This window comes from Henckelia pumila, chromosome 2 (genome assembly GCF_033568475.1).
Source record: "Henckelia pumila isolate YLH828 chromosome 2, ASM3356847v2, whole genome shotgun sequence".
Classification (NCBI taxonomy): Eukaryota; Viridiplantae; Streptophyta; class Magnoliopsida; order Lamiales; family Gesneriaceae; genus Henckelia; species Henckelia pumila.
The window spans coordinates 126,028,430-126,099,429 of NC_133121.1; the positions used below are offsets into that span (position 1 = coordinate 126,028,430).

Below are 71,000 nucleotides of genomic sequence, written 5' to 3' on the forward strand. Positions count from 1 at the left end.
TGAGTCGAGCTTTGACTGACAGTCTGGCTCACTTTCACACTTACTTTTACATGATGGTGAGAACTATTTTCCTCACGAAGCCGAAAGTGATGATGAATTTTGTATTCCAGGATACTCTCGTCTATTGGTCTTCATCACGGTGTCTACCTCAGAGGAACGAACTTGCAAAAAAGCTACTCAGCCTGCTGCCTCACCACTCATTCGGCAAGTGCTTGAACAGTGTTGGAGGTCTCGATATGGCACTATCTCTCTATCCCAAGTGCATGAGAGACGCTAAAGAAGCACCTAAATGGTGGGATCATCTGCACTGTGCCATGTCCCACTACAAGTTCGTCCTTGCAATCGAGAACACCATGACCGAGAGTTATGTGACTGAGAAACTCTTTTACGCTCTGGATTCCGGGGCCATTCCCATATACTTTGGTGCTCCAGATGTTTGGAACTTTGTACCTCCTCATTCCATAATAGATGGCACACAATTCAGTTCAATGGATGAACTGGCTAATTACATCAAGTCCCTGGCTAATGATCCAGTAGCTTATGCGGAGTATCATGCGTGGAGAAGATGTGGGGTGTTAGGAAACTATGGGAAAACCCGTGCAGCGAGCTTAGACACATTGCCGTGCAGGTTATGCGAGGCTGTAAGCAGGAAAAATGGTAGAAATGCATAAAATTTTTAAAACGGGACACATTTTGTTTGGCTGTCCTGTGTTAAGTATTGTTTGAAAACTTTAAAAATAAGCGATTATAAATGTTTTTTTAACAAATTTGTAAAGTAAAAATTTACAAGCACTTGATTTTAGAGATTGCAAACACTCTCTAAATTAATTTGGTGATTATGATTTATGCTTCTCCTTGTTAGAAAGGCCTGACATCCTTGTTAGATTCAAGAATTTTGATTCAACGAGCATAAGCTGGACCGCTGGTGTATGTTAAACAACAAAATTTATATATTTCCATGGAAACCATGTACTAAATTGAATGTTTTTTTTGTTTGATCGATAAATTTTGGGGCTCTCCTTTACAAAACTGGGTAAATATTTCTCACATAGGAGTTCTGAATATTTATTACGTTTTTGTTATAGACATGAAAATTTTGAAAAAGAAAAATGGAAAAAAAATAAATAAAAAAAAAGAAAAAGAAAAATGTGGCTCATACTCTCATCGTTTCCCTTCAATTTAAAACTTGTACCTAGAAAAATATAAATTTATTATATTTATGCATTATTTACACCATTAAATTGTTTAAAATAATTAATCTTATAGTTCAAATTAAAAACGTTTTTTTACGCTTAACCTTGCATGAATACCGCCCGAGCTTAAAAATGTAGAAAATTGACTCTCACGTTTTGCATTTTTTACAACCTCTGTACAAGTGGTATGCTGCATTTGTTGAGTATGGAAAATGAAATTTTATTCAACAAAAACTAATAATTTCTTTGTGAAAAATACTAAAATACAAGTGAAAATTCCCATTTAAAAAGTTTTTTTTTTGAATCCGATAACGGCTTAGGTTCAATACAAATATTTTTTAAATTTGGTAGCGAGCTTATTTGAGGACATCTACTTACAGGCACTGTCTTGACATGCATCTAACGGTTGATATTTATCAATAAATGTAGGGTCCATTATTTTTTAATTGACCTCGCATATATTGATAAATTATCACCCTTAGATCTATCATGAAATAATGTCTGTATAGATAAGTTGAAATGATCCCTACTTGGTTGGTTTCACTTTTCGAATGAGAGTCATCGATCTTAGCCTAGTTGAATTCGCATTATATTTATATATAATTGCAAGAGCAGCATCTGCATCTTTTTCAAAATAATTTTTTAGTTTAGTAGCTTGCTTATTCCAGGTCGTCTGCTTGGTTGGATTCGAATCTGCATCCTATCTCATGTTCTTTCCTATGAAAAATCAATTCATGTAAAAAATAAAAATAAAAAAAATCAGAAAACAGAAAAATCACTAAAAATCAGAGAATTTTTAATTTTTTTTTCTATTTTTCAAAGAAGGATATACTTGTGAAAATAATCGACATACACGCAACACATGTATTTAATAATTCTCGAGCTTCTAGGTAAGTCGATCGCGAACACTTCAATAATTTTATAATACAAAAAACCCACGATTAAAAGTAGAAAAAGAACCTTCTAAAAATAATTGTAGAAAAAGCCCTTCAAAATTTTTGGTCCAATAATAGAGCTAAAGTTAACCGGATGGATAATCGACCGGTTGTTGGAATACAAGGCAAAAGTGAAAATCATTTAGCGCAGTTGTCTATGCAACAATATTTGGATTCACTTTGCACGTGCTTTGATGCACAATTGAGTCCTTCATCGTTCCCTTATGATCTATTTTCTCACCGCATCAACGCCAGAACTGTCTAAGGAAGTAAACATAAAGTTTCCCGACAGAATGGCTTCTTTATCTGTGGATCAATAAAGAATCAAACTTGTTACAATCGTAGTAATAAACGAAGTTCAAAAAATAAACAGGCGTAAGAAGTTTCTAAAGAATCAAGAGGACACAATGCATGTTTCGCAGTTCATGAGTGTTCTACGTAAGGCGCGTTTTTGGCAAAGAAAAATCGTACCTACATATTGACCATCACGCCTAAATTGTCCAAGCCTTTTGATGATGCAAGAAGCAAAAATTGTGCTAGACTTAAGTCATAAACGCATCAAGTATATGCAATCCTCAGGGAACATGTTTGCGAGCGTGCCAAAAATTGAATAAATATTTTGCGAGAGTCAGGTGGCTTGACTTGAAACTAGCTCATGGACAAGGGACCTTTTGGAACAATTTTAACAGAATTGCCGGCGTCATGAAAAGATAGCCCTCAACTAAACAAATAAATAGATGGGAGTTTTGGCTATTGCCGGCGAAAAACATTCTTGCAATCAAAAATGGAAATTCCAAAACACACGCGTCAGTCATCAAAAGTTGCTTTATATATGCATCCCAGCCATGCTTTTCCTAGTAACCATTTGTCTTCATTTAGTTTCACTATATGGTGCAGTATAATTTTTTTGGTCAAACATTGAGCTCATCGCGATAAAAAAACTGCAAGACTTGCCAACTTTGGTCTCCAACTTCAAATTTACTTGGTTTAATTCTATGCTGGATTGGAAATCTCTATAAGCCTTATAACAATCAAGATCATACGTAGACTCAAATCAGCATGAATAACTGGGGGTATACCTGTTAATGACAGAGAGCTGGCTTCCCGTCGAACATACCTTGTCATAGCCTAGAATTACAAACGAAACTATAAGCAGGGCTGACCTTTCATTAACCTTCAAGGATACAAAGTTTGAATACAATGGCCCTTACGTCAAACAATTTCAAAGATATTGTTAGCAGCTCATATCAGAAAGATGGATATGAAAAATGAGATCATTACACATGCTGGGTTAATAAAATAGGCAATAGTCCTTTTCAAATTCACAACTAACCTACCTTGGGATCATGCAGATTTTGAGGATCTAATTAATACTAACAGTAACTTTGATAAGACAATGTAAACATTATAGAAAATTTGTTGTGTATAACAAAGGATTTAACCTCAGATTTAAACAATAGTGAATCCATGTCGAAACATTATATATGAGAACTTGCCTGGACCGGAAGTAAGGCAGCGGTACTTGGTTGAGTTGAACCATCATCAGAGAACACATTTCTACAATGCACACAGACATACTAGGATAAGAAAATTCACATATAACATTTTGAAGAATGTTTTGTTATGAACTCAAACGGAAGCCTACTTACGCGTTATATCCAAATACAGCGAATGTATCAATATTTGAAAATTAGTAGATTTTATTCCTCACAAAACACAGTTTAGGATGATTTGTAAGAGGCAGGATTCCGAAATTGGTAGTAAATTGTCGAGGTTCTGAGTTCATTGTTGTTAACTAGATATGTGGATAATATAAATGAAAAGCATGCAAAACAAACACATATTAGATATTCACGAGTGTCATACTTCCAAATAACAGTTTGTAACTCATCCTGCTTCCCAAGTGCAGCATCATAAGCAACAATATTTCCATAAAATATCTTCTCCAACTCTTTCATCCATTTTATCAGCAGCAAGTTTACCTGCAGTGTCAAAGAGAAAAACCAAAAGGGTAAATCACAAACATGGTTATTTAAATTGTTTTAAAGAAGCTGATTACAAACTACAGCACTACATGATCAAGCATATATCATCAAATAATTTACAAGTTTTAGAATTTTAGCATGTAATGTAAACTGTTAAACATAGTGATCACTTGTCTCAATAATTTTATCTCACTCTTTCATAAATCATAATTGTGAGAACATAGAAGGAAAAAAAACGAATGAATTTTGTGCAAGTGTATGGATTACGAACCCCAGCCTTAGATACTCGCATTTCCAGATTATGATTATATATCTCATACAAGTACTGTCCCAATTCGACACCTTCCTTTCCCTCTTCCTTTAATCGGCGCAAGCAAAGCCACATATGGAGCACAAGCAAAGAAAATGTTACTTTAAATGTCTGCTCCAGGCTAAAAACTGCAAGTAAATAAGAGGCTCATTGAACTTATAACAATAAATGTTGACAAAGTGCATAAAATGCCATTGAGTTAGTAATTTTGCATTGGGGCTCAAACATGACATGAGCTTAAGTACAACAGGGGACAATCAGAGTTTGAAGCAAATAAGTTGAGAATATGGTTTTTTGACAGAACACAGTTTTACAGTACACATCATAGTTCATAAGAATCTTAGAAACACTAAGTATCCACCGCAATTTAAAGCCAATAATTATTAATTTCCGTCTCCAAATCATGTTAATTTCCAAGAAAACAATTCTATTGTTAACCACAGCTTGATCATCTCTATTCCCAGACCTTGCGGAACACGCAACTCTGTGAATATTTCGTGCATTATGTAGACTAAGAGAAACAAGGAAAAAGAATCCAAAAGAAATGAGGACACCATCTAATCCCAAAAAAAATGTTGTAACAAGGCAGTGTGAGAAATAAACTGACCATCATAAATAGCAGGTCTATCAACTTGATAGGTTACACGGCTGTATATAACATTTGCCCAACGAATGAATTGGCTTTGTTTGCTATAGAACAACATCAATTTGAGAATGACCCGCTTAGCACCCTCATAATTAGGGTCTTCAACTCTATATGGTGAATCATTTGCCAGTGCCAATGAACAGGGCTTGGACCAAAACATCTTATTCAGATTCACCTATGGAATATATGTTGATATGTAAACCAAGCATCATGAAACTTTGAATAGGAAAAGTGAATGAAGAAACAGATCAAATTACAAATACCACAAGTATAGTAATCATTGGTATGGTACACAACTCTCCATTCAACTCATACACTGAAAGTTTTCTCTATGTTATAACTAGCCCATTCACGTTGATACGGTACGAATGGTTAACTTACTCTCATATATTACACTTAGGATGGCGTAATCCTAGGTTAAAATGTGAAGCTTCAATGTCACGGAACCGTTCCTACCTTACGCACCACAGCCGATTAGTACAAATTCAGTACATAATACAGAAATCCACTGCACGAAAAAATACTTAACCCCTTGGCAAGATGCCTCAATATTGTTATTAGTTTCTATTGTTAGTGAATCGAACTTCATTAAACCACTACGTATCAAATTATTATTTTTGGAATGTCTCAGACCAGCTTCAAGATTCATTTCTACCTACAAATTAGAACAACCCTCTATTCCCCTTCGAAAATAAATAAATAAATGAATAAATATGGTCCAACAATAAGAAATTTAGCTAAATAGATTAAGTGCACTCATTCAAAAACTAAAAAATATTAAGCGCATACAGTATAAAATCACACACATAGTCAAGAGAAACGAAATAAAAACTATGCATTTTGATACCTCGGGCTTAACAATGCCAGTCGTCTCGGTAGAGTGAGCAACATTTGACTCCACAGCAGCAGCAACCTTGACATAATTCCGAAACACACAAAGGGGAAAATCTCTCCTCACAACTTCCAAGCTGTTATGTGAATTGTTAGCTCTCCAAATACGGCCAACAACTCTGCTCCACCGTGGCAACATTTGTTACGCAAATTTTATCCTACAGAGAAACAACTAGGCATAGTAAGCATTGAACAAAACATGAAAGACCAATCATCCTGTTGGTGATGGAGATGGTAACTTTTTGTCGGATAACACTGAGATATTTATGAATTACGTATCCTGCCAATAGTCCAGTGCGATTGAATTAGGGCTTAGACTCCCACACAAATACCAGAAAACTCAAAACCCAAATTCCAACACAAACAAAACCAAACTGATCCATGAAAAATTCTAAACATAATTAGCAAATAGCATACAAAAAAGCGATTTTTTTAAGTTAAAGCATACAAGGTAAAAGGGTTTTCACGGAACCTGAAGAAGATGAACTGAGGCGTGGCTGTCCAGTGGAGTTATTACTGTACAATGATGTTATGATCAGATCGCCGATTCTCTTCTCACCAACCAAAGACTACGCTCGCACTGAATCGACACGGAGGCCACATTACGATTCATGCGATAGCAGAGAATAATTGTGCGCACTCTCAAGTCTCACCGTTGATCGATCGCCACAGTGGAGGATATATATTTTGAAGTGCAACTTTCACTTAGTCCCTCTTTTAATCTTGATTTTCGATTTAGCCCAAATGTTGTTTGATGTAGGTAATAGGATCATTAGGTATTTAGAATTTAGTGTGTTGTTCTGTTCCTATTTATATTTCAAGAAAGAGGATAGAAATAGTGTTTCGGGTATAAGTAGTTTGGCGCAGTTAGAGGTGAGCATTTTATCGGTTAAATCGAATTAACCGATCAAACCGAGTGAATTTGAAATTTTGGTTCAGTTAATTTAGAAATTCGATTTTAGTGTTTGAAAATTTCGGTTGAATCAATTAATTCGGTTTTCATAGAAAAATTCGGTTATCCGAATTTTAAATAATTAAATTTTGAATTTTTTTTATTAGGTTTTACATATAATTTATAATATTTTGTTTAATGTGCTTATATTTAATCTTAATTTTTTTTATTTTATATTTTTTAAGCTTAATGTATTTTATTATAATAAAAATATAGACCGAATTAATCGATTTTTATTCGGTTAAATCGGTTTTAGCATAAACTCGGTTCAGTTAACCTAAAAAAACTTTGGTTAATTCGATTCGATTTTTGATCGAATTAATGGAATGCTCACCTCTACCCGCAATTATCGAGTATGGAGATAAAACAAAATTTATTCAATGAAAACTAATAATACACGAGAAAATTTTCATTTAAAAAAATTTCTTGTTAAAGTCCACCAACGCCTTAGGTTAAATCGTTCTTTTCATATCATTATCATATTGAAAAATTTTATTATATTTTTTGTGAAATACACAGAGAATGACCCTACTTATGAAGATAAATCATCATCTTTGAATGCATCTATGGAATACAACGGAGGAGCTAGAATTACAAATCCACACGTGCTATAATTTTTTAACGAAAAACAAAATAATACATAGCAATTAACATAACGAGTGAAATATCTATCTGTTTATTGCAGTCTCAAAAGATGCTTACTAACATGATCTTCAATAATTTTTCTATTGAATTCGTAAGCTTAAAAAACATTTAACAATACTTCGACAATGTAATATTTTGTGTCTCCATTGTAAGAAACTAATGAAATTTAAATAAAATGAATATCTCTAAAATCAATCATTTAATGTTGATGATTAAAGTAAACATTTCCTAACTAAAAGATACAAAGATCCCGAATAGACATTGTTCAGTTTGTTTTTCGCATATTAAACTTTTTTTTAACAAAAAAACAATGTGCTGAGATATGAAAATATATATGATCCACTAAAAGTTATCTAATGAGAAAAATTTCAAATTGTGAAAGAAAACATAACTCATTCAGAAACTACATTCCCAAAAATTAAAGAAGCGGAATTTCTTAAACATGCTATCGAATAGAAGCGATAAATGAAGGAAATTTACACCCATTTTTATTCCAATAAAGGATTTCTTTTAAACACCAAATATTGACTCTCAATTATCAAGAAACTAATTTCTCATGTCATTGATAACCAATGGCTGGCACATTAATTAAGTTTAAAAAGAGAGCAAATGTGAGGATCACGCCCTCAAGTCCAAGTACCACCCCGGCACATATCCCTACTAGGTATTTAAAACTCAATTCTTCTAGCACTTTGGGGATCTGATTACGTTACAATTATAATCATCTTTCAAACATTGTTCTCTCTCGCTCTCACCCAAAGGAACGTGAATTTGAAGTGTCATCTGAAATGATTCAAACCCTCTTACAATCAACCTTAAATTCATTTGTAGAAGATAGTAAGGGGAACACGTGTTCTCTTGATATTCTTTATATTATTTATCCTCACGTTCTATTATATACAAATATATTCTATGTCCTATTGTGGTGTAATAATTTTCTACAATTATTTGGTTGAGTTGATCTTACCTATGACCTTGTCTAGTAGGATTAATCTAGACACCTATGATCCAATCTGGGGAGTTAAGCTAGATATATATGATCCAGTCTGGGGAGTTAATCCAGACATATATGATCCAGTCTGAGAAGTTAATCACTTAAGCCAGACATAAGTTAAGTCAAACATTATGATCTATTCTGGGAAGTTAAACCAGAAACTCGTGATCCAATCTGGGAGTTAAGCCAAATATTTGATTTCAATATATTTGAGATTTTTAAATTGGTGAATACTTTTGATCGCTTTATAAAAATGTGGTCATATATATATATATATATTTTTAAAGATTAATTGGGATCGAATTGTTATTATTTTATTCTGGGTTTAGTTGGAACATTTTATTTTAAATTCCGTATAATTATTTTGTTTTTCTTGAAAGTTGGAATAATTTAGTTGTTGGATTTAGTTCTTTATGGAGATGTAGAATATTGATTCTATTTATTTTATTATAAATTTTGTTTATTTTAGGCTTAGTGTTCTTTTAGAAATAAGTTTAACTATGTAATTTCTGATGACACTGTTGATGTCTATGCCATACAACTGGTGGGCATGTGACGCCTGGGGCTGAGGAGGCGGAGAGTGATCGCCGGTGCCAACAGGTTGCACAGACAATGAGCGGCTTCTGGTAGGCTTCTAGGCAGAGGGAGACATGAATGAACCGATACTACTCATATCAAGAAGGTGTATCTTCTTTTCAGGAGCTCATCATATAAAAACTTCAAAGTTAAGCGTGCTTGACTTGGGGCAATTTTAGGATGGATGACTCAATGGAAAATTTATCAGAGTGCATGTGAGAGAGGGCATAAGCATGCTGGAAAAACTCGTCTTATACAGTTGGGGGTTACAGCAAATTCAAATACTTGCCCACACCCTCTGTCAGTGTAACTTAAACCTAAACCAACATATTTCACCTACTAAATCTAACAAAAATCCAATCTTTTCCCCATCATCGTTATATAAAATACTTAGCTACTGACAAACACAAGAAATATATTTCCAAATACTGCCCGCCTCATCTTTCCTCTTCAATTATTGTTATTGAACCAAATTAAGCCGCTATGAACAAGACAACTTTCATACTTCAAAAATCAAATTCACGACCAAATGAAAACATTACTCTCCAAACTCCTAAATTAACAATTGATATGAACGAAGTTGATACAAGAAAACCATGATGCCCCCAAAAAAAAAGTAATTTTGGAACGTGTATCAAACTGAAACAGGAAACAAGTAATTTAACAAGGCAGGAAAAAAATTCGAGAAGAAATCTACCCTTCAACTGATGAGATCCGCAAATTGGAACAGAGCAATATATATGTATATTCGGTTTTTAAAAAATTTTGGATCGAAAATAACATATAAATTAAAAAAAAAAAATTGGACCATGAGTGGTCCTGTATGTGCCTAACTAAAATTATATTTTAGTGTTTGACAAGAATTTAAAATACAATAATGTGAATTAATACTATAGATTTCAAATAAATGACATTTTGTAAAATTTTCAAAGAAAGACTTGAAATTTATGAGTAAGTTACATAAATTTAATGTTCAAAATAATTTATTGTGTTTAAAACTCAAATCCTATAAAAAGCCAATCAATTTTGTAAGTATTTAATTTAATACAATGAAATATCAATTCTATTTTGAAATTTTATTTTTTGCCGAACACTAAAATAGTATTTGCAATTACAAATAGCCTCCAAATTCATTCTACCAAACATAGTGAAAGGATATCATCATTAACCATCTCATGCTATATATAATATCATTGTGCGTCCTTGAAAATCTTGCTATAATATCTTTATATGGATAGCTTATGCTACCCGTTTATGAAACAAATATATAAGGATGCGATTATTTGGAAATCTGTGTTTTTTTAACAAAGAAATCATGTGTTCTGTTTCTTCCAAGATCTAAGTATCTGCTTTGGATTTCCCGAGCATATAACACATACATATGCTGATAAATTATGGTCTCCTGTCTTGGTTTGCAATAGATAAATATAGGCAAATTGATTTGTAGAAGCTGTCGATATACAATTAGATTTTTCTGATTTATGAAAATCATGTAAATATTTGTGGACAGGGAGGAAGCCACCTTATCAATCAGATATTGAGTATTAAATTTTTTAAAGAAGTCTTTCACAAAGTTTAACTCAATTATTTGGTCCATCGAACCAGTATTTTCTACAAGGAGAACACTGAGCAGTGAGAGCAGAGAAGTGCGTCTTGCAACTATTTATGTATTCCTATGAACAATATATAGACGATCTGTTCCATCTCCTACAGGAGCTCGAACGAAATGTAGCACTGATAAAAATGTCGAGGCCACAGTACAAAAAAATCGGGAACCTATCTTGGATCCAACAGTTGAACACTTGCAAAATATGAAAAATAGCTCCAAAGAGTACATCAATGTGGAAAGATTATCCATAATCTGCATAAACAAGCATCTACGCGTGAGTCAATAAAGAAAATTCAAGCAGTCACAAAAATTACAGGTGATGCAGAAACAACATCATTTTCAAAGACGTTCTGATCCAAGTAATAATAAATCAAGAAGACTCTTGAACAAAACAAGTATAATAATCGTGAAATCGTATGATCTACCACCCATCTATACAATAAACATCAAGATAACTCTTCAAATTCTAGCACCTGGTGCTGTTCTGCAGATACCGTGATAAAAATAGCTAGTATTAGCATTTGCCAACTTAAGTAGGATGATAGGCACAATGTTCAAATAGCTGACATCTAGGAACGACTTTCAAATATTCATGCTAAACCTCACACGTATCGTTCAAGTAATTATTGATTGATTTCCTTCCAAGCTTAATGCTATTCAAGGTGCAAATGCTAAAACTCTGAAGCACCGTGTGAACTAGATAGAGATTAAACTTTCTCAACTGTTGCTCAAACCTACAGAAAGTTGCAATTAAATGAGATAGCGGTACAATATCAAGATTTCTTATTTAGAAAATGTTCATGCTCCCCAGTGGCCAGTACCCACCCCAATGTATTCGAGAAAAAAAAGCGACCATCATTTTAAGACAGAATTCACGGCAGAAAGGTTAAAGTGATCATGTCGGCAAACATCAATATGTAATCACCTCTAGCCAATATTCACAGCAGAAATTAATACAAAGTGCAAAATGCTTATGAGCAATAATTAGTTCAAGCTACATGAACGAAATTCAGAAGATGCGATATATATATCATAAAAAGCACCATCTTTCCCGGTTGAAAGAAATTTAACTCGATTGCAATGTTTACATTTTGAGCATTACCATCTCGAAAAATACACTTACAGATTCCGAATCAACAAGAAACACCAATCAATTAACGACCCGTTGCTCGTGGGAACAGTTCGTCTACGTGTTTGTTCCTATCAACTTCATTTCCACCATGATCATGATCGCAGTCGCCCTCAGAATCAGAGTCGTCCTCATCAAAAGGCTTTTCTTTATGGAAGATGCAGCATTTTTTAGAGCTTTTCTTGTTCATAAACTCATTGTCAACCGTTCCCTCTTTCCAAGACACCTTCTTTTTAGGGCATTTCAATTTCAACACCAGAACCGAAGGATGTTCCTGCTGATTTGAGGACGACGGTGGTTCTAGGGTTACGGTTGTGGTGGTGCTTGTGGTGGCAGTTGCGGTGGCGCTGGCCATGTTGGTGACCTATTTGATTTGGGGGAAATGACGTCGTTATGGGCAGTGATTTTGCTTGATCTCCGTTGTTCGTGCCGCGTACAATATGGAATTATTCTGCTACGACGCAACTAAATCATAATATAATAAATTAACGAAAATAAAATTATAATTATAATTATAAAATAAAATAAAATTATTTTCTCGAAAAAAAATAAAATAAATTAAAAACATGAACTTTTAACATTTGGTGATAAAACCCGATAAAGTCGGGTTGCTAATCTTATTCTCTCAATAAAAAAAAAAATAAAATGGGAGGTTGCGGTCTCAAACTAAAGAATAAATATAAATCAAATTTTATTGAGATGGGTTTGATCATATAGATATGATGGTGTGTTAATTTGTATCCTACATCGGTTGAATAAATATCATGGGAGCTCTTAGTATAGACAAAGACAACCTCTTTGAGACTTGAGCTAGTTTTTGGGTTGAGTTAGGTCCAAAACTATTTCTTAACATGGTATCAGAGCCTAGATCATCTGTTATTTATTGGACTGCCCATAATTGGGTCACTCGTCCCATAGTTGAGTCATCCGTTAATGTCTCCACGCTCCAGTCGTTTCATTCTTGAGCGTGAGAGGGTGTGTTGGTATGTTAGTTTGGTCCACATCGATTGGATAAATAGTCTAGGATTTTAATATATAGACAGAGATAAAATTTCCCCCTTGAGCTAGCTTTTGGGGTGAGTTACTGTATGTGTTGGACTGCTCATAATTCGGCCACCCGTCTGTTTGAGGTGGACCAAGGCATAATACGGTTGGACTGTCCATAATTGGGTCAATCGTCTGCTTGAGGTGGACTAAGGCATAGTACTAAGAGTCTCACGTTCTTTTTGCCATATTATTATTCATTTACTAATTATTTATCATATATCAATCAAATTATTAATTAATTATTTTACATCAATCAAATCATTGAATTTAAATTACTCTTTATAAATAATATTATTCATATTTTTTAATTATTAAAGGACAAAATTGTAAATTTATCATTTTATATAAAATTTAATCAATCAAATCAAACAAACTATAATATATCAATCAAATCAAATAATATTTTAATTATCATTTCTTATTTCTTATTTATTATATTATATTACTAATTTCTATATTATTTATCTTATCTATCAAACCAAACGGTACCTGATCGTCTCTGCAATCGAGAATGGGTACCTTTCATGCGCATATCATATTAAATTTAATATACTAATCTACTTAGCCGTTATGAGAGGAGTGCAATCATACATATATATATATATATATTCTTATTATATAGTTTTTTTTTTGAGAGAATTCTTATTATATAGTTATGATATATATATATATATTTTCTTATTGTATAGTTTTTTTTTTTTTTTTTGAGAGTGTCTTATTGTATAGTTATAGTTATGATGATATCATGTTCCTATTTTGTATGGGCGAGACTTTTTCAATTTCAAGCGTGTTCGCTTTTCACGTTTGCATGTCACCTTCACCCGTGAGTGTAACTCAAAAGACAACTGTAATCGAGACTGAATCTCTCCCTTGACTTCTTCCAAAGTCAAATACAATTCACTAATGATGAAAAAATAAATATAATTAAGAAACAAAAGTAATAATAAATAAATAAATTGTATGTGGATTTGCAAGGGTAGGTTTTCGGAATACTGTATCTAAAATATTTATATGAAAAAAATTCATACCAGTACCGTATCGAAAATTTAAAATTTTGGTATGGAAAAAATCCATAATAATACCGTACAGATATCGAAAAAAATTATATATACCAAAAAAATGTCTATATATCAAAAAACATTCGGTACGATATTCCGAAAAGTCGGTATTTTAATTCGGTATCACAGTCCAACTCTCATTTGATTAATAATACAAGAAAAAGTCAAATTATAATGCTTGGTGATTTGACTGACTGATTCTTCGTTTCTAACTAAATAAATCTTGGTATGGAATGAGCTGTACACTACGCATTTCATTGTTTCGTTGGTCAACAGTTGGGATCACTCGTCAATTACTCCAACTCATACGTATAGATGCATGCAAGACCTAAATGAACAACAACAACAACCAAAAAAAAAAAAAAACATGTGTTTCAGAAATCTTGAACATTTGCCCTCCTTTTATAAGAATCACTAATACCAAAAGCTTAAACTCATGGGAAATCGCGTGTATAATATCACATTGTATGCTTAATGATTGAGGACAATTCAACGAAGAATTTTTAGAAAAGAAACTAGACATTTATCTTTAAAAAAATTTGTGTTTCTAATTTCTATCTCCATTCACAGTAAATGTACACATTTGAATGATGCAACAGGCTAACTCCGACTAGTTTCTATCGACGATCTCGTGGTGGATCGTGACAGCAACGGTGGAGCCAAACAGGCTTCCAAGGCTCTCTCCAAGCTATTTACAACTTCAGTCATCGTCGGCCTGTCACGACCCTCTGGCATCACACAATCCGCTGCCAAGTATCCAACGTAGGCCACCGCCTCTATCTCGAATGGGGTTGGTGCCGGCACCCTCGAGTCCAAAATCCTGTGAATTTCATCATGTATTATGTATGGAACCGCATAATCCACCACATTTCTAGGCACCCCATTTTCATTCTTGTGAATCGCCTTGCGCCCTGATAAAACTTCCAGCAGGACGACACCAAAACTATAAACGTCACTCTTACTAGTCAAAACTTCCAATCTGTAGTACTCGGGGTCCATGTACCCCATAGTTCCCGCAGCACGTAGCAAGAGGTGCGACTCATCATCTTGTGGCCCCATCAATGAAAGTCCGAAATCCGAAACCTTGGCAGTCCAAGTGGCGTTTATTAGTATGTTTGAGGACTTGATGTCGCGGTGTATGAGGCGTGGCACTGCGAACTCATGGAGGTACTCGAGTCCTCTAGCAGCATCAAGGGCTACCTTGATTCGTTTCGGCCATGATGTTAGAGGGGAAGATTGGAGCTTGTGGAGATGATTATGAAGGCTGTAGTTGCTCATGTACTCGTACACTAGGACAAGCTCGTCACCTTCTTCGCAGTATCCCAACAACCGAACAAGATTTTTGTGATTTACGCGTGACAAAAACTCGAGCTCGTTCAGGAATGCACTGTCCTTGTCCTCTATGCTTCGCCTGGTTGCACCACCGGCATATGACGAAGAGGCGGACGTTTCGGCTCTCTTGATGGCCACTTCCCGCCCATCTTCCAATGTAGCGCGGTAGACCGATCCAAAACTACCACTGCCAATCTTGTGATCCTCGGAGAAATATTCAGTCACTTTAAGTATAACATGTAAGGGAAACTCCTCCAACTGACCCCCATTTCCCAAGCTGATCATCTGGCTGAGGCGCTTTTCTAAGACCGGTGCAACCGGCTGAGACCGCGCAATTTGGCCGCTCGGTGGAACTGAGCCGCCCTCTTCTAAACGTCCCGAGTCATGAATCCTGCTACTTCCTCTGTCTCTACAATATCTGAAGAACAGAAAGGAACACAGAGCTAACAACAGTGAGAAGGATCCGACGCAACCGAACACCATCAGGGCCACCATTTTCGCGTTCCATTTTCCGCTCTTTTCAACCACCAAGGATGGTGATGGTGGTGGTGTCTCTGGCAACGGAGGCCACAGCCCAACTGAAGGTGAACAAAGTTGACAAATCATTAGTCCTTGGTCACAATATTCTTCATAATTAGGCAAAGGGCCACAAGAACACTGATTGCTAGCTCTGCAAGGACCTGGAACCATATCATTGAACACCAAGGGATTCGAATCAAAATCTTCGTTACCCCAGCAAAGCAGGGAGTAGTCTGACATCCTGACACCACAAAAAATGGTCTGCTTTGCCTCTAGAGAAATAAAGAATTCATTCCTCAATGATTCAGGCATGTTATATCCATTTTCTCCCCAGCAACTCACAGTTTTGTTGGACCTTAACGCACAACCCCGATTCTCCCCCAATGCAAGTGCTGTGAACTCGCCTCTAGGCTTCTCCCCCACCACATTCCCCCAGCATTCCAAGCTACCGTTAAGAGAAACGGCACAGGCATGTCGAAAGCCAGCAGCAAGAAAGCTAAAATTTCCCATAGGAACATGATTAGTGACATAATTAGCATCATTTCCTAAACATTGAACTTGTCCTGAGCTCGACAAACCACACACAAAATCATCCCCAACAGCAAGATTTGAAGCCAAAGCCGTATAATTGTAATTGAAACCCTGCCATTGCCAACACTGAAGCGCGTTCGAACCATTGAGCAACCCACAAATTTTGGAGTTTCCAGAGTCCAAATTTGTCAAAACTGGACCCCTGTAAACCCTTTTACTCGTCATGCTGCTACCTATATCTGAAAATCTCCAGCACACCATGACCGAGGTGGTTGAAGAGTGGAATGAACTTAAACCACAAAGAAAACCATTCCCACCGACAATCCCAGAAACTGATCTCAAGGCAGGATCGAGTACAATTCGACCCCTCCGAGGAGAAGTGGTGCAGTTAATGAAAGAAGACGATTCCCCGTGTGCTATGGCACATACTAATGTTTGGTTCCCAGTTTCAGATATTGCAACGGTGGAAAGCGAGTGAATGAACGGCGGAAAGAAACCAAAAAGAAGGGACAGAAGGAGGGAACAATGGAACAAAAACTTTAATGAAAGAATTGCCATAGAAATGATCTGCAAGAAAGTTTTCTCATGGTGGTGCACAAGAATGGAGAGGTGAAAGGGATTCCGAAAGGAAAGCTGCTAGTTCTTGATTATCATTATGGCGCGTTCTTATATTTACGAAGAATGCGAGGAAATATCAAAGAAAACGAAATCACGCGTTCGAGGTTGTAACTAAGGAGGACTCCAGACTCGGTCCCGCCCCCATGGAACCAAAAGGGTGGCGCGTGGTCAAACAAGTAGTATAAGTATTATTTATTTAATATGACATAAATTTATAAGGAAAGTCGTAAACGTGGAATATATATGTATAAATAGTTATGTTTTATATGCGTCATTATAATTACAAATTAAATTGCGTTTACATGTTAGATGAAACAAAGCACTCCAAAAATTAAAGGTCGGGAATGACGTTTGCTGTAAAAGATTAGAAAGGGAAAAAAGTGGGATACTGCTGGAATTTATGTTATTTATAAAATTCAAACTGGGATTCAAATTCAACTCAAAGTATGACATTATTTTTTGTTCGAATGCAATAGACTCTGCCCCAAGCAACAAGTCATTTAATCTCGGAGTATCTTGACTAGAATTTTTGCCAGTTGATACATGATGCAGTGAAATTTGACAGTCTTGGTACTTATGTATAATGTTGCGGGGATCATAAGTAATCGTAGGTATAGTTGAAATGCATGTTTTTTTTAGTAGGTACAAGTTTTAAATTCAAGGGAAACGATGAGACTATGAGTTTTTTTATTTTTATTTTTATTTTTGGCCATTTTTTACTCTTTCTAAATTTTGATCTGAATAACAAAAACGTATGGAATAATTGTGTCAGTGAAGTGTGACAAAGCCTGTTGTATAAACTTTTGTTAAGTCAGAACTCCTATGTGAGAAATATTTGCTCAGTTTTGTAAATGAGAGCCCCAAAATTTATCGATCAAACTCAACATTTTTTGTGAACTACATGAGTTCAAACAAAAAGAACATTCAATTTAGTACATGGTTTCCATGGATATAAATTTTGCTGTTTAACATATACCAGCTTATGCCCGTCGAATCGAAATTCTTGAATCTACGTATGATTAGTTTCCAGGCCATTATAATAAGGAGAAGCATAAAGAATATTCACCAAATTAATTTATAGACACATCTTTGGCACAGGACAGCCAAAAAAATCTGCCCTGTTTTAAAAATGTTATGCATTTCTACCATTTTTCCTGCTCACAGCCTCACATAACCTGCACGGCAACGTGTCTATGCTCGCTGCGCGGGTTTTCCCATAGTTTCCTAATACCCCACATCTTCTCCATGCATGATACTCTGCATAAGCTACAGGATCATTAGCCAGGGACTTGATGTAATTAGCCAGTTCATCCATTGAACTGAATTGTGTGCCATCTATTATGGAATGAGGAGGTACAAAGTTCCAAACGTCTGGAGCACCAAAGTATATGGGAACGGCCCCGGAATCCAGAGCGTAAAAGAGTTTCTCAGTCACATAACTCTCGGTCATGGTGTTCTCGATTGCAAGGACGAACTTGTAGTGGGACATGGCACAGTGCAGATGATCCCACCATTTAGGTGCTTCTTTAGCGTCTCTCATGCACTTGGGATAGAGAGATAGTGCCATATCGAGACCTCCAACACTGTTCAAGCACTTGCCGAATGAGTGGTGAGGCAGCAGGCTGAGTAGCTTTTTAGCAAGTTCGTTCCTCTGAGGTAGACACCGTGATGAAGACCAATAGACGAGAGTATCCTGGAATACAAAATTCATCATCACTTTCAGCGTTAAGGAAAATAGTTCTCACCATCATGTAAAAGTAAGTGTGAAAGTGAGCCAGACTGCCAGTCAAAGCTCGACTCAAGCCGGAGTATTTCGGGTACAGCCTCAACTCAGCTTAGAGCTTTAACATCTCAAACTTGAGTAATAAATTTTTTTTAATTATTATTCTTAATTTTCAAATATTATTTAGTTATCATTTTATCCTTGATTTGAAATGTATAAAATTCAAATACCCTTCAAGCTCGAGCTCAGATCCGGAGCTTGTTGAGCTCGAGTAACTGGAAATTACTTGAGCAGAACATGAGTTCAAATATTTAAGTTTCTTTTGAATCAAGCTCAAGTATGATGCTACTCGAGGTCAACTGGCTCCCGCACGGGCGTACAAAACTAAGAAGTAACATATGAAAAGATACAAACAAGTAGGTGAGGGTATATGTTTGATCATCGAGGACACTTGCATTGTTCTTGACGGAAGACAGATGATAATTGCGGTTGTTATGAAAAAGTCCACCAGCGTAAGTTGCCTGAACATCGTCTTTAGCATGGTAGCTGATAAAAATGTCTTCGTAGCCTGACCTCTTCCTTCCAGCTTCAAGATCCATATACACACGTAGAGGATCTCCAACTCTTCTCTATCATCAAATGGAAAGATAATTTTATTTAAGGGGACGATTAAATTGAAAGCTTAATTGGTTAAAGGGCATAATGGCATGTCACGGGAACATTCTACTTGAAGATAATAGCAGCCCTACTTGAGAGCAGCCATATTTCTGCTATTTACAATGTGTAAAATTGTCTCAGGCAAATTCCTGTTACAGGAATGAGTAATCGTAACCCTAAGATTAGGAAACAAGTTGTCCACTCTAGAATTCAGCTTAAAAAGTGTGCTCAAAACAAAACCTGATTTACCAAAGAATATCAAAATAAATCTCCCTGACTATATCAATGTTTCTTATCTATCAATCTACTTCGGTACCCTGTGTAACATCATGGACGGAACTCCATAGGTGATGAGAGGAAACTATGGCATGTGGTTTGCAACTGAAACTGATATGGTTTTAGATTCACATTATTGTGATATGTGCAAAACAATATGTTTTTTTTTCATAGTCATTAGAAATCTTAGATTTCAAATCAGTACCATGATGCAATAAAATTGTGATCAAAATTAACAAGCTCGGTTTAGACATAACCCAATGTTCGACTTGCCTTGTATGTGTTCACATGCACATTGGTGAAAGCAGACACAATAGCTATTTACACTGGTTAAGAACTAAAACCAGACTTGCGTGTGCTGATGGAAACATCATGTTTACCTTCTATTTATTTGGGTGAATGATCCTGCTCACATTTTTTGGAGGGCAATACTTTAATAACTATTCGAGAACTCCTCATTAAAAAGTTACCTTTCAGATTCATAATCTAAACTCCCAAGTGAAAATCTTAATTTAGCAATTAATCAAACAAATTGAGCAGCTGTTGATTTTGCTCAGTGATCATCTCTTTGGACAGCAAGATAAAAGTACAAACACAAAAAAACACAGGGATAAAATTTAACAACGTAAACAGGGACGTAATCACACATTTATCCAGAGGGTCGAATTCGAAAATTCTGTTCTTAGAAAAATTAGGCAACGCCGCTCCACCATAAAACAAAATATGGGAAAGCCCTAAAAGTCAGATTCTTCAAAGAAGAGCAAATTGAGCTGGGAAAAAAAGTAACTACCTGCAATGGAGGAGTAGTAGTTTCAAAAAAAAGGGCATCAGGCCTATCAGCAAGAACTTGAGATTTAGTCCATAAGCAGCTCAGCCCACATCTACAACTATACAAATTGTCCATATTATCAGGAATCCAAGTCCACCCTTTGACCAAAACACCGACATGTTTCATCTGCAACTCACCGCACTGGATTTCACCATCAGCATTCTGTAAAGATGAGATCTTCAACCCATTTCGCGAAAATCCTTCATGTTTTCCCCTGAATCGAGCACAACCCACTTGAGAATCCCAATTCTTGAATGCTTTGAGGAGGTCTTGGAAGGGTTCTGGTGCGCTGGATTTTGAAAAGTTGAGTGAAAATGAGGTTTTAGGATAGGGGATTGAGGATTCTGCGGAGGGAAATTCAAGAAAATCTGTTACGAAGAGGATTAGAATCGTTAATCCAAACATGGATATGATCAACAAGGTGCTTTTGGATTTAAATTGCATAGTGGCAAAGGGTAGATCAAAGAAATCTTTATGTCAGTTCCGTCTCTTCATTTTAAACAAAATTGGGCAGAGGAAAAAGATTTGATTTTGCTCCTGCACATTACATATTTCTAATGACAATCAGAGGTCTTTACAATCGAAAACTGCTGCAAACTGAACGGGAAACAAGCTAAAATTCAAAGTTGCCGGGTGGATTTTTGACAGAGGTAGGTTGAATACATTTTTGGGGTGATATCCTTTTTTCTTTCTATTTTTTTTTATCACAGGATTTGGTGAAATTTGGAATTGAAAATAGAGTTTTATTGTTTGGCAATTTGAAATTTCAAAATTGGTCGGATTTCACGGGATTTGAGTTTATAAAGCAATAAAATTATTTTTAATAATAAATTCATATACTTTACTTATATATTTTAAGTTTTTTTTTTATAATTTTTTATAAAATATCATTTATCCAAAATTTATAATATCAAATTCCAAAATATATTTTAACTTTTTGCCAAACACAAAATGGAATTTCAATTCCATGGATTTTAAAATTCAAATCCAATTCCAAATCCAAATCCAATTCCAATTCCAAATTCCATTATTTAGACATCCAAACACACTCCCTTTTTCTTTTCCTGAGAGAAAACAATCTTAAATTTATTTTTTTTGAAAGAGAGTCAAAAAATTAGAAACGTCCAATAAATTGGATTTATATATGGGAATGTTCATTAATTTTAATATTTTGTTAAAAGAAAATTATAATTTAGACAAATTGTCATAACATTGGTCTGGGTAATTTTACGCTAAGCCGAGAAAAACTCATGATTTATTTTTTGAGATCCCACGTATTTATTTTCAAGTAAGATGTATACCGTAAATATTTTCAAGTATAACACAGAATCGTCTTTATTGACCTATGCCAATGCCAAAAAAAAATTCAATATCTTCTGGACATTAAATTCTAATAGCTCAACATGCCCGCTCGAAGTAGCTAACTTCGCAATCTATAGCCAATAATACAACACTCTGGCTTCCTTTCGGTTTGAAAAATTAAGATTGAGATTCTAAATAATTCCCCTCTTTAAAAATTTAGTCAATGCTGCTCATAGTAGCACTAATTCTTATACACGGGTTTCCAAAGACATAATCGTTGAATAATTTTTTTTAATAACGAGATTTTATGTATTCGTCCATGCGACGAAGTAAGTTCTTTGATCCATAGTAATTTGTAAGGTGACATACTCATACAAGACACAACTATTCTTGGGCACATCTTAGTGTGGATGATAAGACATTGATGGATTAATCATCTTTGTTTACCCAATGTGTGGCTCAAGTATTACAAATGATTAGTGTAATGCATCATTATATTATCTAAGTATGTTAATATATCGTCTTTATATTCCACATCGATCATGCATCATTTCATACACGAGTCAAGCGGTGCCTTAACGTACATGTACACATGTTATCCCCGGGGAATTCTTAGCCGCCCCATGGGTAGTGCCCGATCTGGCAGATCCAATGGCCCAAGCCATTTTGCACATCACATCATTGTGATGTGTCATGGCCCGGGGCCGTTGGATTGCCCTCCTGGCACTACCCCAGAGGGCGGCATAGAATTTCCCGTTATCCCCATACGAAAGTACTATCACATTATCTGCAGAAGGTACATGTTACACCAACCACTTCATTCATCATTTAATGGATGCGATAAGTATCAGAGCCTGCAGGAATGGAGCCAACTGCTTCATCGCATGCAGATTCATTCCATGTGCTAACAACTCGTGTAATTTTTTTCTCTGAGACCTTAATTAAATATTAGATAACTTATTTCTAATAATATTTATGGTTTATAAAATTTATCCACAAAGGATCGTACCATTTCATGTTTCTTTCAAGAAGCCAGAAGTAATACATGATTAAGCCTAGGGACAGATCTAGTCTTCTAGACCCGAGAATATGTAGCACATAGTTCAAATCTTCTTATATCTTATCTTGGGTGATTTGATATGGGCTGCACGAACTCCTAGCTTGCTAGCTGATTCTCACAGTTGCTGCAAAATGAATGCAGAAGAAGGAAAATGCATGAATGCAATTATGGCAAAATCATTACTGAACCAAATCATATTCACTGACACCATGTGCCGAGCATAGCATGCAAACAATCATACACAAACGTGTGTGACCTGATCAACTATAAATATAGATATCTTCGAATCCCTTCCTTGTAGTTGGGACATATATATATGCATGCTTGCTATCCATATTCTCCCATCCTGTTATTTCATTTCATATATATATCTGATCATCCATCAATAATGCCTAAGGAAGTAGTAACAGCTGCAGGTGACGAAGGCCGCAGGAAGATCGCTCCGAAGGGACATTTTGTGGTATATGTGGGCAGTGAAATGACAAGATTCGAGGTTCCAACGTTTTTCTTGAAGACTCCAATGTTTCAGAGACTTCTTGATAGAGCTGCAGAAGAGTATGGGTTTGGGAATAGTGGTAGAATCATTCTTCCTTGTGATGAACCTACTTTCCGAAGGCTTGCTTCAATTTTATCAAACATCAAGTGCTAGCTAGGAAGTAGGAATTACTTATGATCCATGTACAAATTAAAAAGTTTGCGATTGGTGCGAGGCGAGCATGTGATGATATCAAACATTTCGGCAAGACATGAAGTTGCACCATTTATTATATTCAAGAAAACTATTCATAATAAATTTGATCGTTTTATTTCGAGGTGATTGTCTTGCTCCACACCATGACATTATAAGCACATAGGCAACGAAGATGAGGAGGCTAAATGAAGGACATCTATTAGAATAACGTACATGCTTGTAGTTTGGTTGAATCCACAAGAAACAAGTAGAAAAGTAAATGACTCGAAGACATGGAATACACATTTTACGAATCTCTTGCTGATTTAATTGAAGAACTAATCCTCCAAATTTAGTTGTGTGTATAAATGGAATTGTTCCACTCGGTTCGGTACACTTTTCTATACGGCCAACTTCATGGTTTCACGGGTATTTCATAGAACTCTCAAGTGTTATTTCTATCTGTGCAACTTCAAGATTCTATGAGTACTTCTGAGAACTTGTCTCAAGTCTTGTGAGAAATGATGCACCTTTGCAGTCACAAAGATACGGAACCCATGAAGTGTGTAGTACTGTTCTTAAAACAACTTCCGTCAAGGACTTTGGATTCATCTTTTGGAAAGAAACAAAATAAGATGATAATGTTTTGTTTCCACTTCTATTGATGGAAAACACCCCTAAGAATTAATACAAACATAGTCCATTGCTTATAGTTTACAGATCCAAGAAATTTTATTGATGAAACAGCAATTAAAAAAATATATATTTTCAGACATACAAAGATGATAAAGTGAAAGCACAAAACCGAGCAATTCAATAAAACGGCAAGTTCATGCCTTTTGTGTGTCTACAAAGAACATTTCATAACAGTATCTGTTATTGCAGGAAAAAGATAGTTTAACGAGAAAATTTTAAGCTGAAGCAGTCTTCTTCTGCTGAAATATGACGGCATAAATTGGGACACCAACGCCAATGCTAAATGCTGTAAGTACCCCAAGAGTCATTGTCAGTTTCTGATTTTTCATCCTGTCCAAGTTGTACATATGCTTTGCGTGAAGGTAGAATGGCTCGTCATGACCATGTCCTCCTCCCATTTTCTTTACACCAGTTGAGTGAATGCCCCTGTTAACTGTCAAAGTACAACAAACGACTTAAACTCCACAAGTCAAAATATAGCTAAAAGCAGCATCCATTGGTGCTCTAGTGGAATTTACCCAGAAGAACAATCAACCTGATATGATGCTGGAGCAAGTAGCTAAAAGGGAACTTATAAAAAAATCATGATCGGATAATGGCCGCAGTTCAATGGAAGTGAGGGGAGGAAGGCAGGTCATATTGGAAGTTAGTATTAATGCAAGTAGTCATGCAGTACAGAGGAACAAAAAGTACTATATAGGAGATGAAATTAAATTTGGTATAAACTGTTAAATCCAATTGATCAATGTAAGAAGATATCCATACTCCCTAGTACAAGTTAGTGAAATCTGTTGGGCAAGAAAACAGATTATAGAGGAATTCAAGATTTACACGCACTTCGATGGACAATAAGATCCATTAAGACTTCTGATCGGTATTATATCAACTTCTGAAGATAGTTTCTGGACACTATAATGTCATCCAATACAGCAAAATTTAGGTCCTTGAAATTGTAATCCTACAAAATTTAACCATTGAAATATGAACATACTCATGACCAAAACCAAAATCTACCACCAATGAGCAGGATAAAATTAATCTAGACGCTGAAACACAACAGATCAGAAAAATAAAATTAAGAACCCATCAAAAAGATCGGAACAAAAAATAAATCAGTCACAAAGAACTGATTTTTTCAGCATAAACAACAAATACGATGCGGAAAAGCGTAAAGAGGCATGGCGGAAACCTGATATAGCGAGAAATGGTTGGGTAGAAGAACATAGCAGCTTGGATGCACATGATTTCAATCCGTGGTTCATCGCCATTACGCTTAAATCAATTTTTTCAACGCAAAATCAAAACAAGAGAATCTGCTTCTGATTTGTGTATTCAATTTCGCAGAACCGAAGAAGGAAATGGTACAGTAAAAGGGTTCATTGTGTTTTCGTACATGATTCATGTGCTCGGCACGTGCACTACTAATTTGGGCTTCATGTATTGGGCTATCGAATGGGCCGACCAGCAATACTTCATGGGATCGGCAAGCGCACACAAATCCACACTTTATCATGTTTACCTCGCATTTCATGTTAATTGAGCTGTGATTTTTATTTTCATTTTTCATTTTTTGATATAAACATATTCATTCGTTCATTCAACTTGAGAAATACCCATATCCAAGTTTACAACAGAATTTGAAGGACTTATGATCTTAAGCTCTATTGAGCTGTGAATTTTAATTTCCCATGTTATTTGAAATTTATTTTACTTTATATCATTGATATATAAATAAGTAAGATTGATCTAATATTTATATTTATTATATTAATAAAATTATAATCAAAATTCATATATTTTGGAACATAATCAAAATTTCAAATCTTCGTTTTTGAAACATACTTAAGGAATGAAAGTTGTTTTAGATGAATTTTCTTCAATATCTATTGGAAATGGCTAATCTTATCATTTGATCCATTTCATCCACGACCTTATTCTTCTCCGTTGCTAAAAAAACAAGATGGAATAAATTAATTAAAAATGTAAAATTACCTACATACATGTGGCCATGTGGGTGACCAATTTTCTTCTTCTGTTTTTTTTATATATATGTATTGATGACATTATATTATCATTATTATTATTAATTATATTATATTATTATTATTATTATTTCCTAGTCATTTTTAAAAATCAAAATCAAAATCAAAATCAAAAAAAATCAAAATCAAAAGAAGACAGAAGATCATACTGAACCATTGGCATTTCATGTTCTTCACTGGAACCATACCATATCCTCCAAACTTGAGACATTGAAAAGCTAATTAATTTCACAAGGAACCACAATTCACATTATATTACAGCCGTCTCTGCACACACTAAAATCTAATGGTTAAACAACAAGCTAGCTAGCTAATAAACAGATTTTTACATGCACAGATCCAATCAAAGAGTTAACCATCACTGAGGAGAAAATGGGGTGGTGGCCGATCGTCTAAAATCCAAAGACTTGAGGGCTGAACTTGGGAAAGGCTGTGTGCCAGGCATCCATAAATTTCCATCGTGTGGCAGCAACATTTGAGGATGATTGCTCTTTCTGGCATCTTCTCCAGCATTTGAGGCAGAAACTTCTTTGTTTCTCTTCACAAATTCGAAAAATTCTGCAACTTGGCGGGCGTACCTGCACCAGCAATATTACAGCAACAATATTGCAAGTAATAAAAATGAGATGAAATGATCAGTATCAAAATATCAAAACATCATCAGACACTGTTCGGGAAATGTTCATGAAGCAAAGATACTAGCTTTCTTGTTGATGATAATATCCTCACGTGCAACCAACTTTAACCGTAACCGTAGCCATCTCAATGCTTAAAGTCCCAATATGCCCCAAAGAATATGGAAATAGAGATGATGATCGATGATGGTACAAGATAATTATGGTTGGCGGTTTAAATTAAAGACTAAACCCTCGAATTAACAAAGACTAATCGTAGCCATCTCAATGCTTAAAGTCCCAATATGCCCCAAAGAATATGGAAATAGAGATGATGATCGATGATGGTACAAGATAATTATGGTTGGCGGTTTAAAATTAAAGACTAAACCCTCGAATTAACAAAGACTAAATTTTTAGGGTTGAGACAACACAACATACTAACTAGTATTAGTTGTACTACAAAATGTTCTTGCTCATTCTGAAACACATATCCAAAGCATAGAAAAACAGGGAAAGATAACATACTCCTGCTTAGCTTCCGTGTCTCTGCTAAAATCAATGTCTGGCTCGCAGTCAAGAACCAAGGCAGGAACCTACTCATCACGTACCAAACTTGAGTTCAAGATTCAATGCAAATATTTTAGAAGAAAGAGAAAGTCAAGCATCTGCTATACCTTTTGGATGCTTGAGTGTAGATGATCACCATCCAAATAAAACACGCGGTCCCTTATATTGGGGTGTAAGCGCCAGTCTGTGCTGTTGGTTACCTTACTCACAGACAGCACTCCGTGATTTCCACTTTGGAATGGGAAAAGCCAGCTTTCATGCTTTTCATGCAAGTCCTGCAAATATTTTAGAGACACTCCACCTTCCTCTTCTCTCTTTCGCAGCATCATACGCTTGTGGCAAGTATCAGGGCTTGCACGCAGATAAATAAAACCATCAGGGATAAGACCAGGCAAACTTGAAACAACAGGATCGAACCATGAGTCGTAAATGCTGATTTCCATCTCATTCATCCACTTTGCCTCGTGAACAGCTCTCACAAAGACCTTCAACACGGAAGACAAAATCAGCAACAAAAACACAGATGCTTCACTAGAAAGTAGAAACTTGAGTATAAAGAACATGCAGGACTTTTGGAAGATGTATTCAGTGGACGACATGATAATTTTGAGTGGCAGATTAACCCAAATAACTGATCCACATTATGATTAATCAAAATTTTCCTCATTGCTTCCTATATGTGATTCTGAAAAGTGATAACTAAACAAACAAACTGCCGTTTTTTATGGAAATATCCCACCACACCAATACACACCAAGCATTAATCTTATTTCAAAATCCTGCACCAGGAAAAATAAAAACAATTTTGCAGGAAAAAAAAAGCAGTATATATAGAGATATACCAAAGGAAAAGAAAAACCTTTCTTCATGTTGAATAAGAAAATGAAAGGATGATTAATAAAAGGTAGACGCTCACCATTCTATCACTGAAAACACTTCTCTCCATCAGTCTGAGTGGTTTGATGCCACCAGACGATTCTCTTTCTTGCATGACTCTCGTGACAAACACATAGTTTTGAAAGGTATAGGCATATCTCTCAGGCTCAGCATAAAATGCATCTAAAATATTGAAGTGGTCAGGACCAACATTTTGCCACTTGTCAATGGGTTCAGGAACAATCTCCACAAGATCTCTTAGCTCTAGTGTCTCGTTGGCTATTCTTTGCAAAAAAGTGGTCTTTCCAACACTGATATTTCCTTCCACGCACAAAGTGATACGCTTCTTCTGGACCAGCTTCAAATCATTCTCCTTCAGCTCTTCGTCCACACTCTCCTTGATAAATGTAGTTATACTCTCAGCATGGTGTTTGTGGATAATTCCAACCGAACTCTGTAAGAACTCCACCATTTTCTGACTGGATTTTCCAAAGAACTGCAACAAAAATATGCATTCACATTGTCAACAAAGCAATCTAAGAAAAACATCTAGATGTAGATTATTTACTAAAACTTCCCCACACACTTAGTAAATATTTTTGGAAATTGGTAAACATTTTTCTGACAGCCTAAAATAACATTCGATTTCAAACGCCCTCTTTTGCGAAATAACAAGCCAGCTAAAGAACTGACATTTTTTCTCCTGTTTAACTTCGATTCATTTAAAAAAATCAAAATCAGGTCACCAAATGTAAGGACATTCCGCCAAAAACCAAAAGCTTCTGTCTTTCCTTTACTTCCATTTCACCAACAGTCAAAGGTCACTAAAACAAATCCACTCCTCGAACAGAATTTAATTACAGATTTACAAAATTCCAAATCTACGACGAATGGATAAACAAAAATAACTAAACCTTTTGAACATCAATGATACGCGTTAATTGTGTACCTTCTCTTTGTAAAGCTGTTTGAGCTCAGCAACACCCTCAAAACCTTTATCAACAAGTTTCCTCAAATTTCTTGGTCCTACTCCTGGAATCTTCAACAAATCAGGACTCGACAACACCACCGCTCCCTCACCACCACTAATCCCGCCTCGCCTCCGCAGCATCCGTCTCTCCTCAGCCGCACCTTTCACATTTTCTACATCATTCCCGCCATCCGCGGATAACTCACCGCCATTACCCGAGTAATCGGCAAGCGTATTAAACCACGCCCTATGTCGGCACCCGACCGTACAACCATGAGCACTCTTCTCCAAAACAGCCCAATCCCTCGAAGGCGCCGTATTGCAACCATAGCGAAAGCTTCCACAGTTCTCCGCCCAGAAACTGGAAGCAGAAATTCTCATAACCCTGAGGCTCTGAGCAGTCGAGGTGGAAAAGGGGCTTCCCTGTATATACATGTGGTGGTGAGGGTGACGGAGAACGGAGGCGGAGGACGACATTTTCGGGAGCAAATTGGAGGCAGCGGTGAAAAACCCAGAAGAGAAAAAGCAAGAAGCATGAAAGGGTAGAGAGTTAACGGATAAAATAGGGGGGCCAGGGGCACAGGGGCTTCTGCTTAGCAACTTCTTCATCACTGTGGCGCATCTCAGTCTCACAGCCACAGACCAAAATGAAAATAAATGGAGAAGAAAGGTTTTTGTTCTTGAGAGGTGAAATCGAAGGGTTTTTGGGGAGTGGAGAAAGCAGCGGTCTTTAGGGTTTGGAGTATAAATTAAAAATTTGATTTTTGGAGAGTCCAATTCTTGCCCAAGCTTCCAGGCGGCATCGATATTTGATGCCAAGATATACATACATATTTATTTGGTATGCTATAGGGATTGGGTCATGTGCTCCTTTCTTGAAGTCCCTACAATTCGTGCACATCCCTCGATTTAACCTTTGCATGAGCCAATGGGCCTCTCATTCATGTGAAATGGAATCCCCTTCCAAGTCAACCTTTTGTTTTTTTTTTTTTTTAAGATATACATACATACTTACATATCCCGAATTCATGGGACAAATTATTTTATTTATTGATTATATCATCAATTTTTATAATTAATCTCTTATATATATCTCTTCTTCTCTCTTCTGTATTATTAAGTAAAGAGTAACACTCTTATAAGACGGTTTCATTTGTGAGACAGGTCAATCTAGGGGTGAGCATTCGGTTAATTCGCTCAAAAACCGAACCGAATTAACCGAATTGTGTTTTTGTTAACCGAACCGAATTTATACTAAAATCGTTTTAACCGAACCGAATTAAAAATCGGTTACGACCGACTTAACCGATTTTTTAAAAAAAATTAAAAATTTTATAAAAATAATAATTTAAATATGATATTTTTTATCATTATAAAAATATATTGAACTTAAAAAATTAAAATAATAAAAATTAAGTAAAATATTAAATATAAACACATTAAAAATATAGCATAAATTATATATAAGGCCTAATAAAAAAATTTAAAATTTAATTATTTATAATTCGGTTAACCGAATTAACCAAATTTTTTTTAAGAAAACTGAAAACCGGACCGAATTAATCGATTTAACCGAAATTTTCTAACATAAAAACCGAATTTCCGAATTAACCGAACCGAATTTTCGAATTGATTCGGTTCGGTCGTTTAATTCGGTTTAACCAAAATTTTGCACACCCCTAGGTCAATCCTACTCATATTTATAATAATAATTAATAATTTTGGCATAAAATATAATATTTATTAATGGATAACTCATACAAAAGACTCGTCTAAAAAAATGACCTTTGAGACCGTTTCATAAGAGTTTTTGTCTAAAAGTTTAAACAGTCTCAAGGGTCATTTTTTTTTAGATGGGTCTCTTATATGGGTTATCCATTAAAAAGTATTATATTTTATGCCAAAAGTATTACTTATTATTATAAATATGAGTATAGTTAACCCGTCTCACGGATGAGATCGTCTCACAAAAGTGTTACTCCTACATTTAATAGGTAATAGGTTATGCGTCCAAAATACGCTTACTCATAACTACCATAATTCTTTTTAAATAAAATAAATAATAAAAAATTAATAACAAAAAAAACATAACACTAAACATAAATTTACTTAATTCTTATTATATTTCATATAAAAGTTTGTCAAACATGACAAAAATTTAATTTATATGCACACATCGTGTGCTTATGTTTACTAGTATATTATTAAGTTTGAGGCATTGAAAGTAACTAATTTATGTATGTTATGTCATATCTAGGGGTGATCACGGTGCGATTTTGCGGTTTTTTAAAAAAAATTCAAATCGAATTGCCCTTTGCGGTTTGATTATATTTTATTTTTTAAAATTGCAGTTTTACATATAAAATTAGTTTCGCGATTTTGAGTTGTTTTAAGCAGTTGCGGTCGGTTTGCGATTTTTTTAATGATAAGTAGAATGAAAAAAATTCTAAAATTATTTAAAATAATAATAGAAAAAAATAATAAATAGCATATTTAAAAAAATATAACCACAAATAGTACAAAACATAATTAAATAAACAAGATAACATAAAAAAATAAAGCATCTAAATAAAGTTAAAATAGATAAATATGATGTTTTAAGTTTCATTTTTAGTTAAGATTATAAAATAATTTTGAAGAATGTTTCACGTGCTAAGAAAGAAAGAAAATAAAATATTGAAAGAATGTTGCGAAATAAAATGACGGAGTGCAAGTTAAAATTAAAAAATGTATTATATATTAAGATATCGTTAATAACGATGACAATGGATCGAGTCCAAACTCGTCCCCGCATCAAACCCGTCCCATAGGGGCGGGTCTAAATCTGCCTCAACTGGCCCACAAGCGGGTTCTGGGCGGGTCCCGGATTAGGTCAAACCCGCCCCGAACTCGCCCCGCCAAAATATATATATATAAATTTAAAATATACACGTACATATAAATATATATAATATTAATAATATAAAATTATATTTTTATACTAAATAATTAATATATTATCCATAATTTGAGTGTATAATATTATTGGATTGAAATGAAATTATTTTATTATGATTGATTTAGTATAAAATTGTATCATTATAATATTTTTTTCGCTAATAGTTATTAATTAATTACAAATTGATAATTTTAATCTTGTAAGAATATTGTTTTGTCTTAAATATTTTCAATATATATTTGAAATTAAATTTAATGATTTTTATAAAATTTTAAATTTTTTAATTTAATAATTATAAAATTATTTAATTTCTGGCGGGTCTAATGGGTCTAACCAAATTGGACCCACTGGGTTTGCGGGGCGGGGCCAAAGGGAGGCGGGATGGATCCCGGGTTTAGCCAAACCCGCCCCAGACCTGTTTCGTTGTCATCCCTAGTCGTTAATCACTTTATTTAAATCAACTATATAAGATAAGGCGGTGCTGTGCGGGCGGTTTTGGGGGAAAAAATTAACCGCACCGTGGAGGCGGTGCGGTTCCATATTTTTAAAAAAACCGCGGTTATTTAAAAAAAATAAAAAAACAGTTCGGTGCGGTGCGGTGCGGTGGGTTCGGACGATTATTGAAAAATTTTGATCAGCCCTAGTCATATCAATTTTTATCTTCGAAATACTCTTACGACCTTAACCATAACTATCATAATTTTTTAAAATAAAATAAATAATAATAAATTGATAATAAAAAAACATAACATTAAATATAAATTATTCAAATATTATTATATTTCATATAAATGTTTTTTATGCACAAATATAAAAGATATATTTTAGAAATAAAATTTAATTTATGTGCATACATATATCGTGATTCATGTACATATGTTTATTAATAACGATATAATTGCTGGACTTTTTATCAAATAAAATTTGTTACAATAATAAAAAAAGAGCCCCCAAATTTAATAGCCAATCTATGTGCATGGTCTTTTATTTTATTTTTAAAAAAAAAATAAAATGCATCGTCCTTTTAAACTTCTAGCTATTATTGTTAAATAAAAATTGATATTCATACAAATATTAAATTATTAAACAATGTAATATGTAATTATGAACTTACAAATTTTTCATAAAAAATATAAATTATGCAATGCAAAATTTGTGAGTTCAGTGTAGGGATAAAAAGATAGAATTAATAATTAATAATAAAAGTTAAAAATGTAAATATTGCAACATGAATTTAGAGTTGTCAGACGGATCAACTCATAGTATATGGGTCGACCTGTCAAAGCCTTGAGATTTGGCTGGACGAGACATGCTAGAAATCTCCGACCCAACTCAATATAAGATGGGTTGTGGGTTAAGCGAGTCGACTCGTGGGTCGGCCCACCAATATAAAAATAAATAAATAAAAATAAAAAATCATTATAATTAATTAAAATTTTCATTTCATAAAAATATATATAAAAATGCCAATAAAATTTTTAATTATTAATTAACACCTGTACATTTTGCACAAAATAATTAATTAAAAAAATTCAAAACTTTTATTTTTTAAAAAAACATATACCACCATAAATTTATAATGTATTTTTTTTTATTTTTTCCAGTCCCGCAACCAACCAAGCCCACCTCGGTTGCCCTCCTAAACCCGTGATCCGCGTGGATTGGCCCGTCTCGGCCCGTCTTTAAATAGATTTAAAAAATTTAACCAACTCAGTTAAATTTTGTGGCACGACGTCGACTCAACTAGCACAATCCAATTTGACGACTCTGCCTAAATTAATAAGACATATATATTTTGTCACATATAAATGAGTCGAGTTAGATAATTGTAAGCTTTAAAAAAAATCCGCTGTCAATTTATCATACTATAAGATATAATATAAATTAAATCAAGAAATATCATATATATATATATATATATACTTTAAAAAATCATATTACATAATTGGTTCGGTTTGGATTTGTTTAATTAAACATCGAACCGAATCAACTTTTTCGGTTTACTTAATTTTGAAACAAATTCAAATGGTTTCTCTCCACCCTAATGAGTAATGGTTGGTTGTTTTAAATATGAATTTTGATGGGTTATTTTTTTTAAAAATAAAATTCCGTGTATTTTTTTATATGAAGTTTTCCATGTATAGATTACGTTATCTGGTTTTTTTTTCTCATACACTTGCTTTTATATTTCTTACTGCACATTTAAATTTAATAAATTAATATTTAGATTTATTACTACTTAAATTAACCAATACACCTCTTTCATTTATTGCCTTTATTATAATCTAAATTATATATAATATTTTTAAAAAAAATATTGATATGTAATATAAATTTTAACTTTAAATAAATTATATTTTATTTAAAAACTATTTAAATGATAATATATATGCTTTTAAATACACTTGTTTATACGTACAATATAAATTATTAGAAAACTAAAATTATTAATTAAAATTTAAGATATAACAAACTACTTTAATATTTGAACTTAAACTTGGAAAAATAATTATAATATAATAAAATATTATAAGACCAAGAAGAATATGCTAGAAATCAAGATATAGAGTCATAGACCAATATTCTCTGAAAAATAAAAATATAATGGGTTAAAATATGGGGTAATTATTTTAAAATCCCTAAACCTAAACATAAATTTCTCCTAACTCCCTACATTCAAATTTTTTAGTTTGCACTCCTTAGTGGTCCCCAATTTTGATTAAACAAGTATTTAACTAATCTTTTGTACTTTGGCATTGTTTTACCTATCGAACCAGTTCATGTCGTGAAGAACTATTGGTTGCGCAAGGTTTCCAGCCTATATACTTTAGATTAGGGTCCAACATGCTTCCGTAAAGTAAATCAAATTTAAATACCTCTTTGACCATAATGTCGTCGGGTCATACCTGCCGAGTTTTACGAAGTGCTCCTCACACTCCAACCACGCAGTCGCAACAGATGGTTTCTGCACAAGCTCCTTCAACGACACCCAGCACAGCCTTAATTCGTTTTCTACCTTAAGGCGTATGGTATATAAATTTAATTATAAAATATGAACATGAAAGAACAAGAGACTTTAGAAAAATTATTCAAACATAATATTATTACATAAATCAACTCCTTTGAAGAGGAGAAGACAACTTGTTTAGCTACTCATAGTAGCCTCGTTCTTGAAATACATAAACAAAAACTTATTACAATAGAAAGAGAAATATTACAACAATTTTATTCGTAAGAAAACTGAAGGAAATGATCGATGTCTTCAGCTTCCTCAAATGCCTGTATTTATAGCTGTAGTTCCACTCGTTTCACCGAGAAACTTCAGGGAATCTTACAGTTGTCTTGTATTTCTTTATACCATTATTGATGACATCTTTTACTAGTGGAGGAGGCAGCTGTCTTGAATTTTTTATGCCATTATTGATGGCATCTTTTACTAGTGGAGGAATCACATGTCTGCCACTTTCTTTTGGCTTTATTCTCCTCACATGCCTGCTTTATTGTTGTCGGGGCATCTTTTTCTTTTGAAATAGACCCCTGTGAAAACGCATCTTTGGTGGTCCTTGTCCACCTTTGCTTGTCTCGGAAAAATCCTTTCGATCCGTTCGGGGTCTAAAGGTTTTTCCAAACTCTGGCTCCTTCTGATTTGGGCATTCTGGGCAGATATTCTCTGACCATCGTCCAATATGAGCCATGTTACAAAATTTTCGGCGAGTTTCTTTACTCCCCGGCATCTTGTTGTTCCACAAAAGATTTCTCTTCTTTTCGAAGAGTTCTTCCGCAAATGCTGTAGTTTTTCCTGTCATTGTGTTTAACAGGAACGATCCGTTCACAGAATTCTGATAAAATTTGAATGGAAACTTGACTTTGTCCATCTCAGTAAGACAGACCCAAATACCCCATGCCCTTCTGGTTGAGATCTCATTTTCCCCGAAAGTGGACACCAAGGGTATTTCTTCAGTTTTAGGATCCTTGATAAATTTATGACTGTTTATATCAGGTCTCCTCAGCTTGATAAAATGAAAGGGTTCGTGTGATCCTTTCACTGTTGGTTCTGGAGCTGCACTGAAAAAATATAACTCAAGCACATCTCTTCTGGAAAAATGATCATTATTTGCCCATGTTTCTTGGACTGCTTCCTGAATCCATTTTGGTAACTGTGATATCTCCAGAAAGCTTGGTGACGTTGTATAAACTGAGGCCAAAGCCCCAAATTCATACCAGAGTTTTACATCTTTAGGATTGACATTGTTTTTTAGCCAAACCCTTGGATATATTCCTGCAACATCAACCCTGCAAGTGTTCGGGTTGATTTCATTCCTTGTATTCAATTTCTCCCACTTCTGTTGATAAACCTGGAATGAAGAAATAATAGATGGATTAATATCAATCTTAGATTTGCCCTTGTCAGTGTTGGGCCTAAAATTGATCTCTTCCTCTTTTACCCCAGAGGCGGAGGGTTGACTTGATGAGTTATCCTCATCAATTGTTGCTTCATCCAGATCATCAAAGGCTGATGATAGATTAGCTCTTGTTTCTTGAGTTTTAGATTCCTCAACATCTTGTTTCACAACCGGTGGTTGTATTTCTTGTTCTTGTAAAACCAATGGTTTTAGTATATCTTGTTTATGAGAAACCAATGGTTTCTCTATAGCCTTCACAATTGGCCCTTGAATAGCAGTCCATAGTTGTGTATGAGATTGCATACATCCTGTAATTCGATTAGATACTTTGATCCGATCATCTTGTTGTAACCTGCCGGCCATTTCAGCATTAATGGCTAACTGGTTGAACTCGTTTTGAAGCAACCCAAGGTGTTCCCTGAGATGCCTCTGCATTTTCAGGATGGAATCCACGTCACTGCCTTCCATCTCTTGTTAAAAAATCTGCAAGAATATTTTCATGAGATTTAATAATAACAATATCAAAAATATAATTTTGACATAATGCTTGCCATCTTAATAACCTAGCTTTCTCAGGTTTAGATTCAATCTTATTCTTTAGGAAAGCTTTTACCTGGGTGTTATCAACCTTCAGAGTGAATTTTTTAGCAAGTAAAAATAATGGCCATTTTTCAAAAGTCCTTTTAACCGCATAAAATTCCTTCTCGTTGATATGCCATCTAATGGCCTCAGATTCTGAAAAAAGACCGCTACAGTATCTGCATGGTATTTCCCCATCTGGAGTGATTTTGGTAAGGACTGCCGCCCACCAATCGTCGATGGCATCCGTAAATAATACCAGATCATCTTCATCTACGGGTATAGCCATTTTTGGGAGATTCTTACATATCTCTTTTAATTGGTTTATCCCTTTAGTATGGTCATCGGTCCATATAAACCTAGCATCCTTTTTTAACAAAGGACTGAACACCTTTCTGTACATTGCTAGATTGTTAATGAACATCCCTGCAAAATTAACTACTCCAAGAAAACTCTGGAGTTGTTTTACATCTTTGAGTTTATCTGAAAAATTCTTTACCTTTTCCACAATATGGGGTTGTAGAATTATTCCAGTTTCATCAATCTCAATACCGAGGAATTCAATTTTCCTTGTTGCTATGACTGCTTTCTTTTCAGATAACACCAGTCCTTCTTGTTTACAAATTTTAGAGAAAATCTCTAAGTGTTTAACGTGTTCGTCTATATTTTTTGATGCTATAAGAATATCATCAATATAAACAAACATAAAGTTGAAATAATCTTTAAAAAGGTTATCCATCTTTCTTTGAAATATCTGGGGTGCATTAGCCAATCCCATAGGCATAACTTCCCAAATATAGTGTCCTTGTGGAGTAGAGAAGGCTGTGAATTTCTTACTGCCTTCTTTCATTCTTATCTGGTAGAATCCAGCCTTACAATCAAATTTTGAGAACACTCTAGCATTTCGTACACAGCTAATTAGATGTTCTCTACTAGATATGAAGTACCCGTCAAACTCCAGAATTTTATTAATACCTTGGTAGTTAATAACTAACCTGGGTTTCCCTCTTTTTATTTCACCATGATTTCTGACCAGAAAACCTGGGCTACTATATGGTGAAACTCCTTCTTTGATTAGACCAAGGTCCAAATGTTCCTTGATAATCATTCTCATATCCCTTTGATCTGTTATGTTCATCGGGATAGGCTTATATCTGACGAATTCATACTCTTTGCCTTCCTTTAGAGTAAGACTGGCTTTGAGTTGATTTCTATCCCACCATGCCAAAGGATGCTCATTATAACTTTCTTTGAGCCTCTTTTTGACATCTTCAAGGGATACCTTATTATCTAACTCTATATCTCTATGATTTAGAGTTACCTTGAGAAGCTCCATATCCTCTGTTTGGAGTTCTTGTTCTGTTGTTATTTTCAACATGGTTTCTCCAAACCTTCTTGGATCTTTCATTTTTGGGTGAAAAAGTTGTCCCTTATCACCACGCTGGCTGCGAAATATTATCGGAAATTGTCGATAAAAAGCAAATTTGAGTCTTTGAACGATAATTTTATGATCACAAATTGTAGTGAACATAAGTCTTCTTGACTCATTGTCTTGTGTGTACTTCTTAAACATTTGTAAGAAGTTATTTCCTAACAGGATATCGGCTCCTGTATCATGGAAATAGATTGGTGGTGTCTTTACCTTGTACCAAGGTGTCTGACCTGCTCCTCCTATAAGGATCTCTGCTTGTTTTATTCCTTTGCAAAGCATTAAAATTCTTCGAGAGAAATCTCGTCCAGCAATTTTCGGCAAATCTTCTTCACATTTTTCAGGGAAGACTCCTCTTTTTGCTGTACAAATTCCTGCTCCCGAATCAATATAAGCTGCAAAGTATTCAGCCTTATATTGTTCATACAACATCCCTATAGGAATGTATATGGAGAAAGGACTTGTTGTCATTTTTTAAAGGGATTACTAAATGGCCCTGCCATTTTTAACAGACTGTGTTGTAACTCAGTAATCCGATTAAGACTATTCACCTTTAGTCTTCCTAAGGCTTCAGAAGGTAGAGTATGGTTACTCCTTTCTACTTCTTCAATGCGATCTAGTAAATCATGTTCATGACTTACTAATTTCAACAGCTGCTTCTTCCTCTGTTTGTAAACAGAGTTCTCGAATCTGATTAAGGGATTGTCCCTTATCCAATTCTCTTGGTTTTTCATCTCGTAGAATTCTTATTGAATCCTCCAAGTCTTTTCTTCTGCCATGAACTCTATTCCTTTTTCAAGGCGTTTCCATGGTTTATGGTCCTCCAGAAACTCTAGGCCAAGAATGAGCTGATCCACTTCTTTTCCTGGAATTCCACATATTTGAACTTCCAATTCTCCAATATTTATCAATCCTTGGTAAGTTCCTTTTTCATGTTGTTCCAAATAGTAAATCAAGTTACAAGGGAACTGGTTCCGATGACTTGTAATATCGAATACTATTTTCACTTCTTTCCATCCTTCTGGAGATCTAAGTTTTTCTATTATAGAAAACTCTTTTTCTTCTGGTGGAATTTCTTGAATAGGAGATTTGTTCCATCTCCTACTTGTCATTCGGTTTCCTTGAAAAGATAACCTTCGAGGTTCTATTTTAAGGTCTCTGTATAGAACCGGTATGTCTTGAATTTGAATGTCTGTTTCCTGAATTAAAGGAAACTCGATTCTTTTTGGGTATATTGCATGAGCAACTTTCCCAAAGATCTCTGGAATTTCAATGAACTCATTTCTAATAAATAATTCAGAATGATGAGTATTAGAAAGAGCATATGAAATTTGATATGTAATAGAATATGGTCTATTACCTTCCTTCATTAGTCTCTTTTCCTTGAAGTTTTGATGCAACGTCAAGGCTCGACTAAAGTCCCTGTCAGCTAAATTGTAGGCTATTCTTGGATAGATAACTCCTACAATTTTTCCTGCACAAAGATTTCCTGAGATAGTACCCAGGACAACATCTTGAATATTTTCCATTCTTTTATCGCATACTACGATATCTATGGGTGAATCTATTCCTTCTTTAAAAGTTGCCTTGATCATTATTTGGATTGCTCCAATATGAATCCAAAACATCGTCCTTGCTACCTCACCTTTCAACTTTTGCAATTCCTCTCTTATTTCTTCAAAAGGAATTAACTGCATCTCTATTTGATTACTTGTTAACTCCATGGGGATTGCCATTTCCCTTCTGGATACTTTGTAAATCAAATTACGTCTTCTTTGTCTAAGCCCTAGGTTGCCTAAGACTCTTTCTACTTGTCCTGCCGAAAATCCCTGGTACTTTTGTAACGTTGGATTTTCTCTCATAATCCTTTGGACCATATTATGAGATATCGTGGTTTGGCTAAAGAATCCAGCCAAACTTTCATGTGTTTCATGCCGAAACACTTCTTCTTTATTCTGATTCTGATTTTGATCCATCCTCAGAATCTTCTTGACTAAACAATATCTCTTCTTTGTATATGCTTTCATCTGAGGGGATATCCTCAAATTGATATACTTGGACTAGATCTTGAAAGAAGACCGCATCATCCATATCTGGTGTTGCTTCAAAGAGTTTAACTCCTTTTTTCTCGTTTTGTGGACAATTTGTAGATATATGTCCTCTTGCTCCATATGTCCAGCAGTTGCAATCTTTGAAACTTTCACTTGCTCTTGTATGAGTTCTTTTGAAAGTTCTTCTTAATGGTGTTCTTCCCCTGCTTTGTGATGAGCTTGTTACTGGGGATGTTCTTGTAGGTCCACTTCTTCTTCCTGACCTATAAGATCTGGCCTTTTGTTTGGACCAAAATGTTCTTGGTTTCCAAGAACTTCTCATTCTTTTATTGTAGGGATTACTTCTGAATTTCTTCCTTTTAAATCCCTGTGATCTGTTTCCAATGATCGTTGGAAGATCATTATCTTTACAACATAAAGGTGTACGTTTATTTATACCCCTTATTTTCTTGTAGTTCTTCTGTAATGCTGCCATATGGCACCATTCTGCCAATTTTCCTTTCAAAAAGGACGCGCGTCTTGCCAAAGTGTCAAGATGACCTGGAACGTATTCTTTAATCAGCATTTCTCTCCAGGGACTTGGCATTTTTGCGAAAAATAGCTGAATAGCTACATTTTCCTCGACTCCTGAATTTCATCTGTATTTAGTGAATAACATATTGTATTCATCAACTAAACAGATATCATGTAACTCGAGGCTATACAGAACTTGAGTATATCTTCTCTTTTTCTCTGTATCTTGATTGTTGAAATAGTCTACCCCTATGAATTGTGCTTTAAATAGGGTGGCCATTCTTTCTCCAATTTTGCTGAGGGATTCTCCTGCTAAGATTGATTCCTTCGTATCTGGCATAGTCATCTCCCAAGCAATCTTGACAGATCCCATTAGACTCATTTCTAGAAGTTTAATGAATCCTTCTTTATTGAGATCTAATGTCCCGGCTGCAATTCTCATAGCTGACGTCCAATCATCTATAAGATCTTCTTTGTTTTTGAAGTCCAAAACATCAAGGTTTAACATAACCCATAAGGATGTATTGGATCTAAAACAGTTTTTCCGTAAGGAGTTTGATGGAGTGGAATTTTACTCCTTCTTGATCTGGTTCCTGCTGGATGTGAATTTTCTCCAACCTGAAACTCACTATGTGGTTCTTCTGTTTTAACCGCATATCTTGGGGGATTCCCTATGGGTTGTTCACCCTCAGGGAAGTTCATTTTTAGATCTAGTACTTTGAGATTCGCAAAAGAATCCGCGAGATCTTGTAGATCCTCGAGATTTAATCTCTCTAAAGTAGTCATCAGATAGTGTTTTTCTCTGATACTGCTTTTATAAGATTAATCATCCTTTCATCATCAGTTAAAGGTTTTTGAACCATTTTGGTTTTACCTTTCTGATGTAACAACGGTTCGGTACCAAACGAGAGTGATAACCTTCCTCCTGTATTTCCTTTTCTAGAACCTGAAGTTTGTTCTAGATTTGTGATTTTAGTTTGAAGATCCTTTAGGGTTACAAGAATTTCTTCTTGTTTCTTAAGGATTCCTTCAATCTGCCGAGATATTTCATACAGCTGATTGCTGTAATATTGTACCGTCTTTTGAATTTCTCTAAGATCTCCGGAGAGTTTAGAAGAATCTGGGGTAATTTCTAAAAATTGAGAGTTAGAAATCATCTTTCTGTCGTAAGTAATCTATTGTGAATAGATTAACTTGTTTATTGGATTTCATATAAATAAAATCCTCTTGATTCAAACCTTCGTTTGAAGTCATCTTTTGTAAAATCTTCTCCTCAACAAAGAAAAGTATGAGTTAACGAATAATATTAAGTCTGAATATTTAACCTAAAGCTCTGATACCATTTTTTGCACATAATTATTTGTTCCAAAATAAGCTTTAAAACATGAGATATAAGCACAGAGATCTTTAGATATAAGTATAAAACCTTCAGATCTAAGCACAAAACAATCTATATTGAGTACAAGAATTAAATATTAAAATAATCAAGTTTTGTGGTCCTTAGGGAGTGCAAATAAAGAATCTTTAAGGGAGGGAGTTGGGAGAAAGAAAGTTTGGGTTTGGGGATTTATTCATAATTGACTCTTAAAATATCAGAAGCTGGTGTGGTTTATTTATTATATTATCAAGATAATGACTTTTTTAAAATTTACATTATATTTTATATTTATTGTAGTAATGTATGAATTCACCAAGTTGATATATATGATTTAAAAAATTCGATGGACATGTGATATTCATTCATTTTATATATACTAGTAAAAGTGATGTGCGTTGCACGTGGGAATGCTTTCTATTATCGATAAATGTTGTTAAATAAATGAGTTGAGATGAGAAGAGATAAATATGCAGTTAGTTAATAATTTTTATGATATTTAGTAAATATTAAATTCAATGTAATATGATATTTACTACATGTATTATAAAATGAGTGCGAAGAATCTTTGTTGAAAGATTTTATATGTTACAAGTCTAATTGAATTTATAGACGTTATTGCAAATAATAGTTATAACAAATACTATAATTTTGTATAAATTAGACATTAAGGAAAATATATAATTTTTTTTTTTAAAAGGAAAATATATAATTTGATGTCGTGACATATTTAATAAATAAAATTTAAGAAAAAACATATCAAATAATATATAGTTTTTAAAAATTATTTTACAACTACTGATTTTGAGAATATAATAATAATACAAATAATGCATTCTAAATTTTAAATTAAATTACAACGTCTTTTCTTGTTTACATAACAATTTTTTCTTCTTTCACGGTTTTTCGTTTGCAGTCCATTTATAAAAAAATTATTTTTCTCATCATTTTCGATAATAATTTTTGTAATATTTTTACTATCGATTATTTTTATTTTTATGTCTTTATTCTTTGATTCTTTTGTTGGATTATGCTGAAAAAATTCTTTGCAAGAGTATAAATAATTTCATTGTTTTCAACCTCCATTCTTGTGTTATTATCTTCTATTACTTGTAAGTCAATATCGTTAATAATCAATGTGTTATTGGACGTTTTTTCTATTTTTAATTTAATGTTAAGTTGTTCGAAATCCACTACCGCAATAATTTTTTTGCTAAATTTTAACTCGAATTTTGAATGTTTTTGATTAAAAATGTTAACATTTCATCTTGTATTTCAACCGTCTTATCCATTTTGTGAATAAATGTATATTCTTTTTAATTTAGTGCCTTTAAAATTTTGTATTATTTTGAAGTGATGCTGTCCTATAAATAAAGAAGATTTTATTAATAATTTGTAATAATATAGAGGACCGAAAGTTTGCTGTTTTACCAAAAGTTATAAGTGACGGTAATAATGCAAATCAAATATTTTAAACCGCACAACAATCAAGCGTCATGGTTTGATTTTTTTTACACAGCAAAGGCAATTATTGCACTTAACAATCTTTATTGCACTTCTTGTAATCAATGAGAATCGAACACATGACCTTAGCTTTGATATCAATTGTATGACTGATCGCTTGTCACTTTACCAAAAGTTTACAGTTTCAATTTACAGTCATCATTATAACAGTTTAAAATAATACATTATCAATAACTCATGTTAGCCTATAGATATAATGTTTAAATTTTAGTATAGTTTTATTTTGGCATAATATTGATATTGATTATTATGCAATTATTAACTCGAATTTCAATTATTTGGTTGATTAATATTGAGCAAGTATGACATTTTTTGTACCATGCATTTGTTTTATTTTTTTTCTTATGTATGTTGCTCTGAATCGATATGATTTATTATGTATTTGTTAATAAGTGAAATATGTTAATCAAATTAAATAAAATATTCATTTTGTAATGTTCTAATTTATGTGTTAATTACTTGTTTTACAAACATTAATTTATGTAATAAAAATAATAACATATATAATGTATTTTAAACCTTAATTTAAATTATTAATAAATATTTTCCTCTATATAATGAATTTTTATCTATTTCACGATTTTTTTTCATTTATCATGCATTATTTTTTTTCTATGAAAAAATCAATATTCTTATCATCTTTATTAACAACAATTTATATGGTGGGTCTGGCCAAACGCGAAGACCCACTTGGACTTGTTTGTGAACCCGTTTGGGTAAGTTTAAACTCGTTTCTCTGGGACGAGTTTAATACAAGACTAAGTTTAAACCCGGTCCATTATCATCACTTTATTGAAGTGTTGTCGTTATTTAAATAAAGTATATTTTATAGTAATTTGTAATATATATACTATTTGAAAGAAAAACTATTACATGTTTAGTTATGAAATCAATATAATCTTTAACATTGCAACTAATAAATATTTCAAATACTTAAAAAAATATTTTGGTATTTCACGAGACTTTATAAATAATACTTTATAAAATATTAAAAATCTGATATTTTTAATTGCAAGACCATCTCATAATTTTTTTTAAATGATTTTAGCTTTTATGTAAAGGAAAATTAGTTAAAATTTTAATTTCAGCTTTTATATATGTGATATGTGTGTGTTGATATATATATATATATATATATATATTAATAAATTTTCAAAATCTAATATTTGTATATATTTAAATATGAACTCATGATATAATTCTTTATCTCAACAGGTCCTTACACGAATTAAAATATATAAGATTTTTTTAATAAAAAAATATGTTTATTCAATATACAAACAAATACAAATCAAGAATTGGTGTTTCAATATTTTAAGAAACTTAATAGTATTTAATTAAGATTTTATGAATTTTTTTAAAAAATATATGTGGAAAAAATATATTCACTTTATCTACAAGAAAATAAAAAACAAAGTGTTTTGATATTTTAATTTTTTTGAAAACTGAATTTTTATATAATATGCACATAGTTTTTCAATTTTGATCTTATCATAATAATAGATTTTACATATAATATAAATATTGATCATTTTATCTACAAGAAAATAAAAAAAACAAAGTATTTAAGTATTTTAATCTTTTTGGAAACTGAATCCTTATCTAATTTGCACACACTTTGTCAATTTGACCTTATCATAATAATCAATATAATCTTTAACATTGCAACTAATAAGTATTTCAAGTACTTAAAAAATATATTGGTATTTTACGTGACTTTATAAATAACACTTTAGAAAATATTAGAAATATGATATTTTTAATTGCAATACCATCTCATAATTTTTTTAAATGGTTTTAGCTTTTATGTGAAGGAAAATTAATTAAATTTTTAATTTCAACTTTTATATATTTGATATTTGTGTGTTGATGTATTTTTTTTATTTATTATTTTATATTAAAACTTGACTATATTTGAATTGATTTATCTCAACATCTGTATATTATTTAATTAACATATATATATATATACATATATATATTAATAACTTTTCCAAATCTAATATTTGTATATATTTAAATATGAACTCATGATATAATTATTTACTTCAATAGGTCCTTACACAAATTAAAATATATAATATTTTTTTATAAAAAAAAATATGTTTATTCAGTATACAAACAAATAAAAATCAAGAATTTGGTGTTTCATTAATATTTTAAGAAATTGAATAGTATTTAATTAAGATTTTTGTGAATTTTTTTTAAAAATATTTGTGGAAAAATATATTCACTTTATCTACAAGAAAATAAAAAAAAGTATTTTGATATTTCAATTTTTTTGAAAACTAAAATTTTATATAATATGCACATATTTTTTAAATTTTGATCTTATCATGATAATTGATTTTACATATAAATATTGATTACTTTATCTACAAAAAAATAAAAAAACAAATTATTTAAGTATTTCAATCCTTTTGGAAACTGAATCATTATCTAATTTGCACACACTTTGTCAATTTTGACATTATCATAATAATCTATTTTACATATAATATAATATTGATTTACGTTTATGTCCTATAACTAAAGTGTTGTTTTTACTTTTATAACCCTATATATTTTTATATGATTTTACTTATAGTGTAAATAAATGACAACGTTGTTATTTCACAATGGTAAAATTTTGACTTTTTATTCACTCTTTTATATATGTATAGATATAGATAGATATAAATATAGATATAGATTGATCTTATCACGATAATTGATTTTACATATAAATATTGATTACTTTATCTACAAGAAAATAAAAAAACAAAGTATTTAAGTGTTTCAATCCTTCGGAAAACTGAATTATTATCTAATTTGTACACACTTTGTCAATTTTGACCTTATTATAATAATCTATTTTACATATAATATAATATTGATTTACGTTTATGTCCTATAACTAAAGTGTTGTTTTTACTTTTATAACCCTATATATTTTTATATGATTTTACTTATAGTGTAAATAAAGGACAACGTTGTTATTTCACAATGGTAAAACTTTGACCTAGGTATAGATATAGATATAGATATATATTTTATTCCACATATTTTAACTTTTTTTTTTTTTTTTGCCCCCCAAAAATTTACCTTACGAAATTTTAATAACAAATTGAAAAATTCGATATCTCTAATCACACAGTTCTTCTAATCTCTTTTAAGGTCACACCGAGTTAGCTAGTATGTTGGTGTGACTTTTTTGTTTTTATTTTTATTTTTTTTAAAAAAAATTACAATGATTTAATATCTTTTTTATTTTTTTACAGTTATTTAATAAAAAACAGATTATACATGAACACAAACGTGTACGAAAAAATGAACCGTATAAGCACGCAATGCGTGTACGCAAAAACCCATTATATAAGCACGCAACGCGTGCAATTCGATACTAATATTTTATTATAAGTTTAATTGTAGTATACGTTAGCTTAGTTAATTTTTTTGATATTTTAAATTTTAATCAATATTTTTACTTTTTAATTATGAATGTATATAAGTATAAATCTATGTGTTTAAATAAAATAAAATATCTTCAAGGCAACAATTTTTGTTATATCTTAATGTTTCCATAAATACTAGATATTGTTGAAAAATATTATTATTATTAATATTATGTTGAATATTGAATGTTGAATGTTGAATATTGAGTTGTAAAATGTGGAAAATTAGTGTGTGATGATATAGATAATGATGTATTTATTTTTGGAATAATCTCAAATGTGGATCTATAAATAGGTCTTCATTTGTGATGAAAAATACAATTGAATTGAGAGAAAAATATTGTGAAGTGTAGAGTTTGATATATTTTGAGTTTTGGAGTTTTTACATTTTACCATAAATTTTTACTTTTTCACAACACGTTATCAGCACGATCGCTCGAAGGTTCTCTATATTTTTCGACGCTCCAAAATACAAGAAGAAGTCAAAAATATTCAACAAGTAAGAATTTTTATTTTACTGTTTATATATTTTTATTGTGTATATATTAATATATAATATCATGTTATGAAAAAATAAGTTTTTTTTCAAAACTTGTTATAAATCCTGGGAGGATGTTAAGACGACATCCCACACTCCCGGTAAGGGATACGACAAGTATAAAAGCCTCTAAGGTTTTTAAACAATAACGTGATATATATTTATTATGTATATATATTAACTATATTAATATATAATTTCATGTTATTATATAAAAGGTTGTCTATGACACTGACCTTATAATAACGTGATATGATATATATTATTGTGTATTTATATACTAACCATATTTGTATAATCTCATGTTATTATATAAAAGGTTGTCTACGACACCGATCTTATAATAATGTGATATGATATACTATACCTGACTTTATACTAACTATATTGGTATAATTTCACAACATTATATAAAAGGCTGTCTACGACACTGACCTTATAATAATGTGATATGATATACATAATTATTTAATTATGATTATCATTATATGCATTGCATCATTATCACAAATTTTTATTCAACACATACTCGATTTTTTTCTTTACCCCCAACGGTCACAAACGGCTAGTTTTTGGCCTATAAATATGTTCACTCAAACTTATTTTCAATCACACCAAAATTCACTATTTCTCTCAAAATATTTTTACTCGATTTTTCGAAGATGGAGATGATGGCATTTATAAGGATATTTTTCATAACGACTATGATCATCATGCTCACGAGTTTTGTATTCACCGGCGATTTTCCACCACATATTTTTTATCTATTTATATACGCACTTGTAATTTTCATTTTTCCATTATTTTGTATTGTCATATTAATAGAAATTAACTAATAAAATGCATTGTTATTTTTCTAGTACCACCATGTCAAACTTGACAAAGATTGAATTCGTTGCGCTCGATATCACCGGAAAGAATTACATGCCATGGACTCTCGATGTAGAAATGCATCTTGAGTCATTGGGTCTAAGTGATACCATAAAAAAAAATAATATATCATCCTCACAAGAAAATGCAAAGTCTATGATTTTCTTACGTAGACATCTTGATGAAGGATTGAAATGTGAGTATCTCACAGAAAAAGACCCAATGATTTTATGGAAAGAGCTGAAAGAAAGATTTGAGCATATAAGGAAAGTTATACTCCCGACCGCCCGTGATGAATGGAATATGTTAAGATTCCAAGACTTTAAAAAAGTCAGTGATTATAATTCAGCGATGTATCGAATAGTCTCACAATTGAAATTCTGTGGACTTGAAGTCACAGAGATGGAAATGCTTGAGAAAACATTTTCCACTTTTCACGCATCGAATATAACTCTACAACAACAGTATAGAGTGCGTGGATTTTCGAGATATTCCGAACTAATCGCATGTCTTCTTGTGGCGGAAAAAAACAACGAATTGTTAGTAAGAAATCATCAATCCCGACCCATTGGATCAACGGCATTTCCTGAAGCAAATGTCGTAATGAAAAATGAAAACCAAAATCAAAGGCATAGACCAGATTTTGGTCGTGGACGAGGTCCAGGAAATGGGCGTGGACGTGGACGTGGACGTAAAAATTATCGCGGTCGTGGTCGTGGCCGTGGATATGAAAATAATCGAGGTAGTTATTTCAATAACTCATCTCAAAAGAACGTCACGAATCACCCACCAAAAAGGCAGCATGAAAATACGAGTGAAAATGAAAATCAATCAAAAAGATCTGAGAGTGTTTGTTATAGATGTGGCACTCCAGGACATTGGTCACATATTTGTCGAACCCCTGAGCACCTATGTAAGCTCTATAAAGAATCGACAAAGGGGAAAGGAAAAGAGACAAATTTTGTTGAAGATAGTGACCGTTTAATTGGTTCAACTAGTTTCAATGCTGCAGATTTTTTGAATGATTTCGAAGACATTGATTAAAATATTGGTGGGACTACATTGTAACAAATTTGTATTTTTCATGCATTCTTGTATTATAAAGCATGTTATATTTTGCATTTGTATTGTACTTAATTTTTCTTTATTGCATTTTTTTTTGTGAAGTTTGATATGGAAAATGCTATGAGCAAACATAGAAATAATATCATGGAAATTTGCATACCAGATAGTGGTACAACACACACTATTCTGCGAGATGAAAGATATTTCTTGGAAATAAAACCAACAAAAACAATGGTGAATACCATATCAAGTCCTGTAGACTTAATTGAAGGTTGTGGAAAAGCACATTTTTTGTTACCTAATGGTACAAAATTTCTGATAAATGATGCTTTATATTCACCACAATCGAAAAGAAATTTGTTGAGTTTTAATGACATATACTCTCATGGGTATGATACTGAGACGATAACTGATGGAAATCAGAAATATATGTGTCTTACCACATATAAATCAGGAAAGAAATATGTGGTTGAAAAATTATCAATGCTCCCTACTGGATTGCATTATACACATATAAGGCCAATCGAATCAAATATGGTTGTTAATAATTCTTCAATATTAACAAATTGGCATGATCGATTGGGACATCCTGGTTCAATAATGATGCGAAGAATTATTGAAAATACGCATGGTCATCCATTGAAAGACCAGAAGATCTTTCAGAATAATAAGTTTCAATGTAAAGCATGTTCTCTTGGAAAACTTATTATAAGACCATCGCCAGCTAAAATCCAAACTGAATCACCCATATTTCTTGAACGTATTCAGGGTGATATTTGTGGGCCAATTCATCCACCATGTGGACCATTTCGATACTTTATGGTATTGATCGATGCCTCTAGCAGATGGTCACATATATGCTTATTGTCAACTCGGAATGTGGCATTTGCAAGATTGATGGCTCAAATAATAAAATTGTGAAATCAATTTTCCGATTATACAATCAAGAAAATAAGACTTGATAATGCTGGAGAATTTACATCCCAGACTTTCAATGATTATTGTATGTAAATGGAAATCACTGTTGAACATCCTGTAGCTCATGTTCATACGCAAAATGGATTAGCTGAATCATTGATTAAACGTCTACAACTGATTGCTAGACCAATGATTATGAAAACAAAACTCCCTATTTGTATATGAGGACATGCAATTTTACATGCTGCGGCATTAATTCGCATCAGACCAAGTGCATATCATAAATTCTCCCCATTGCAACTTGCATTTGGTAAAGAACCAAATATCTCTCATCTGAGAATTTTTGGATGTATGGTGTATGTGCCTATTGCACCACCTCAACGATCAAAAATGGGTCCACAAAGAAAAATCGGTATTTATATTGGTTATGATAGTCCATCAATTATTCGATATCTTGAGCCTCAGACAGGCGATGTGTTTACAGCACGCTTTGCTGATTGTCATTTTAATGAAGAAATCTTCCCAGTGTTAGGGGGAGAAAAGAAACACATCGAAAAAGAAATCACATGGTATGTACCATCATTGTTACATTTGGATCCAAGGACCAAACAATGTGAGAAAGATGTACAGCAAATTGTGCACATGCAAAGAATTGCAAATCAAATGCCAGATGCATTTGCAGACACAAAAAGGGTAACAAAATCATATATACATGCTGTAAATGCCCCTGCTCGAATTGAAATTCCAAAGAAACAAATTGAAGACACTCATGATGTCATAAAACGCTTGAAGCGTGGAAGACCAGTCGGTTCCAAGGATAAAAATCCTCGGAAAAGAAAAGGCATAGAGAAACACGACGATCATAAAATAAAAATTGGTGTTCCAGAAGAATCACCTGATGATGAAAATATTCTGTCAGAACCACAAACTGACGAGAATCGTGAAATCTCTATCAATTATATTAATACTGAAAAAATATGGAACCGAAAAGACATAGAAGATATTGATGAGATATTTTCTTATTATGTGGCTTGTGACATCGTAAATGAAAATGAGGATCATGAACCAAAATCTTTTGGTGAATGTAAAACTCGTCATGATTGGGCCAAATGGAAAGATGCCATCCAGGTTGAATTGGATTCGCTGAATAAACGTAATGTTTTTGGACCTATAGTCCTCACACCTGAAGGTGTAAAACCTGTTGGATACAAATGAGTTTTTATTCGAAAGCGAAATGAGAAAAATGAAATAGTCAGATATAAAGCTAGACTTGTTGCACAAGGTTTTTCTCAAAGGCCTGGAATTGATTATGAAGAAACGTATTCTCCTGTTATGGATGCAATTACGTTTCGATATTTGATTAGTTTGGCAGTGTCTGAAAATTTGGAAATGTGTCTTATGGATGTTGTTACAGCTTACTTATACGGATCACTTGATAGTGATATATACATGAAAATCCCTGAAGGATTTAAGATGCCTGAAGCACAAAGTTCAAAACCCAGAGAATTTTATTCTGTAAAATTGCAAAGATCATTATATGGGTTGAAGCAATCAGGCCGAATGTGGTATAATCGGCTAAGTGATCACTTGATGAAAAAGGGATATGTAAATGATCCAATATGCCCTTGTGTTTTCATCAAGAAAACAACATCCGGATGTGTAATTATTGCTGTATATGTTGATGATTTAAACATCATTGGAACGAATAAAGAAATTCAAGAAGTTATGATGTACTTGAAGGAAGAATTCGAAATGAAGGATCTTGGAAAAACCAAGTATTGTCTGGGTTTGCAAATGGAACAAAAGAATGTGGAATTTTTGTTCACCAGGCAAATTATACAGAAAAGATCCTTAAACGTTTTAATATGGATAAATCAAATCCATTAAGTACTCAAATGGTTGTAAAATCATTAAACATAGAAAAGGATCCATTCCGTCCATGTGGAGATGATGAAGTTATTCTTGGTCCAGAAGTACCATATCTAAGTGTCATTGGTGCCCTTATGTATCTTGCAAATTGCACTAGACCTGATATATCTTTTGCTGTAAATTTATTGGCAAGATTCAGTTCATATCCAACAAAGAGGCACTGGAACAGAATTAAACATATATTTCGTTATCTACGAGGAACAACAGATTTGGGACTTTTGTACTCAAAAGACACCAATCAAAGTATCATTGGTTATGCTGATGCTGGATATTTATCTGATCCACATAAGGCACGTTCTCAAACCGGATATGTATTTACTCGTGGAGGCACCGCAATTTCTTGGCGTTCACAGAAACAAACACTCGTAACAACTTCATCAAATCACGCTGAGATTATTGCGCTACATGAAGCAAGCCGTGAATGTGTTTGGCTAAAATCAATGACACAACATATCCAAACTTCTTGTGGATTATCAGTAGACAAGAAGCCTGTGACGTTGTATGAAGACAATGCTGCATGTATTGCTCAAATGAAAGAAGGATACATCAAAAGTGACAGAACAAAACATATACCCCCAAAGTTCTTTGCCTATACTCAAGAGCTTGAGAAGAATAAAGATATTGATATCTGTTATATTCAATCAAGTGAGAACTCATCAGATCTCTTCACAAAGGCACTTCCCACGACGATATTCAGAAAGCATATATACAACATTGGGATGCGCAATCTGCGGAATATGTGAAGAATCACTCATGTTAACATGAGGGGGAGTTTACGTGGCTGCACTCTTTTTCCCTTACTATGGTTTTTATCCCACTGGGTTTTTCCTAGTAAGGTTTTTAACGAGACAGTATAAAACACGTAATGAAGACAGTCATCATATCACGATCATCATCACAAGGGGGAGTGCTGAAAAATATTATTATTATTATTAATATTATGTTGAATATTGAATGTTGAATGTTGAATATTGAGTTGTAAAATGTGAAAAATTAGTGTGTGATGATATAGATAATGATGTATTTATTTTTGGACTAATCTCAAATGTGGATCTATAAATAGGTCTTCATTTGTGATGAAAAATACAATTGAATTGAGAGAAAAATATTGTGAAGTGTAGAGTTTGATATATTTTGAGTTTTGGAGTTTTTATTTTTTACCATAAATTTTTACTTTTTCACAACAGATATTATATTTTTTTGACGGTATAAATACTAGATATTATTGGTTTATGATAAAAGCAAGAAGTGAACGAGATATATTGATTGATTTGAATAGTACAAAATATAATATAAAGTATTAATTTGCTAAGTTTAAATGTTGTGTCGGAAGAAATGTAAGATATTGGATCGATGCTTTATATCATTTTTTTTTTTTTTTTTTTTGAGAATATGCTTTATATCATTTCTTAATTCTTTGTACGCGTTGATGTGAAACATATGTGCAACTTGATTTAAAAAAAGAAAAAAAAAAAAGAAAGAAAAAACGAAACACGTGCAATTTGTTAATCAAGAAAAATTGTTGACCACGCAATAATATTACAAGAGTGTTGATTTAACTAATTTAAATTTAATTAACTTGAGGCTCATGTTGTCAATGAAATTTGAATCCAAGATTACTGCGATTTTATAATCCCAATTAATATTAATCGTGTAACACATCTGATACCAAAATTTCTACTATGAAACGAGATCTCGAGTTCGAGATCCAAATAACAATCCCCTCTCCCAACTAAAAAAAATAGCACTCGTAATGTTTGAAATTGATTATTTGCTTTTGTTCCTATTTTTTTTTTTTGATATCCATATAAACATCTGATTTTTTTTTTTTTTTTCAAAAAAGTAAAAGACCGTATGTTGGGGGTTAGCTGCCGTGTTACTTTCTAAAATAATATATATATATATATATATATATATATATATATATATATATAGAGAACCGATCCACTGCACCCAAGGGGTGCAGTGAAACTTGGGCGCCTGCCCATGTGGCGCCCAAGTGTCTTTTTTTTTTTTATTTTTTTTAATTTTAATGTAAAGTGGGTTTACATTTTTTAATCAACTAAAAGTCTTCCTCAGATCCCCAAACATCGCGACAATAATTTAGTTTTCGATCTTCTTCAACAAATTGGTTCTTCTTCCTCTAAGCTTCTCCGATCAAATCTGGCGTCGGAGGACCACATCTCCACCATCTCTAAGGTTTTTCTTCCTCTAAAATAGGCGATTACATCGCAAGCCCTTTTTTCTATTCTTACGTTTAGGTTTTTTGCGATTTTCAGAACCGCTCAAAAAGGACAACATATCTCCCTTATGCCCAAGTTTCCCGCCGTCGAACAATCTACTGGCGTACATTTCTTGCACATCTCACATCTGAATATCGGGTATTTGGTTTTAAGATTAGTTCATATTTATGTTCTGTACGTGGTCTCCTTTGAGGGTTTCTTCTACTCATTCGATTGCTTGCGTTCTGACTTGTTTGTAATGTCATTTTGTATGTGTATAAATTTCGTTCTGCATTAGTGTTGTTTAAAAAATTTCTGGGCATTATTGTTTTTTAAAAATTTCTGGGCATTAGTGTTGTTTAAAAATTTCGTGAGATTCTCTGTTTTTCTTGATTCTTATGTTATCAGGTATGTGAGCAAATTTTGTGTCTGTCTTTGTTTTTGGTTGTTTCATTTGTCGATGGTTCTATTATTCTGATTTCTGGCTGTGGTCATGATGAGGCATTGGTTGTCAAATAACGGTGATTTGGATTTGAAAAATTAGCTTAATTGGTGGCCTTTCGAATTGTTGTAGGATGGATTTTGGCTTGACCCGTTGATACGTTAGTTTTAGTTTGGTTCTTTGGTGTCTCCACCCTCTTATGAGTTACATATTGAACTGCATACATCTGTATTATTTTACCTTTTTGTCCCATTTCTACATTTTCTAATTTGTGCTCGAGTTTGATTCACTAAATGCATCAAATGAGGTTATAGATTATCATGCTTCTCACTCGTGTTCGCATTCCATTTTCTTTTGCTATGTTGCAGCTATGACTATGCAGGATATGGAGCCTCATTTTGTATGTGTATAAATTTCGTTCTGCATTAGTGTTTTTAAAAAATTTCTGGGCATTATTGTTGTTTAAAAATTTCTGGGCATTAGTGTTGTTTAAAAATTTATGGGCATTATTGTTGTTTAAAAATTTCATTGCATATTATGAGATTCAATCTTATGAGAGTTCAATGAATCTTTTGCAGGAGAGTTGAGAACAAAGATTCTTAATATTTCGAAATGGTGTGTTTTGATTTAGTTTATGCTATTGTTTGTATAGTTCTAATATTTTATCAATATTCAAGATTATAAAATTGTTTGTGATTAATTTTTCATTCCAGGGAAGAACATACGTTGTATTCGTTGGACATGAGCCAGGTCTTTATGACACATGGGCAGAAGCAAGCGACCAAGTTATTGGATATAATTATGCTGTCCACGATTCCTTCGAAAGTAGAGAGGAAGCAGAAAAAGTTTATCATGCATATATGGTGAGAAAATCGGCATCGACTACATTCCGGAGTACAAGAAACCAAAGTTCACATGAAAATCCGAGTTCAAGGACTGGAGCACCGTTCCGGACTACACGGAACCAAACTTCACATGCAATTCCGATTGCAAGGACCGGAGGACCGTTCCGAACTACAGGGAACCAAACTTCACAAGCTTCTTCAAGTTCAGGGACTCAAGCATCCTTTCGGACTACAGGAAACCAAAGTTCACACTCAACTGCTACTACAAGGACTGAAGTGAATATGACTAAGTTGGAGGAAATACAACATAACCTAGATGAAATCAAGAGGATTGTCGCTATGGTAGAAGTGAATTTGGAAGCACTAAGAATTAGCAAAGATAATTAGAAATATTATTCTAAGTTGTTTCCTAGTTTGAATTTTACTATATAACTTGTTATGTTGGCAAAATTGATGCATTTCCGAAACTTTTAATGGCATTGTATGACTGAATTATTCCCCTGTTCTACTATCTATTAATTAATCTGAGAGATGATCAATGGTTTATGACCGAAACTTTTAATGGCATTGAAGAACTTGTCACTGGCGCCTTCAAAAGTTCATTAATTTGAGCAACTTAATATTACCAATAATATTATTTGGCCGATCTATGCTCATTGAAATCATTGGCGCCTTCAAAAGTTCATTAATTTGAGCAAATAGCCAAATATTATTTCGCCAACAGTTGTCGGATTTTGTCGGATTATGCAAAATTCACTCTTTATTTATTTTTTAGAATCAAATTCCACAATTCAGACTTAGATTTTTTGCAAAATTATATTGGATTCTTGATTAATGACGACTTTTATTTTTGGGATCTGGCAATCCGGGGCATCACATAAACCACAATACAGAGTCAAAACTCAAGACAACAATAATTTAGGATAGTAGGTGAAACAAGAAACATCTTCTTCAATTTGGGAAACATTTAACAAGTTTACAACAAACAGGGGACGCCACAAAATGTCGAATTCGAGCATATACGGGAATGTGAAACTGATATCATCCAATCCAAATATTCAAACTTTCGGGCCATATTTCGGTAGAAATTGTCGAATTCGAGCAGTTTTGCATTTCCTTTGTTTTTTGTCTCGACTTCAAGTGTCATCTCTTCTACTTCACTATTTTTCCGTTGTTGCAATCCGACTACAAGTAGAATGCAACCATGCAGATCACAGACAAAACCCAAAAAAGAAAAAAAGAAAATCAGCATCTGGGTTGAAGAGAGACTAATAAAAATCATATGCAAATTCATATTTCTCCTCTACAAAAATAAGACAAAACTAAAACTCAATGAAGGTGAAGAAGAAATTAAGAAAATTTCGATAGAAATGTCAATCCCCCCTACCATACGGAAACAAACAACCAATATGGATTATTAAACCCATAGAAACTCACAAAATTCAAACTAAAAATCCCATAGAGGCAAAGAGAAGCAAAACAACATGACAGAACATATTGACCGATTAAAATTGAGAAATAAAAAATCACCATTATAACCTTTACCCGTACATCCAATTTCTAATCATAACTTGAGCAAAATATGTCTTGCTTGATTAATACAAGCAAGGCATATTGAGCAACCATGTTCCAGAAATAGTTTTTACATAACAACAGTAGGGAATCCCAAATCATCAAGTTCATGCCATACTTTGCATTCATGCCATCATTTTTTATTTAGATTGAAAATATATTTCCACAAAACTTGGCATATACGGTACAAATCCAAATATGTAAACAATACCTGTTACCTTGGACAGCTTCTGATCACTCGTTGCATTTTCATCCACCGTCACTTTAATTATGTGTTCCTGTATCGTACAAATACATGTTTCCAAAGATATAAAATACACTAACTTAAAATAATGTGAACGAGTAACTAAATTTCAGATAAAATACTAAACCGTTTAAAATATCATGTATCGATTCAAAATCTTCTTCATCTGAACTGTCATCTTCGTTATCATTGTTTGCACTTGACCTAGAAAACCAAAAATGAAAAAATATGATTAATGGAATTTATAGCTTTAGAAATACAAATAAACCAAATTAATCAAGTAATACTTGTCTAGAAAATTTGGGCAATTGCGCTTGTCATGCGATACACCACGACGTCCACATCCACGACACTGTCTACCCTTCGAGGTTGCCTTCTCCTTCGACGACTTCAATCTCTTTCCACATCCCTTTGTTCTTATTACACAAGGATCAATGATAGCAATGACATTATCCATGGATCTCCTGTTTTCATTTGCATTTCTTGATGGTATGCAAATATTCAAATCCTTCATTTTGCAGTCAATATTGTCAAATTGTTCATGCAAGAATTTTGTTCCCTCTTCAGTCATAGATGCTGCATCAACTAAAGCAGAAGATCTAAAAGATAAATTCCAATGCCTTGACATCAAACACCTCTCTGGATCGTCTATCACATTTTGCTCAGACGGAGTAAATAATGCTCCTACTTTTGCGCCTTGGGTCCACCGTTTGAGAATATACTTATCAGGCAAGTGGAAAATTTGGTTGACACGAAAAAATGCTAGCATATGCCTGCATGGAATGCCGTCAAACTGAAATTTCATACAACTACAATAAACATCATTTTTCTGCACGTCATGTGTAAGCATCCTTGGTTTCGATGAAGAAGAAGCTTGAAAATTCATTACATTATAAACCCAAAACTCGATTCCAGTAGATACTTGTTCCACATAATAGTGATGACTCTGACCTACTTCCTTTTCAAACTCCAACCATTTCGTTTTGGTATAAACTTTCACCATTTGAGTTTTCATTGGCCAATTTGACATTACTTTTGGGCGCTCATTCATATCAATATGATCTGCGACTAACTCGTTGTGTCTTTGGTTCCGAAGTGCCTTATTAAAACGAACAATAAAATCCATCAATGCATTCTTGTTAGAGATGTACCATTTGAAAAAGGCATGGGAACTCTCTGATCTTTGACTGCTTGAAATCCCTGCAGAGAATACATTTAGAAAATAAGCTGGCACCCACCTATGTCTCAAATCATACATCAAAATCAGCCAATCATCTTGGACCAAGCCTGCAAACTCCATAACCCCTTTCCATGACTCCTCAAATTCATCACTTGTTGTTGAATGTACAATGACACTCCTAATGCTTTGGTAATGATCACGGAAAATCACAGGACTCAATTTGTCTGGAAATTTGTTTAAAATGTGCCACAGACAATATCGATGCACTGTTTGGGGAAAAACTTGGGCTATTGCTTTGGTCATGGCAGGATCCTGATCAGTGATGATCAATTTTGGTGCACCACTAGGCATTGCTTCTAGAAACTTGCCTAGCAACCAAACAAAAGATTCTGTTCTTTCGTCACTCAGAAATCCACAGCCAAAGAGGATGGTCTGACTGTGATGATTAACACCTACAAAAGGTGCAAAAATCAACCCATATTTGTTGGTGTTATATGTTGTATCAAACACCACTACATCGCCAAAGACAATGTTGGCCCTCCTTGACACAGAATCTGCCCAAAAACACCTGCTAAATCTGTTGTCTGAGTCTGTCTCATAATCAAAGAAAAAAGTTGAACACTTATCTTTCTCAGACTGCAAAAAATCAACAAATGTTTCAGCATCCATCCCCATGTGCTCCTCCCTTAAACTTCTCTGATAGTTTCTCAAATCTCTTTCTGTACAACCTACGTTCTCTGGCCCTCCATGTTCTATCTCAAATATTCGCATTTGTTGACAAGTTGGAATATTGGCTTCTGCAAATTGTTGACTTAGTGCTTTCTTTGATACAGAAACACTGCGATGTGAACGTAACAAATGGACCTTCGAAGGAGTAGCAAGTGGATGGTTATGGTTTTCTACGAAAGTACTGATCATCCATCCCGTACGATTTTGTTCCTTCACAACTGAAATCTTTGCCTTACATCCACATCGAATGTCTCGACGAGCTCTGTTTTGTCTTGGTTTATCACTATTTTCCTCTTTACTCCATCGAACTTCATCTGTCTGCCCTTCTTTAAAGCATACAAATTTTTTCCAAACAACTTCACTCGTCTTCTTACTTCTCTTACTATTGCTAATTCTCGCACTAAATCCTGATTCTCGTGCGTATTGGTTATAGTACGAATATGCATCCTCAATTGATTCGAATCTCATTCCAATATTTGGCTTTCGATCATCTCCAACTTGAGGGATGTATGACTGATCATCCCCACTGCTTTCTTCCATCTCTGTAAAATATGACGATCATACATTTTAATATAATAAATTTTAATAAATTCAGAAAACAAATAATTAACAATATTACTAATACTTGATAGATACCTGACATCGTTCAATGTAAGATACCACAATTTCTGGAATGCAAACAACCCACTGCTTTTAATTATTCCGAATTTTCTTGTATTTGCAAAATACAAAATATAACAAATGTGTTTATCATCAAAGATAAAACCATATAATAATAATAATAATAACAGTTAATATGAACTTATCTACAAATTATGAAAAAGGATAAACAACAATTTATCGAACAAACTACAAAAAAACAAACAAGGATGCGCGTTGGGCCTTCACAAATGGGTAGCACCAAAGGTGCGCGTTGGGCCTTCATTTGCTAAATGTGAATGTAGGCACTGCTTCTTTCTCTTAAACGCCGTATATCACCACTATATAATTCAAGAATATAATCGAGGAGCCAGATTTGATCGATTACAGTAATGTGTAGGAGGTCTCATTTAGAAAATCCCTCTTTTTTTATTTTCTTTTTTTTTGACTAGTCTAGTGATATTAACGGTTTGCTTATTTTCTTTTTTTACTAGTCTAGTGATATTAACGATTTGCTTATTTTCTATGCTGTTTTTGTTCTTAAACAGAACTTAGGCATTTTTTGTTTAAGTGATAGATTGGGATCAAGCAAGTAGAAAAATATATATATATAGTAAAATTATTTTTGTGTAATATACGTACGTTAATCTTTCATATCCTCAAAATCATTAATGAGAAGGAGATAATATAAATGGTGGATTGAAGAACAATATTGTGCATTATATTCTCCCGGACCAATGTTGATTAGTAATAATAATCAGGATTACCTGGAGTACTGAACTTTGCACCTAAGAACTCATCTTGTATTTGTTTATACTCCACCGCCAATATGTAAAACGGAAAAGTGCAGTTACCATCTGCTCAAAATATGTACACGATCTCGCCAAATCCATTCATGGCTGCAAGAACCTCCTTCCTCCAAGCTAATACAGTCGGAAAAAGCACAACACTTGGAGGGTTCTGAAAATCGTGGATGAGAAAAAAGGGATGTGTTCGTTCCACGGCGGAGCGGTTCTGAAAATCGCAAAAAACCTAAACGTAAGAATAGAAAAAAGGGCTTGCGATGTAATCGCCTATTTTAGAGGAAGAAAAACCTTAGAGATGGTGGAGATGTGATCCTCCGACGCCAGATTTGATCGGAGAAGCTTAGAGGAAGAAGAACCAATTTGTTGAAGAAGATCGAAAACTAAATTATTGTCACGATGTTTGGGGATCTGAGGAAGACTTTTAGTTGATTAAAAAATGTAAACCCACTTTACATTAAAATAAAAAAAAATAAAAAAAAAAGACACTTGGGCGCCACATGGGCAGGCGCCCAAGTTTCACTGCACCCCTTGGGTGCAGTGGATCGGTTTTGTATATATATATATATATATATATATACAATCCCGTTCACCTGCACCCAAAGGGTGCAGGGAAACTTGGGCGCCAGCTGTGTACCTTTTTTTTTTTAAATATTTATTTCCTTGTTTTATTTTTGTGCCCATCAGACATTATATCCTTCATTTTCCCTTCACTTCGCGAGTTCAGATCCCCAATTTCTTCAACCCATCGCGATCTCATTTCTTTTCTTCTCGCTTCCGCTGTCGCCCAACTCCGGAAGGGAACAAGTGCATCTCCGTCGTTCTCCGTCCCGAGTAGTTAAAGAAATCGAAAACTCCAGTCAAGATCGATTCGAGAAGATAACCCTCCACCGCCTCGCAACTCACATTCTTGGAATCGGGTATTTGGTTTTAAGATTTCTTACTTTGATTAGTTCATATTTCTCGAGATCCTATGGGGTTCATATCATGCATTCAAGTGTCGGGTGCTCTCCAGTTCAATATTTTTGCTTTTTGCATTATCAAAAATATACTTTAATTTCTCTTGCAATATTTGGGAGGCTAAATTTGTAAGTGAATGGTGTATGTAGTCAAGAACCATTTTTCAATGGAGTAATGAGCGGGGGCTGCAAGCCGTGAAGGAGTAAAAATTATTTGGTAAGATTAATGGGACGCACGAGAGGTCGTCTAAGAAGAGTTCTTGGCTGGGAAGAGTTCTCCTCGAAGGCTTTTCTCACCTAAATCCTAATTCTCCAGATGAAACTGAATACATACATTATATGTTACACATTTTCAAATATGTTTGTAAGATAGTCTGATCTGCTTGTACGAATATCTTGTACCTTTTGTGTATATTATGGTCGAAAATTGATCTGGGGTCGGTGTCAATATGACTCAAAACTATATTAGATTGGAAACTTATTGTTAATTTGATTTATGCTTAATTATATAATATATGTAACACCCAAAAAATTATTTTGTGGTGTTTGAGTTATATTTTAAGTAGTAAAATCAATAATAATAATGAAACGATGAGTCAAGTAGCAAAATAATCTTGATCAAGTATTTTTTAAAAGAAAAATTGACCCTTTCATATACATTTGATTGAATAATATGCTAAGATGTACCTCAGAAGCTTCTTCTTCTTTCTTTATTTTTTTAACTTTTTTTTTAATGACCAAAATTATTATCCAACATTTGAAGACGATTTAATTCATGTCACATGCTCATTTGCGTGTTCAGATGGTTGATTTGTAGTGGTCACCTAATCCTTGATTCTCTCATTTACTTTTTTGGATTATTGAACAAGCCTTATATTTTATTTTCTTTACAATTACAACTCTATGATTCGCCTAGGTGTGGATTTTAAGATCTAGTTTCTCACAATTGGAGGGAAAAGACTGAAGCTTACAACTTGGGATATGGGTACAACAAAATCCTTGCAATTGTTGTTTACTGGTTTTCATAATTTCTAGATAAGTTCATATTAACTGTTATTATTATTATTAAATGATTTTATGTTTGATGATAACCACATTTTTTATATTTTTTATTTTGCAAATACAAGGAAATTCAGAATCATTAAAAGGAGTGGGTCATTTTTGTTTCAAAAATTGTAGTATCTTACATTGAAAGATGTCAGGTAGGATGTCTATTATTATTATTATTATTATTATTATTATTATTATTATTATTATTATTATTGTTAATTTTTTGTTTTGTAAATTTATTAAAATATATGATCCTCATATTTTACAGAGATGGAAGAAGAAAGTGGGGATGATCAGTCATACATCCCTCAAGTTAGAGACGATCGAAAGCCAAATACTGGAATGAAATTCGAATCATTGGAGGATGCATATTCGTTCTATAATCAATACGCACGGGAATCTGGATTTAGTGCGAGAATTAGCAATAGCAAGAGAAGTAAGAAGACGAGTGAAGTTATTTGGAAAAAATTTGTATGCTTTAAAGAAGGGCAGACAGATGAAGTTCGATGGAGTAAAGAGACAAATAGTGATAAACCAAGACAAAACAGAGCTCGTCGAGACATTCGATCTGGATGTAAGGCAAGGATTTCAGTTGTGAAAGAACAAACTGGTACGGGATGGGTTATCAGTAATTTCGTAGAAAACCATAGCCATCCACTTGCTACTCCTTCAAAAGTCCATTTGTTGCGTTCACATCGCAGTGTTTCTGTATCAAAGAAAGCACTAAGTCAACAATTTGCAGAAGCCAATATCCCAACTTGTCAACAAATGAGATTATTTGAGATAGAATATGGAGGGCCAGATAACGTAGGTTGTACAGAAAGAGATTTGAGAAACTATCAGAGAAGTTAAGGGAGGAGCACATGGGGATGGATGCTGAAACATTTGTTGATTTTTTGCAATCTGAGAAAGACAAGTGTTCAACTTTTTTCTTTGATTATGAGACTGACTCAGACAACAGATTTAGCAGGTGTTTTTGGGCAGATTCTGTGTCAAGGAGGGCAAACATTGTCTTTGGCGATGTAGTGGTGTTTGATACAACATATAACACCAACAAATATGGGCTGATATTTGCACCTTTTGTAGGTGTTAATCATCACAGTCAGACCATCCTCTTTGGTTGTGGATTTCTGAGTGACGAAAGAACAGAATCTTTTGTTTGGTTGCTAGGTAAGTTCCTAGAAGCAATGCCTAGTGGTGCACCAAAATTGATCATCACTGATCAGGATCCTGCCATGACCAAAGCCATAGCCCAGGTTTTTCCCCAAACAGTGCATCGATATTGTCTGTGGCACATTTTAAACAAATTTCCAGACAAATTGAGTCCTGTTATTTTCCGTGACCATTACCAAAGCATTAGGAGTGTCATTGTACATTCAACAACAAGTGATGAATTTGAGGAGTCATGGAAAGGGGTTATGGAGTCTGCTGGCTTGGACCAAAACGATTGGCTGAATTTGATGTATGATTTGCGACATAGGTGGGTTCCAGCTTATTTTTTAAATGTATTCTCTGCAGGGATTTCAAGCAGTCAAAGATCAGAAAGTTCCCATGCTTTTTTCAAACGGTACATCTCTAACAAGAATGCATTGATGGATTTTATTGTTCGTTTTAATAAGGCACTCCGGAACCAAAGACACAATGAGTTAGTCGCAGATCATATTGATATGAATGAGCGCCCCAAAGTAATGTCAAATTGGCCAATGGAAACTCAAATGGTGAAAGTTTATACAAAAACGAAATGGTTGGAGTTTCAAAAATAAGTAGGTGAGAGTCATCACTATTATGTGGAACAAGTATCTACTGGAATCGAGTTTGGGTTTTATCATGTACTGAATTTTCAAGGTTCTTCTTCATCGAAACCAAGGGTGCTTACACTTGACGTGCAGAGAAATGATGTATATTGTAGTTGTATGAAATTTCAGTTTGAGGGCATTCCGTGCAGGCATATGCTAGCATTTTTCCGTGTAAACCAAGTTTTCCACTTGCCTGATAAGTATATTCTCAAACGGTGGACCCAAGGCGCAAAAGTAGGAGCATTATTTTCTCTGTCTGAGCAAAATGTGATAGACGATCCAGAGAGGTGTTTGATGTCAAGACATTGGAATTTATCTTTTAGATCTTCTGCTTTAGTAGATGCAGCATCTATGACTGAAGAGGGAACAAAATTCTTGCATGAACAATTTGATGCTATTGACTGCAAAATGAAAGAGTTGAATATTTGCATACCATCAAGCAAGTCAAGTGAAAACAGGAGATCCATGGAGGGGGCCATTGATATCATTGATCCTTGTGTAATAAGAACAAAGGGATGTGGAAAGAGATTGAAGTCATCGAAGGAAAAGACTACCTCGAAGGGTAGACAGTGTCGTGGATGCGGACGTCGTGGTGTGTCGCATGACAAGCGCAATTGCCCAAATTTGCTAGACAAGTATTACTTGATTAATGTTGTTTATTTGTATTTGTAAAGCTATAAATTCTATTAATCATATTTTGTCATTTTTGGTTTCCTAGGTCAAGTGCAAACAATGATAATGAAGATGACAGTTCTGATGAAGAAGATTTTGGATCGATAGATGGTATTTTAAATGGTTTAGTATTTTATGTGAAATTAAGTTACCCGTTGACATTATTTTAAGTTAGTGTATTAAGTTTGTATCTTTAGAAACATGTATTTGTACTATACAGGAATATAGAATTAAAGTGACGATGGATGAAAATGCAACGAGTGATCAGAAGCTACCCAAGGTAACGAGAATTGTTTACATTTTTAGATTTGTACCGTATATGGCAAGTTTTTGTGGAGAAATATATTGTCAATCTGATTCGAAAAGGATGCCATGAATGCAAAGCATGACATGAACTTGATGATTTGGGTTTCCTACTGGTTTTATGTTTAAAATATTTATGGAATAAATTAGTCTTGAGTTGGTTATTTAAAGCTAATGCAGGGGATTAGTGTTATTTAAAGCTAATGCAGGGGATTAGGAGATTGGCTTAGGGCTTGACTCATCGTTTCATTATTATGTGATGATTTTTCACAGAACCCAAAAGAGTATGATTCTGCTGCTGATTTCTTTGATGCTCACCTCTTTCCTATTGAGGTACAAAAAAACAATTCTTGATTTTATTGGAGTTTATTCCAATACAAAATCTGTATACTGATTAGCCTTTTTAATGATTAAAGCAGCAGATAATTTGAAGTATAGGATGTCAAGTAGTCCACATTTTTCTTCATTTACTATGTGAATCTGCAGAGAAAATTCTCTGTTTTTTTGCGGGCATATTCTCTTAATGGAGTCATTTTTTCAGTCTTTTTTTAATATGATTGAACTTTGATTATGAGATCGAATTCCTTCATGTAATCTTGTTTGTTCTTAGTCTGAAACAAAAATTTTAAATTACTTCTTTGTTATTAACTTTTGTTTTGTATTCCCTTTTTTTTTTTTCACTCAGACCTCCGTGTCTCTGGTACTGGTGGAGTGCATTTTGATCTTGTAATACGTGTTCTGCGGGATATCCAACAGGCTGGACAAGAACCTGAAGAGATAATTATTTGTATAATTTTGATCTTGTTTAAAAAATTCTGTTGTTTTTTCTTTCTTTAGATTAGTTTGCTTTTAATCTTATGGTTTTCTTTGTTGTTGAAAATTATTTCTGAGTGGTTGGCTTATGTTAATTGAAGTGAAAACTGTTGTTGAGTTGTTGAATGTGTTTTGTTTATGGGAATTTGATTTAGTTTTGCCTCTGCGTGAGTTTTGCCTCCAATTATTGATTGAAAGAAAGTGACATTTCTGTAGTGGGCAACATTTCAATATGTGAGCAATAAAGTCTCGGCCTAATATTTAATTTGTTTTACGCCACCACGTAAAGCAATGCACAAACAAAGCAATAATCTCATCACTTGTAAATTTTTCCTATAATGCATTGTACTTGAATGTTTGCCTTTTGACTGCTTAAAACATAAATAAATTGATGTGAACCCTATAATAAATGAAGGCAGATGATACCGAAGACTGAAGAGCAAACAAATTTCTGGAATACAATACTTTTGCAAGCCACTTTTTACCCAATTATCAGTAAGTCAACTATTTTTTCAAGATCATCATTGGAGCTACACATGGATATTAATTAACAAATTTACTTGTGCTTTTAATATTTGTAAAACGATTAGAAACCAAATATAAAACAATATTTAAATTAAATAACATAGTACCATGTATATCTTACTTCCAAAACCTTGGCTTTTGAACGAATCAAACCAAACCAAACATCAACCAAGAATTATAGCAACAAGATTTGGACAAATATGAGAAGAATAACAAGGATTCTTTCACAAAATTAGTCGTAATTTTTTTAAAAAAAGATTTCCCAAGTTCACATTAATAAGATAGATAAGAAAATATAAACTTTGAAGCAAAAAATTGAGATGTAGAAGTAAATAAGCAGTAATAGCAGTAGTGACGAAGAAGAGGATAATGACCATGAAGAAGAGCAGATAAGCTTCCAGCAGGCATCCAAACATAAAAAATCCCAATACGTTTAAACATAGTAACAAAATATTATTAAAAAGGAGTCAATGACAAGAGTTACAACCTAAAACAATATAGCTCAACGTCTTCTACATTACTACACCATGATATTACATAACAATAAATATACACACCACGTATAGTGTGTACTTACTTAGAAACCACAATAACAAGGATGAAGAATAACATTATGCAAACCAATGTGCAAAAGCACCCATAACAACAACAAACTTGACCCAAAGTTAAAGGTGTGTCATCCAATGCATCATTACGAATCACATCCGTGCTTGTTGGCTGCATCGGTTGGGTTTTAATCTGCGGTTCCGTTTCCCCCATATCGGTATTATTCGTAGCAACAGAATGTGCGCTTGAAGATCCAGGCTGAGTGTGTGTGTGTGTGTGTCGATGTAGCCTATTCGTACAAGGGGAGGTCGGATTTGGTCCCCAATTAGACTCAGTTTCGATTTTCGATGACGGATCCTCATTCCCATAACTGTTTCTCAAATTAAATTCATCATACCAATAGAATCGGTTACGATGTTTCAAACCTGCTGGACATATAAAATAATAGTGCCCAGGCCGAGTCGAATTCACCCGCTTTACGTAGTAGCATCAACCCATTTCCGCATTCGCATTGTGGTGGTGTCTTCACTTCCATCAAAGCTAAGCAAAAAATTGAAAAATATGTGGTTAATTACGAATGAAAAGGATTGTCAATAAATAGTTCCAAAAATTCCTTAGAATCGGAATTGAACGTGAAATGAAACCCAAAAAAAAAGTCTTTGATTCATAATCCAAACAGAAAACACAATCCTACTACAAACACAATCAATGCAGTTAATCAACGAGTAGCAAATAGATCAATAGTATCATCTTTCGACTGGGAAACGAAGAGAAAACATAACCAAACGGCCCTGATAAATTCAAGAAATAAAACCCAACAACAAATAAAACAAGAAAACTGCCCACAAAACATCTTTCAAAACGCAGGCACGTCCTTTCAACTCACTTCGGCAGCCCCTAACACCATACAATCCAATTTTTCAGAAAAAAGCTCAAATGGCTCAAGAAAACAAGCTGTAATTTTAAAATCGATCAAGCAACCTCAAGAATTAACCAATAAATGATACATTGCTCATTCCAACTTCAAAACATCATCAAAATTCGAAACATACCAAGATACCAAGGCAACAACATTCTGAAATTTTGATATCCCTAAAAAGCACGCCAAGTCTCAACTCCAAACCAACATATATCTCATTTTAACAATAATGCACAAGGAAATTTCGAAAATGGACAAGAAAATTTATGCCAACATTATCTATAATGTATGCACATTGATACGCCTTGAAAAAGGTCAAGGAAATGGCTCCGTTCTTTCAATCTCATCAATACTTATCCAAATAACACTAATAAATAATAGTTTAACACAGCTTCATTCTTAAGCTAATATGATCTAAAGTCAACATCCCAGGATTAAAAAAATATTCATGCACAACACTCTTAACGCCAAAGTCAAATTCAAAAAAAGCCCAACTAGACTGCGAAGTCAAGCCTACAAATTGATGAATCGCAACCAATGAGAAATAGAATAATATTCCAGTTTTTATCAAACAAATAGAAAAATTTTACATTATATTTCAACCATCTGAACACGCAAATGAGCACGTGACATGAATTAAATCGTCTTCAAATGTTGGATAATAATTTTGGTCATTAAAAAATTTTTAAAAAATAAAGAAGAAGAACAAGCTTCTGAGTAAAAAAATAATTTTTACTCCTTCACGGCTTGCAGCCCCCGCTCATTACTCCATTGAAAAATGGTTCTTGACTACGTACACCATTCACTTACAAAATTAGCCTTCCCATAGGATCTCGAGAAATATGAACTAATCAAAGTAAGAAATCTTAAAACCAAATACCCGATTTCAATAATGTGAGTTGCGAGGCGGTGGAGGGTTATCTTCTCGAATCGATCTTGACTGGAGTTTTCGATTTCTTTAACTACTCGGGACGGAGAACGACGGAGATGCACTTGTTCCCTTCCGGATTTGGGCGGCAGTGGAAGCGAGAAGAAAAGAAATGAGATCGCGATGGGTTGAAGAAATTGGGGATCTGAACTCACGAAGTGAAGGGAAAATTAGGGATATAATGTCTGATGGGCACAAAAATAAAACAAGGAAATAAATATTTAAAAAAAAAAAGGTACACATGGCTGGCGCCCAAGTTTCCCTGCACCCTTTGGGTGCAGGTGAACGGGATTGTATATATATATATATATATATAAAGAGTTCTTTTATATATGGTGCCCAACAACTATGTCCAACTTCGTGCCCACCATGTACAATAGGTGAGTTGACCAGTACAATTGGTGAGTTGATTTATACATGGTGGGCACGGAGTTGGGCATAGTTGTTGGACACCATAAAAAAACTTTATATATAAATATATATATATATATCTACTAAAACTATAATTGATCACACAAGCTATGTATTTCCATAGTGAAATTGATTTTTTAAATTTTTTTTATATATTACTCTTTATGATTTTGGTCTACTATGTTAACAAATTTTAGTATTAGGGTCAGTTTGGATATTGAAACATTTTATTTAAAAAAGTGTTATTTTAAATTTACTTTTAAAAGTATTTTTTAAAATAAAAAGTGTAATAATTTTGTGTTTGTGTAAATAGATTGAAATAATTTTGTAAAAGGTAAATTTTTTAAAAAAAACATAAGAGATATATATATCATGGGTGTTGTGAAAAAATAAAAATTTACGGTAAAAAGTAAATATTCCAAAACTCAAAATATATCAAACTCTACACTTTATAATATTTTTCTCTCAACTTCAATTGTATTTTTCATCACAAATGAAGACCTATTTATAGATCCATATTTGAGATTAGTCCAAAAATAAATACATCATCATCTACATCATCACACACTAATTTTCCACAT

The 71,000-nt window shown here is 33.6% G+C and overlaps 8 protein-coding genes across 9 annotated transcripts in view; 2 read left to right on the top strand and 6 right to left on the bottom strand.

Annotated features, from left to right (window-relative positions):
* The window catches only part of LOC140885510 (alpha-(1,4)-fucosyltransferase-like), a 933-nt gene extending 262 nt beyond the window's left edge, over positions 1-671 (top strand). The window contains exon 1 of the mRNA XM_073292490.1: positions 1-671. This exon is cut by the window's left edge and continues 262 nt beyond it. Coding sequence (XP_073148591.1) covers positions 51-671 — 621 coding nt within the window. The 5' untranslated portion in view covers positions 1-50.
* Positions 672-2,077: 1,406 nt separating this feature from the next.
* LOC140882108 (uncharacterized) lies at positions 2,078-6,720 on the bottom strand. Its single transcript, XM_073287872.1, has 8 exons — positions 6,433-6,720; positions 5,917-6,118; positions 5,031-5,244; positions 4,385-4,551; positions 3,995-4,110; positions 3,625-3,685; positions 3,208-3,256; positions 2,078-2,434 (listed from the first exon to the last, which is right to left on the bottom strand). The coding sequence occupies exons 2-8, from the start codon at positions 6,097-6,099 to the stop codon at positions 2,358-2,360; spliced, it is 867 nt and encodes a 288-aa protein (XP_073143973.1). The 5' UTR covers positions 6,100-6,118; positions 6,433-6,720; the 3' UTR covers positions 2,078-2,357.
* A 7,576-nt stretch (positions 6,721-14,296) lies between these two features.
* LOC140881130 (serine/threonine-protein kinase-like protein CCR4) lies at positions 14,297-16,998 on the bottom strand. The gene has a single exon (XM_073286186.1). The coding sequence runs from the start codon at positions 16,908-16,910 to the stop codon at positions 14,571-14,573; it is 2,340 nt and encodes a 779-aa protein (XP_073142287.1). The 5' UTR covers positions 16,911-16,998; the 3' UTR covers positions 14,297-14,570.
* A 929-nt stretch (positions 16,999-17,927) lies between these two features.
* Positions 17,928-21,149, bottom strand: LOC140881916 (alpha-(1,4)-fucosyltransferase). 2 transcript variants are annotated; one of them, XM_073287595.1, is made up of 3 exons: positions 20,417-21,145; positions 19,149-19,322; positions 17,928-18,663 (listed from the first exon to the last, which is right to left on the bottom strand). In XM_073287595.1, exons 1-3 carry the CDS (start codon positions 20,897-20,899, stop codon positions 18,103-18,105), a joined length of 1,218 nt encoding a protein of 405 aa, XP_073143696.1. In that variant the 5' UTR covers positions 20,900-21,145; the 3' UTR covers positions 17,928-18,102. The 2 variants fall into 2 exon arrangements, with proteins under 2 accessions (XP_073143696.1, XP_073143697.1); XM_073287596.1 differs by lacking the exon at positions 19,149-19,322 and having other exon boundaries at positions 20,417-21,149.
* Positions 21,150-24,118: 2,969 nt separating this feature from the next.
* LOC140884735 (uncharacterized) lies at positions 24,119-25,554 on the bottom strand. Its single transcript, XM_073291583.1, has 2 exons — positions 25,373-25,554; positions 24,119-24,616 (listed from the first exon to the last, which is right to left on the bottom strand). Exons 1-2 carry the CDS (start codon positions 25,449-25,451, stop codon positions 24,399-24,401), a joined length of 297 nt encoding a protein of 98 aa, XP_073147684.1. The 5' UTR covers positions 25,452-25,554; the 3' UTR covers positions 24,119-24,398.
* An 817-nt stretch (positions 25,555-26,371) lies between these two features.
* LOC140882331 (uncharacterized) lies at positions 26,372-30,032 on the bottom strand. The gene is made up of 5 exons (XM_073288276.1): positions 29,235-30,032; positions 28,326-28,781; positions 27,517-27,894; positions 27,368-27,435; positions 26,372-26,803 (listed from the first exon to the last, which is right to left on the bottom strand). The coding sequence occupies exons 1-5, from the start codon at positions 29,862-29,864 to the stop codon at positions 26,584-26,586; spliced, it is 1,752 nt and encodes a 583-aa protein (XP_073144377.1). The 5' UTR covers positions 29,865-30,032; the 3' UTR covers positions 26,372-26,583.
* A 27,274-nt stretch (positions 30,033-57,306) lies between these two features.
* Positions 57,307-60,595, bottom strand: LOC140878361 (protein FAR1-RELATED SEQUENCE 5-like). Its single transcript, XM_073281961.1, has 4 exons — positions 58,434-60,595; positions 58,269-58,350; positions 58,114-58,180; positions 57,307-57,515 (listed from the first exon to the last, which is right to left on the bottom strand). The coding sequence occupies exons 1-4, from the start codon at positions 60,593-60,595 to the stop codon at positions 57,307-57,309; spliced, it is 2,520 nt and encodes an 839-aa protein (XP_073138062.1).
* A 3,181-nt stretch (positions 60,596-63,776) lies between these two features.
* Positions 63,777-64,358, top strand: LOC140878362 (protein FAR1-RELATED SEQUENCE 5-like). Its single transcript, XM_073281962.1, has one exon. The coding sequence runs from the start codon at positions 63,777-63,779 to the stop codon at positions 64,356-64,358; it is 582 nt and encodes a 193-aa protein (XP_073138063.1).
* Positions 64,359-71,000: the final 6,642 nt, after the last annotated feature.

What these genes read in the sequence shown, in the direction of transcription:
- LOC140884735 (XM_073291583.1), bottom strand. Translation starts at nt 25,451, where the DNA reads ATGGCGATGAACCACGGATTGAAATCATGTGCATCCAAGCTGCTATGT. An exon ending in ACCATTTCTCGCTATATCAG is followed by an intron (nt 24,617 to 25,372) that starts GTTTCCGCCATG and finishes GTACTTTGACAG; the next exon opens with TTAACAGGGGCATTCACTCA.
- LOC140881130 (XM_073286186.1), bottom strand. Translation starts at nt 16,910, where the DNA reads ATGGCAATTCTTTCATTAAAGTTTTTGTTCCATTGTTCCCTCCTTCTG.
- LOC140878361 (XM_073281961.1), bottom strand. Translation starts at nt 60,595, where the DNA reads ATGGAAGAAAGCAGTGGGGATGATCAGTCATACATCCCTCAAGTTGGA. An exon ending in TGCCCAAATTTTCTAGACAA is followed by an intron (nt 58,351 to 58,433) that starts GTATTACTTGAT and finishes TTGGTTTTCTAG; the next exon opens with GTCAAGTGCAAACAATGATA. An exon ending in ATGATATTTTAAACGGTTTA is followed by an intron (nt 58,181 to 58,268) that starts GTATTTTATCTG and finishes TGTACGATACAG; the next exon opens with GAACACATAATTAAAGTGAC.
- LOC140878362 (XM_073281962.1), top strand. Translation starts at nt 63,777, where the DNA reads ATGGAAGAAGAAAGTGGGGATGATCAGTCATACATCCCTCAAGTTAGA.
- LOC140881916 (XM_073287595.1), bottom strand. Translation starts at nt 20,899, where the DNA reads ATGCAATTTAAATCCAAAAGCACCTTGTTGATCATATCCATGTTTGGA. An exon ending in CTACTACTCCTCCATTGCAG is followed by an intron (nt 19,323 to 20,416) that starts GTAGTTACTTTT and finishes ATTTGATGATAG; the next exon opens with AGAAGAGTTGGAGATCCTCT. An exon ending in TGTCTTCCGTCAAGAACAAT is followed by an intron (nt 18,664 to 19,148) that starts GCAAGTGTCCTC and finishes TTTGTATTCCAG; the next exon opens with GATACTCTCGTCTATTGGTC.
- LOC140882331 (XM_073288276.1), bottom strand. Translation starts at nt 29,864, where the DNA reads ATGAAGAAGTTGCTAAGCAGAAGCCCCTGTGCCCCTGGCCCCCCTATT. An exon ending in AACAGCTTTACAAAGAGAAG is followed by an intron (nt 28,782 to 29,234) that starts GTACACAATTAA and finishes TTTTTGTTGCAG; the next exon opens with TTCTTTGGAAAATCCAGTCA. An exon ending in GTGTTTTCAGTGATAGAATG is followed by an intron (nt 27,895 to 28,325) that starts GTGAGCGTCTAC and finishes TCCGTGTTGAAG; the next exon opens with GTCTTTGTGAGAGCTGTTCA.
- LOC140882108 (XM_073287872.1), bottom strand. Translation starts at nt 6,099, where the DNA reads ATGTTGCCACGGTGGAGCAGAGTTGTTGGCCGTATTTGGAGAGCTAAC. An exon ending in CTGGCATTGTTAAGCCCGAG is followed by an intron (nt 5,245 to 5,916) that starts GTATCAAAATGC and finishes TATATTCCATAG; the next exon opens with GTGAATCTGAATAAGATGTT. An exon ending in CTGCCTTACTTCCGGTCCAG is followed by an intron (nt 3,257 to 3,624) that starts GCAAGTTCTCAT and finishes TTGTAATTCTAG; the next exon opens with GCTATGACAAGGTATGTTCG.